Here is a 70,783-nt window from a genome sequence, read left to right on the forward strand (position 1 = left end):
AATGGGTTAATTTAAGTTACAAGGCCTAGCTAAAATCAACCCTTAGCAATTGGTTGCACATTTATAATTAATAAGAAGTTTCTTTGTGGTTTTTTTGGGGGGAACTGGCTGGTGAAAAATGTAAGTCTGACTACAATAGACAGACACAGGTCCTCCTAGTAACTTTCTGAAACATGATGTGTTATCCACATCCTTCTTTGAATCAGGCAGTCAAACTGTTGGAGCAAAAAGAGTATTAATCCTGCCCTAATCCAACACTAAGCCATATGTAGTTCCTTAAATGACATAGTGAAATAATAAAGAAATGTAAAGATATAGGGGCTAATGTAGAGATGTAGGAACTGGGGTATATATTCAGCATGAGGTTCAGTTCTCAGCACAGTCACCCAGAATGGGATGCAAATATTTAATGATATACAAATATGTTGTCAATATTTTTAGAAAATGAACAGAATAACTTACAGACCAACTCGGATAAGATACTTGAATTAAACTATTCCTCACTTGCTTGGCCTGGCGGTGCACACTTGTAACTCCAGCTACTCTGGAGATAAAAGCAGGAGGGTAGGAAGTTCAAAGCTGGCTTGCACAACTTAGCCAAACCCTGTCTCAAAACAAATTTTTGATTAAAACGAGCTAGGGATGTAGTTCAGCCAGCTCAGGCTACAGTGTGAGTCCTTGTTTCAGAAACAACAAACTGAAAACATTTAAGCATTTTGTTTAAACATTCATCCGTGAATGGACATGTAGCTTGTTTCACACTTGAGGTCAAGTGAAAAATGGTATCAGGAACATTCATGGAAGGAATTTTTAGTAGAATGGGCTGCTTTCAACCAAATAGGAGAAGGACTACTTGAGTGGAGGTACAGGACGATCAGATAGAAAGAGGAAATCAGGGGTACAGGGTAGAGTGGGGGAAGGGGGAATGAAAAAATTAAAATGAAACACATCTATAAAAATGTCATTTCATCAATAATGAAAGGCAACAATTTGTCTGCTAATTTAAAAAATTAACACTGGGAAGTGGGAGCACAAATATTTAGTTCCAGTACTTAGGCAGATGCAGGTAGATCTCTGAGTCTGAGGCCAGTCTGAATCTACAGAGCGCGGTCCAGGACAGCCAGGGTTACACAGAGAAACTCTGTCTCTAGAAAAATAAAACAAAAACAACAACAACAACAACTAAAACCTTTAGCAAGCACAGAGCACACATAAGAAAGGAATATCTCTTTTGGTTTCTTGGCTCTGTAGTAGAGAACAGGTGCCATGAAGACAGGAAGGGGAAATGGGGAAAAACATAAGTGGGGAGGGCAATGACGGGGGTGGGGGTGGGATTGGGGGGAGGGTAATGTATGGGGTGGGAAACCTAGCAGGAGAGTGAATGGATAAAGAATGCTTTGGGTGTTTGAAAAAATCCATAGGCAGATCTATTTGTCATAGGCTTTCTTTAAAATGCATATACAAAATATGTACATGTAGTTTAATTGGAAATATCCCATCCCGGGGAATAATGCCCTCCCCTGGAAGCACAGACATTAGGAGAAAAACTCTGGTGCCAGGTGTGTGAAACCTCCTTTGAGTTTTGTGGTTTGATGGTCCAAGAGATTTCCTCAGACAATATAAGCTGTTGCCATTGGTTTGGTTGCCTGCCAAAACTTGAGGACATGCCCCTCCTGAAGAGCAAGCAACCACTGCTCTTCCAAAGGACCCAGGCACAGTTCCCAGCACTTCTGCGGCAGCTCACAGCCATCTGTGTCTATAACTCCAGTTCCAAGGGATCCAGTGCCCTCTCAGTTCCTCTTTCTGTCCTCTGTGGGCACAAGGAATGCTTGCAGTACACACACACATATATGCAGGCAAAACATTCAAAGGGGTGTGGTGGCACAACACTTTAATCCTTATTAAAACATATTTAAGTTTGTTTTTCCCGTAAATGCTAATTTCCCGTTATATGGTTCCCTCAGTCACCCTGTGTCTCACTTAATGGAGTCAAAGATTTTCTCAGGAAGTAGCAAAGAAACCCTCGTGGCTTTCCCAGGTCCAGAGCTCCCGCCTCTTTGAGACTCTGGGATGGATCTAGGATAGATCAGTTGTCAGCTGGGCGGATTTCCGACTGACCCTCAACCAAGAGTTGGGAGAGTGGGAAGAAGGCGCCAAGTGCACGCTGCTGGTGGTTGCAGCCCCCCAGAGGCCTGAGATCCGACCACAGGACGGCCCTGCCTGGACCACGTAAGATTCTTGCATTATCCCCACCTTCCTGGTAGCTTGAGTGATCTCTCTGGAGCCAGGGCCTCTCCAGTCCCTGAGTGTGTGACCCTGAGCCTGGAGCCTTGGGACTTGGCGCTCACTGAGATGGACCCTCTGGCAGGTGGAGGAGACACCATGTGGGATGGCCTTGTTCATGAGTTTAGGGACACTTGAGTTTGTGCACTGGGCAGCATCTGGAAAGCCTTGTGGAAGGGCCTCGTGGGGGACCCGGAATCACTTCCCTGGTCCAGAGGAGGCTGCGGGAGGCCGGAGAGGGCTCAGGGACTTAGCACTAAGCAGGGCCCCCTACTCTCTGCCTGTGCACCGCCATTTAGGCGCGGGTGCTGTGGTGGTTTGAGCTAAGGAATCGCTAAAGTGCGGCCGCCCTGTGCAAGGCTGTGCGGGTTCCCCAAACTTACTGCAAGAACGTTTACTTTCGTGGATGTTTCAGAGGGGAAAACATCACCAAAAACAGCTGCCTTTCTGAGTGTGCATTGGCAAGTTCTCACAAAATTTCAGGGGCATTTTGTTGTTGTTGTTGTTGTTGTTAGAAAGACAATGTTTCTTTGTGTAGCCCTGGCTGCCCTGGAACTAGCTCTGTAGACCAGGCTGTCCTCCAACTAAGAAATCCTTCTAAGTCTCCCAAATGCTGGGATTAAAGACATGCACCACCGGCCAGTCACATTTTCACTGCTCTAGACTCTAGAGTTTTGTGAACTGGAGAAGACATAAAATCATGGTTATGAATATTTTACAGCATTGATTGTGGATGCCAGTACCTTGCTCATGTGAGGAAAAGCTCTCTGCCCTACAACCACTTGCTCCCTGGAATATTAAAGGAATAATGAAACTTAAAATTTAAAATTTTTAAGAAAAAATTCTTTCCGATCCCAAAGTCTATAATAATACATAATATGCCTAAGAAGAGCAAGTCCTATTTAAAAAAACAGGTCAAAATGCAAATTATGTACAAATGAATGCATTGTCTATATTTGTGGGTGTTCCTCTGTATCCTTGTATTTGTTGTTAATCATACTGAAGCATAAGCCTCCAATGCAGCATTATTTAAAACTTAAAGTTTCTGAAGAGATTGATATCATAGTTCCTACTTATTTACCACGATGAATATTATGTTCACATATAGCCACAGGCTATTTTTTTTTTGCTGTGTTTTTACTCAAATGTAGGAATACTTAAGCTTCCACCTCTATAGTCTAGAATGATAAAGGAATGACCTAATACACAAAACAACACAAAAGAAGTTACCTCTAAATTTAGTTTCTGCATCCCTACAAGGTTTATCAAGGTTTATCAGTGAACCAGGCATGGAACTAGGAAGTTCCTGTACATAGCCATCGCTCTTTCTCAAGTCTGTGTATACTCCAAGGTGATTTGATACCTGAGAAGCTTTAGGTTCTTTTCCTCTATTATTTTTCAAACTAAGTGTCTTGTCCCCAACATCCTCCTCCTTTCATCACCCAAGGCTAAGATAAGAGGCCTTTTATAACACATTCAGCATGGCAGAATTATTTTTGAAGTTTACTTTATCTTTTAAATTTCTGTGTGTGTGTGTGTGCACGCTAGTGTGTGTGTGTGTGTGTATATATATATATATATATATATATATAATACAAAATGTGTATGTGTAGTGCATGAGGCACGTATACACAGTGGTTAGAACAATTATAACCAGTTGGTTTTCATTGTTAACCTTGTCTGAAACAGGGTCTCTCTTATTTTTGCATTTTCAGCGCACACTCCAAAATGATGGACCTAAAATTTTTGGCTTAATTCTGCTCGCTTCTTTAATTTCTATCTACCTAAACAAAGGTAGAACAACAGGGGCGCTATGGTTGACAGAGGATCTAGACACAGGTTTTCAGACACACACACAAGGAAATGCTTTTATCTGAAACACCTCTGTGATCTTACAATTCTTCTTTTATGACTGTTACACCTTTTTATATGTCGACATCAATTTTAAGTATATTATTATGTCAAGGAAATTACACCTTGTTTATATCCTTATAGGAAAGATACAGAGTGGGGTTTAAATGTCATTTGAAACTACAGGGGTCAGGATGGAATAATTAACATAATCATATATATATATTGTATACACATTAAAAATAAAAAATATATAATATGTATGAATGCTGTATAAGATCACATGTATTTAAATTAAATATTCTCTCAGAAGAATTGCTGTCACTGTCCCATGGAGAATCATGTCTTTCTAGGCTTCATCTGGGTTGATGTGGGGAATTTCTCATGCCTTACTTCACAATATGCAAAAGGCCACATAATGACCCACTAAATATGGTGGAGCCTTCCCAACAGCACCCAGACTTCACTTCTGGAAACCACACACATACTACCAGGTATCTAGAGTGGTTCACAAAAGCTCAGGGACATATGGTCAGTGTGGCCAAACGTCTGCCATCCATTTGACTCACTCCCTGCCATCCTCTCTAATCTCTGTCTGCCAGGCCTTCTCTCTGGTTTGCCTTTTGTTTCTTTTACAAGGCTTTCCCCTTGAACTGTGCTACAAGAGGAATTCAGGAATTCGGAGCTGTCCAAAAAATTTCCTGCTCCACAGCCACATCCCCACAACACTAAAAAAAGTCTGAACCTCCCTCACCCCCCATCATCATCCTATGCAGGCTGGTGGGCAGACCCACTCTGTCTATGGACACTTTTTTCTGTTCCATGGGTCTGGGTCCCTAGCAGCAGCACTAGAGCCTCATGTCTGTCCAGTCCCGGCCTACATGGTTGGCCTCCATCTTGGAGCTTGGGAGGAGATCTATGGCTTTTTTTAATTTTTAATTTTTTTTTTGTTGTTGTGCGAAGGGCAGAGGGAGAACACCTGTCGGCCTTGACCCTTGGCATTCTTGGTGCACTGCTGCCATCACGCGGATTCAGTTTGCCTATTCCACCACCAAGTCCCTGTGCTTCCCTGGAATTGGGGGCGGGCTGGCTAGGGAAGGGCTCCCACCTGGGTCTCCCAGCACCAAAGAGGTTCTCTTGCCTGCTCCTTGGCCCAGGAGAGCTGGAGGAGGAAGCAGGGTCCAGGTGACCAGCTCCGGGCAGGGGCCACGAGACTTGGCTTGCCGGTGGCAAGAGCACAGCCTCCCAGGTCCTGGGGCCGCCATGTCTGGCAGCAGCAGAGGACCTCTCCGCAGGGGATTGTGCAGCCTGGGCTGCATCATGGTCGTTTTGGGGAAACATCCTGTGTGCCAGCCTGCCTGCCCTTACCATGGTGCACCAGGCCACGCAGGACCGCCCATCTTTTGTCTGAGCCTCCCTAGCAGTATCCACAGCTCACTTTGAGAAACCACACAAACTCTGCCCAGCATCTCTGGGAGGTGCTCAGGGTCTCAGGTCTGGTGCTAGCCACTGTGGCCAAATGTCTGTCATCCATTTAACTTCTCCTGAGAGCCCCTCTCCTTTCTGGCTGCCAGGCCTTCTCTCTGGATTGCCTTTTGTTTGCCCTTGAGCTGTGCTACAGGTGGAATTCAGGGACTGGAACCTGTCAGAAAAGGTTCCTGCTCCAAAGCAAAACCCCAGAATCCTACAAGTGGTCTGCTAGGTCCCTCCCCCACCCCCATCATCATCCTATGCAAGCTGGTTGTGTGTACCCAGTAATCCAGGAGCTCAAGGCAGTGTAGTGGCTCAAGGGGAATCCCAGTAGAAGCATCCAGACCAGGGTTTGGACTCAGGAGTGCTCACAAAGAGGCCAGGAAGAACTTAGGTACCATGGTGGCCAGGTTTCATGGTCCCTGCCTTCCCTTGACAAGCCTCCTCTGTGTCATGCAGGATACATGCAGGCCTCATACTCCTTGTGTTCTCCTGCCTAGCTCCCTTTGCCTTAAACCCAGGGAGAACTCCCAGGGTCAAGGTCAAAAAGCCCGTTATCCTGCACTGCCCTGTCCAGACATCATTTCAGCAGGAGGAACACTTAAAGAAGGCTCTGATATTAACAGAGGACACTATCTGTAGACCTAGAACTGCTCTGTGTGAGTGTGTGTGTGTGTGTGTGTGTATTGGGTGTTTCTGTGTTCCTGGTTTCGTTGTGGCCTAATCCTGTGAGTGTCCATAAGCAGTGCCTGAGAAGCACAGTATGTAAGAGTTATGGTGGTCAGGCCAGGGTTGAGGGAAGGACAGGTTGGCATGTAGTGGAGCCTTCTAAGGCTCCATCGTTCAGCTCCAGTTCTGGTGAGCACAAGGTTTTCAGTGGTGCATCCTGTGTGTGGTTTGGGGCTCAGGGGTGTGCCGGGGCATGGTGGCTGAGAGCATTGTGTCAGAACCATCGGGTAGGTGGCAGGACTGTCCTTTGGAGTGGCCTGCCAGGCAGGTCTAGGAAGTCAGGGCCTCCAACCTCACCCCCTGCACCAGGAAGCTCCCCTTTTAGCCTCACCAAATGTCTCCAGGAGGCTTTGTAGAGATGGAGAGTTGGAAGACCACAGACAAGCTTGTCTCCAGGTGGCAGGGAGAGTGATTTCCTTCTAGGCTCCATCAAGAAGATGTCAGCAGTGTAGAGGATGGCTTCTGGAGACTTTCAGTGCTCATGGAAGGAAGGCTTCCCATTGGGGAATACAAAGCATTTCCCAAATGAACATGGCCTAGCTAACTTGGATACCTGGGATGGGACTGTACATGGGAGACAGGGACAGACGGAGACAGAGATTGAGGTGGAGGTGGAGGTAGAGGAGGATAGATAAATGCAGAGGAGGGGGTGACAGGGAGAGAGAGGTGGGAGGGACAGGATGAGAGAGTGTGGGAGAGCAAATGAGAATCTGCTTGTGGGGTGTTGGATGTTCTCTAGTTTGTGGCTGTTTTTCATGCACACTGGTGGGCAGACCCACTCTGTCTATGGACACTTTTTTCTGTTCCATGGATCTGTGACCCTGGAGGGAATTTTGTGTAGGACACCTGGAATGTTGTGGGACATCCATAAGGACAGACAGGGTGGGTGGGTGCTGCAGGCATCCTGGAGTTAAGAGTGAGAATTGCTTCTTGTCCCTCAGCTTTGATGTTACCTGTCCTCGGTCCACTTGAATCTGTTGAGAGAGCCGAGTCCTGTGTGTGCCTAGGCCCTGCCACAGGTAGGTGGGTGTCCATAGAGGATACAGAGAGTTCCATGCCTGACAGGGTCTTGGGGAAGTTAGAGAATGGAAAGAGAAGTTTCCTGAGTGGTGCCTGGTAGTTGGTGTAGGGTAGGGTCGGCAGGTGGGAGGTTAGGGGTGGGAGGTTGAGGGTTGTGCAGAGGAGAGGGATTGTGACAGAGCTGGAGGTAGGTCAGAATGGTTGCCTGGTGCTGCCTAGGAGACGGTTAAGGTGGGGGCCTGGGCCCAGGGTTTTGTAGGCAAGAGGGCAGGTGGGTGCAATGTTTCTTCTTTTGATGTGTCCTTGTCTCCACCTCAGGTACCTGGACGGCCTGCCTGTTTAGGCGAGGTCGTGCATGTCCCTGGCCCCTTGTGGTCCCTGCTTTGGATGGTGTGGGGCACATCCATCTGAACGCACATCACTTCCAAGACCAAGGTTTTGGAAGTAAGCCCTTTTCCTCTCCCATTTTATTAGTCAATGGGACCATGGGATATGGGACGATACGGGACTCAGTCCCCCTATCCTGGAGCCCCGACTAGTGCCCACAGCTGCATGTCCTTTTGCCCTGTGTCCATCAGGGAGCAGCCTTTTGCCAGGTGGGAAGCCCGGGGGTGGGCCTAGGGCCCCATTCAGTTGGTTGGACGTCTCCCTTGGTGTGACACCTTCTCCTGTGCTCTGGGTTCTGGGACATCACCACCCCACTGCCCCCAGAAGGAACAGAGTCAGCCTGGGAGGCCCCTCTTGGCTGGAGCCTTGACCTGGAAGCTTGGGTCAGCAGACCCAAGGCCATCCTGGCAGCTGTACTGGACACCCTGGTGGGTGGAATCATGTAGACAGCGGCTGGATCTCTGAAAGCTACTCTGTGTGTGTGTGTTTGTGTGTGTGTGTGTGTGTGTGTGTGTGTGTGTGTGTGTGTGTATGTGTGTGTTTGGGGTTCTAGCAGGGCAAGGGCAGGGATGCAGCTGTGAGAATACCCTGGTTTGGCAGCTAGGGGGCGACGCTCAGCCCTTGGTCCCCAAATCCATGAGTATGTTTCTGAGGCTCCTCCCCTATAGTCCAGATTGGCATGTGGTTTGTGGAGGATTCCCTTAGGGTCTGGTGCGGGCTCTCAAGAGCTTCTATGCCCACATCCACACACTCCCCACTTGGCTCCCTCCATCACACCCTCCACCACCTGGCCCCTCTCCAGGTACCACATGATACTCTCAGGCGGGGTCTTCTGGGCTGGTAAGTGCCCAAAGCAAGTGTCTCAGGGCAGTGCAGGGCATGGAGGAACCTGTTAAGGTTTGTAACCACAATCTGCCCCACACACCCCCACTTGCTGATCAACCTGTGGTCTCTAGCAGCAGCACTGGAGCCTCATGTCTGTCCAGTCCCGGCCTACATGGTTGGCCTCCATCTTGGAGCTTGGGAGGAGATCTATGGCTTTTTTTAATTTTAATTTTTTTTTTTGTTGTGCGAAGGGCAGAGGGAGAACACCTGTCGTCCTTGACCCTTGGCATTCTTGGTGCACTGCTGCCATCACGCGGATTCAGTTTGCCTATTCCACCACCAAGTCCCTGTGCTTCCCTGGAAATGGGGGTGGGCTGGCTAGGGAAGGGCTCCCGCCTGGGTCTCCCAGCACCAAAGAGGTTCTCTTGCCTGCTCCTTGGCCCAGGAGAGCTGGAGGAGGAAGCAGGGTCCAGGTGACCAGCTCCGGGCAGGGGCCACGAGACTTGGCTTGCCGGTGGCAAGAGCACAGCCTCCCAGGTCCTGGGGCCGCCATGTCTGGCAGCAGCAGAGGACCTCTCCGCAGGGGATTGTGCAGCCTGGGCTGCATCATGGTCGTTTTGGGGAAACATCCTGTGTGCCAGCCTGCCTGCCCTTACCATGGTGCACCAGGCCACGCAGGACCGCCCATCTTTTGTCTGAGCCTCCCTAGCAGTATCCACAGCTCACTTTGAGAAACCACACAAACTCTGCCCAGCATCTCTGGGAGGTGCTCAGGGTCTCAGGTCTGGTGCTAGCCACTGTGGCCAAATGTCTGTCATCCATTTAACTTCTCCTGAGAGCCCCTCTCCTTTCTGGCTGCCAGGCCTTCTCTCTGGATTGCCTTTTGTTTGCCCTTGAGCTGTGCTACAGGTGGAATTCAGGGACTGGAACCTGTCAGAAAAGGTTCCTGCTCCAAAGCAAAACCCCAGAATCCTACAAGTGGTCTGCTAGGTCCCTCCCCCACCCCCATCATCATCCTATGCAAGCTGGTTGTGTGTACCCAGTAATCCAGGAGCTCAAGGCAGTGTAGTGGCTCAAGGGGAATCCCAGTAGAAGCATCCAGACCAGGGTTTGGACTCAGGAGTGCTCACAAAGAGGCCAGGAAGAACTTAGGTACCATGGTGGCCAGGTTTCATGGTCCCTGCCTTCCCTTGACAAGCCTCCTCTGTGTCATGCAGGATACATGCAGGCCTCATACTCCTTGTGTTCTCCTGCCTAGCTCCCTTTGCCTTAAACCCAGGGAGAACTCCCAGGGTCAAGGTCAAAAAGCCCGTTATCCTGCACTGCCCTGTCCAGACATCATTTCAGCAGGAGGAACACTTAAAGAAGGCTCTGATATTAACAGAGGACACTATCTGTAGACCTAGAACTGCTCTGTGTGAGTGTGTGTGTGTGTGTGTGTGTATTGGGTGTTTCTGTGTTCCTGGTTTCGTTGTGGCCTAATCCTGTGAGTGTCCATAAGCAGTGCCTGAGAAGCACAGTATGTAAGAGTTATGGTGGTCAGGCCAGGGTTGAGGGAAGGACAGGTTGGCATGTAGTGGAGCCTTCTAAGGCTCCATCGTTCAGCTCCAGTTCTGGTGAGCACAAGGTTTTCAGTGGTGCATCCTGTGTGTGGTTTGGGGCTCAGGGGTGTGCCGGGGCATGGTGGCTGAGAGCATTGTGTCAGAACCATCGGGTAGGTGGCAGGACTGTCCTTTGGAGTGGCCTGCCAGGCAGGTCTAGGAAGTCAGGGCCTCCAACCTCACCCCCTGCACCAGGAAGCTCCCCTTTTAGCCTCACCAAATGTCTCCAGGAGGCTTTGTAGAGATGGAGAGTTGGAAGACCACAGACAAGCTTGTCTCCAGGTGGCAGGGAGAGTGATTTCCTTCTAGGCTCCATCAAGAAGATGTCAGCAGTGTAGAGGATGGCTTCTGGAGACTTTCAGTGCTCATGGAAGGAAGGCTTCCCATTGGGGAATACAAAGCATTTCCCAAATGAACATGGCCTAGCTAACTTGGATACCTGGGATGGGACTGTACATGGGAGACAGGGACAGACGGAGACAGAGATTGAGGTGGAGGTGGAGGTAGAGGAGGATAGATAAATGCAGAGGAGGGGGTGACAGGGAGAGAGAGGTGGGAGGGACAGGATGAGAGAGTGTGGGAGAGCAAATGAGAATCTGCTTGTGGGGTGTTGGATGTTCTCTAGTTTGTGGCTGTTTTTCATGCACACTGGTGGGCAGACCCACTCTGTCTATGGACACTTTTTTCTGTTCCATGGATCTGTGACCCTGGAGGGAATTTTGTGTAGGACACCTGGAATGTTGTGGGACATCCATAAGGACAGACAGGGTGGGTGGGTGCTGCAGGCATCCTGGAGTTAAGAGTGAGAATTGCTTCTTGTCCCTCAGCTTTGATGTTACCTGTCCTCGGTCCACTTGAATCTGTTGAGAGAGCCGAGTCCTGTGTGTGCCTAGGCCCTGCCACAGGTAGGTGGGTGTCCATAGAGGATACAGAGAGTTCCATGCCTGACAGGGTCTTGGGGAAGTTAGAGAATGGAAAGAGAAGTTTCCTGAGTGGTGCCTGGTAGTTGGTGTAGGGTAGGGTCGGCAGGTGGGAGGTTAGGGGTGGGAGGTTGAGGGTTGTGCAGAGGAGAGGGATTGTGACAGAGCTGGAGGTAGGTCAGAATGGTTGCCTGGTGCTGCCTAGGAGACGGTTAAGGTGGGGGCCTGGGCCCAGGGTTTTGTAGGCAAGAGGGCAGGTGGGTGCAATGTTTCTTCTTTTGATGTGTCCTTGTCTCCACCTCAGGTACCTGGACGGCCTGCCTGTTTAGGCGAGGTCGTGCATGTCCCTGGCCCCTTGTGGTCCCTGCTTTGGATGGTGTGGGGCACATCCATCTGAACGCACATCACTTCCAAGACCAAGGTTTTGGAAGTAAGCCCTTTTCCTCTCCCATTTTATTAGTCAATGGGACCATGGGATATGGGACGATACGGGACTCAGTCCCCCTATCCTGGAGCCCCGACTAGTGCCCACAGCTGCATGTCCTTTTGCCCTGTGTCCATCAGGGAGCAGCCTTTTGCCAGGTGGGAAGCCCGGGGGTGGGCCTAGGGCCCCATTCAGTTGGTTGGACGTCTCCCTTGGTGTGACACCTTCTCCTGTGCTCTGGGTTCTGGGACATCACCACCCCACTGCCCCCAGAAGGAACAGAGTCAGCCTGGGAGGCCCCTCTTGGCTGGAGCCTTGACCTGGAAGCTTGGGTCAGCAGACCCAAGGCCATCCTGGCAGCTGTACTGGACACCCTGGTGGGTGGAATCATGTAGACAGCGGCTGGATCTCTGAAAGCTACTCTGTGTGTGTGTGTTTGTGTGTGTGTGTGTGTGTGTGTGTGTGTGTGTGTGTGTGTGTATGTGTGTGTTTGGGGTTCTAGCAGGGCAAGGGCAGGGATGCAGCTGTGAGAATACCCTGGTTTGGCAGCTAGGGGGCGACGCTCAGCCCTTGGTCCCCAAATCCATGAGTATGTTTCTGAGGCTCCTCCCCTATAGTCCAGATTGGCATGTGGTTTGTGGAGGATTCCCTTAGGGTCTGGTGCGGGCTCTCAAGAGCTTCTATGCCCACATCCACACACTCCCCACTTGGCTCCCTCCATCACACCCTCCACCACCTGGCCCCTCTCCAGGTACCACATGATACTCTCAGGCGGGGTCTTCTGGGCTGGTAAGTGCCCAAAGCAAGTGTCTCAGGGCAGTGCAGGGCATGGAGGAACCTGTTAAGGTTTGTAACCACAATCTGCCCCACACACCCCCACTTGCTGATCAACCTGTGGTCTCTAGCAGCAGCACTGGAGCCTCATGTCTGTCCAGTCCCGGCCTACATGGTTGGCCTCCATCTTGGAGCTTGGGAGGAGATCTATGGCTTTTTTTAATTTTAATTTTTTTTTTTGTTGTGCGAAGGGCAGAGGGAGAACACCTGTCGTCCTTGACCCTTGGCATTCTTGGTGCACTGCTGCCATCACGCGGATTCAGTTTGCCTATTCCACCACCAAGTCCCTGTGCTTCCCTGGAAATGGGGGTGGGCTGGCTAGGGAAGGGCTCCCGCCTGGGTCTCCCAGCACCAAAGAGGTTCTCTTGCCTGCTCCTTGGCCCAGGAGAGCTGGAGGAGGAAGCAGGGTCCAGGTGACCAGCTCCGGGCAGGGGCCACGAGACTTGGCTTGCCGGTGGCAAGAGCACAGCCTCCCAGGTCCTGGGGCCGCCATGTCTGGCAGCAGCAGAGGACCTCTCCGCAGGGGATTGTGCAGCCTGGGCTGCATCATGGTCGTTTTGGGGAAACATCCTGTGTGCCAACGTGCCTGCCCTTACCGTGGTGCACCAGGCCACGCAGGACCGCCCATCTTTTGTCTGAGCCTCCCTAGCAGTATCCACAGCTCACTTTGAGAAACCACACAAACTCTGCCCAGCATCTCTGGGAGGTGCTCAGGGTCTCAGGTCTGGTGCTAGCCACTGTGGCCAAATGTCTGTCATCCATTTAACTTCTCCTGAAAGACCTTCTCCTTTCTGGCTGCCAGGCCTTCTCTCTGGATTGCCTTTTGTTCCTTTGACTGGGTTTGCCCTTGAGCTGTGCTACATGTGGAATTCAGGGACTGGAACCTGTCAGAAAAGGTTTCTGCTCCAAAGCAAAACCCCAGAATCCTACAAGTGGTCTGCGAGGTCCCTCCCCCACCCCCATTATCATCCTATGCAAGCTGGTTGTGTGTACCCAGTGATCCAGGAGCTCAAGGCAGTGTGGTGGCTCAAGGGGAATCCCAGTAGAAGCATCCAGACTAGGGTTTGGACTCAGGGGTGCTCACAAAGAGGCCAGGAAGAACTTAGGTACCATGGTGGCCAGGTTTCATGGTCCCTGCCTCCCCTGACAAGCCTCCTCTGTGTCATGCAGGATACATGCAGGCCGCATACTCCTTCTTGTGTTCTCCTGCCTAGCTCCCTTTGCCTTAAACCCAGGGAGAACTCCCAGGGTCAAGTTTAAAAAGCCCGTTGTCCTGCACTGCCCTGTCCAGACATCATTTCAGCAGGAGGAACACTTAAAGAAGGCTCTGATATTAACAGAGGACACTATCTGTAGACCTAGAACTGCTCTGTGTGTGTGTGTGTGTGTGTGTGTGTGTGTGTGTGTGTGTGTGTGTATGTGTGTATTGGGTGTTTGTGTGTTCCTGGTTTCATTGTGGCCTAATCCTGTGAGTGTCCATAAGCAGTGCCTGAGAGGCACAGTATGTAAGAGTTATGGTGGTCAGGCCAGGGTTGAGGGAAGGACAGGTTGGCATGTAGTGGAGCCTTCTAAGACTCCATCGTTCAGCTCCAGTTCTGGTGAGCACAAGGTTTTCAGTGGTGCATCCTGTGTGTGGTTTGGGGCTCAGGGGTGTGCCGGGGCATGGTGGCTGAGAGCATTGTGTCAGAACCATCGGGTAGGTGGCAGGACTGTCCTTTGGAGTGGCCTACCAGGCAGGTCTAGGAAGTCAGGGCCTCCAACCTCACCCCCTGCACCAGAAGGCTCCCCTTTTAGCCTCACCAAATGTCTCCAGGAGGCTTTGTAGAGATGGAGAGTTGGAAGACCATAGACAAGCTTGTCTCCAGGTGGCAGGGAGAGTGATTTTCTTCTAGGCTCCATCAAGAAGATGTCAGCAGTGTGGAGGATCGCTTCTGGAGACTTTCAGTGCTCATGGAAGGAAGGCTTCCCGTTGGGGAATACAAAGCATTTCCCAAATGAACGTGGCCTAGCTACCTTGGACACCAGGGATGGGACTGTACATAGGAGCGAGGGACAGAGAAAGACAGAGGTAGAGGTGGAGTTGGAGGTAGAGGAGGATAGCTAAATGAGAGAAGGAAAGTAAGGGGAGAGCAAATAAGAATCTGCCTGTGAGATGTTGGGTGTTTTCGTGATTGTTGGTGTTTTTTTTTTTCATGCAGGCTAGTGGGCAAACCCACTCTGTCTATGAACACTTTTTTCTGTTCCATGGGTCTGGGCCCCTGGAGGGAATTTTGGTGATGACACCTGGAATGTTTAGGGAAATCCATAAGGACGGACAGTGTGAGTGGGTGCTGCAGGTATCCTGGTGTTAAGAGTGAGAATTGCTTCTTGTCCCTCAGCTTTTATGTTGCCTGTCCTTGGTCTGTTGAATCTCTTGAGAGAGCCGAGTCCTGTGTGTTCCTAGGCCCTCTCACAGGTAGGTGGGTGTCCACAGAGGATACAGAGAGTTCCATGCCTGACAGGGTCTTGGGCAAGTTAGAGAACGGAAAGAGAAGTTTCCTGAGTGGTGCCTGGTATTTGGTGTAGGGTAGGGTCGGGAGGTGGGAGGTTAGGGGTGGGAGGTGGAGGGCTGTGCAGAGGAGAGAGATTGTGACAGAGGTGGACGTAGGTCAGAATGGTTGCCTGGTGCTGCCTAGGAGACGGTTAAGGTGGGGGCCTGGGCCCAGGGTTTGGTAGGGCAAGAGGGCAGGTGGGTGCAATGTCTCTTCTTTTGATGTGTTCTTGTCTTCACCTCAGGGACCTGGACGCCCTGCCTATTGAGGCAAGGTTGTGGATGTCCCGGGTCTTATGGTCCCTGCTTCGCATGATGTGGGGCAGCATCCATCTGAACGCTCATCACTACCAAGGCCAAGGTTTTGGAAGGAAGTCCTTCTTCTCCCATCTTAGTATTAGACCATCGGATTTGGGACACAAGAATAAAGCCGCTGACTCTGCATCCCTTACAAGCATACACAGCTGCCTGCCCTTTTGCCTTGTGTCCATCCTGGAGTGGCCTTCTGCAAGGTGGGAAGCCCGAGATGGGTCTAGGGTCCCATTGAGTTGGGTGGTCGTCTCCCTTGTTGTAACACCTTCCATCCCACTGCCTTAGAAGAACCTGGTACAGCCTTGGAGGCCCCTCTTGCCGGGCCACCTTGACCTGGAAGCTTGGGTCAGCAGACCCAAGGCCATGCTGGAAGCTGTACTGGTCACCCTGGTGGGTGGAGTCATGTAGACAGCCACTGGATCTCTGAAAGCTGCTGTGTGTGTGTGTGTGTGTGTGTGTGTGTGTGTGTGTGTGTCTGTGTGTCTGTGTGTGTCTGTGTTTCTGTGGTGAAGGCTGGGCTAGGGCAGGGATGCAGCAGTTAGAATACCCTGGTTTGGCAGCTAGGGGGCGATGCTCTGCCCCTGAACCCCAACCCCATTATTATGTTTCTTTGGCTCCTCCCCTATAGTCCAGATGTGGTTTGTGGAGGACTTCCTTAGGGTGTGGCTCAGACTCTCAAGTGAGCCTGCCCCCACATCCACACACTCACCACTTGGCCCCCTCCATGACACCCTCCACCACCTGCCCTCTCTCCCTGCACCCCACCATACCCTCAGGCAGGGCCTTCAGGGGCTGGCACAAAGCCGAGTGTGTCAGGGAAGTGCAGTGCATGGAGGTTACAATGGAGGAACCAGTTAAAGTCTGTTACCCCCATCTACACACCACACACTTACCTTCTGCACACCACTGAATCCCTAGCAGCAGCCCTAGAGTGGCATGTCTGTCCAGTCCTAGCCTAGATGGTTGTCCTCCATCTTGGAGCTTTGGCTTTTTTTTTTTTTCTTTGTGAAGGGCGGAGAGAGAGCACCTTCGCCCTTGGCCCTTGGCATTCTCGGTGCCCTGCTGCCATCCCGCGGATTCAGTTTGCCAATTCCTCCAGCAGGTCCCTGTGCTACCCTGGAAATGGAGGCGTGCCGCCTAGGGAAGGGCTCTCGCCTGGGTCTGCCAGGACCAAAGCGGTTCTCTGGCCCGCTCCATGACCCAGGAGAGCTGGAGGAGGAAGCAGGGTTCAGATGACCGGCTCCGGGCGGGCAACACGTGGCTGGCTTGGGGTTCACGGAAGCACAGCCTCCCGGGTCCTGTGGCCGCCATGTCTGGGAGCAGGAGAGGACCTCTCCGCAGGGCATTGTGCAGCCTGGGCTGCATGGGGGTGGTTGTGTGGAACTTTTCCTGCCTCCGTGCCAGCCCGCCTGCCCTTACGGTGGTGCACAAGGCCACCCCGGGACCCCCTAGCTTTTGTCTGAGCCTCCCTAGCAGTATCCACAGCTCACTTCTGGAGACCACACAAACTCTGCCCTGCATCTCTAGGAGGTGCTCAGGGTCTCAGGCCTGGTTGCTAGCCACCTTGGCCAAATGTCTGTCATCCATTTATCTCCTCCTGCCATCCCCTCTCCTCTCTGGCTGCCTGGACTTCTCTCTGCCTTGCCTTTTGTTTCTTTTACAACTGGATTTTCTCTTGAGTTGTGCTACAGGTTGAATTTAGGCACTGGGACCTGTTAGAAAAGGTTCCAGCTACAGAGCCACATCCCCAGATCCCTGTAAGGGATCTGGAACCCTCAACTCCCCAATCATCATCCTATCCAACCTGATTGTTCGTACCCAGTATGGCAGTGTGGTGGCTCAAGGTGAATTCTAGTAGAAGCATCCAGAACAGGGTTTGGACTCAGGGGTGCTCACAAAGAGGCCAGGCAGGACTTAGGTACCATAGTGGCCAGGTTTCACAGCCCGTGCTTCCCCTGACAAGCCTCCTCTGTGTCATTCAGGACACACATAGTCCTGTCTTCTCCTGCCTAGCTTCATTTGCATTAAACCCAGAAAGAACTCCCACCATCAAAGGTCCAAAAGCCCCTTGTCCTGCATTCTCATGTCCAGACATCATCTCAGCAGGAAGAATACTTAGAGAAGGCTCTGAAATTAACAGAGGGCACTATGTGGAGTCCTACAACTGCTAAGCATGCAGGAGCGCTTTTGTGTATGTGTGTGTGTGTGTGTGTGTGTGTGTGTGTGTGTGTGTGTGTATACCTGGGATTATTGTGGCCCAGTACTGTGAGAAGTCATAGCAGTGCCTGAGAGGCACAGTATGTACGAGTTATGGTCGTCAGCTCTGGGATGTAGAGGAAGGACAGGTTTGCATGTAGGGAAGCCTTTTAGGGCTCCATCCTTCAGATCCAGCTCAGGTGAGTACAAGGTTTGGACCAACCTCTGCCTCCTAAGTGCTGGGAATAAAGAACTGTACCTCTGGATAGTATTTCAAAGTATTTGAAAATCTGAAAGTGAATTTCCCTTTTTTTATACCTGAACCTGTAAGCAATTATCCATTGTACTGATCTCTCCTCTTCTATTTTCTCCATTTTTCTTTTATTGACATTTCTGCCTTTACTTTGCTTGTCAGCACAGAATGATTTATGCAGGAAACATTAGAGAACTAGGCTTGAGTCTTGATGAGTAAGCCTGGTTCAGAACCATGGAGAGCAGCCAAAGCGGTCCAAATGTGAGAGGTATGATTTGTGAAGGCCATGGTTGGCTTTGTTCCAAGGTTTTTAAATTGAATGTGTGTGTGTGTGTGTGTGTGTGTGTGTGTGTGTGCCACTTCTGTTCCTGTCCTCATAGAGACCAGATGAGGGCGCTGGGTTCCCTGGAACTGGAATTATAGGCGGTTGTGAGCTACCAATGTGGGCGCTGGGAACTGAACTGTAGCCCCCTTGCAAGAGCAGTAAGCATTCTTAACCACTGAACCAGCCCTGGCTTTGTTCTGAATAAAGGTCTGGAGCAGTGTCTGATGTATGCAAAGTTTCTGGAACTATCTGTCTGTGCCTCACTTCTTGGTTTTGGTTGAATGGCAATGCCTTTTTTACTCAACCATCTCATTAGCCTAAATATTTAAAAAAAATGTGTGTGTGTGCATTACACCATGTGTGTGTGTCTGAGTTATGCCATGTGTGTGTGTTATGTTGTGTGTGTCTGTGTTACACCATGTGTGTGCAGATGTCTTCATGTCAGAACAGTCCAAGAATTGAGTTGTGTGATTATTCTGAATGCTTATGAGAAAACTCCAAGGTAAGAGTCTTGTAAGTCAGTTTCTTCAAAACACAGACTTGTTCTTGGAATGTGTTACGTCCTCCCAGGTATAGCAAACAGGAGTGAGTAACTGGCTCTTGTATTTGTTTATATGCCTCAATGGAAAATATGTTTTTTGTATTGTGCAGCTTGTCCTTGTGATTGTACACAGGTTAAACTCATGAAAACTTTACTCATGTGACCTTTCTTAACCCTCAGAGTATAAATTGTCTGATGCTCTGAATAAAGTTGACTATTGCATAAGACCAGTCAGCCTCATATATTGGCTCCACTCTTCCAAGTTCCACCGCCTCTAGAGAAAGCCCAGCACATGCTAGAAGAGGGCTTTGGCACCCTTAAAGCTGCTGTCTGAGCCAGGTTCTGGGAACCAAACTCTGGGTCTTCTGGAAGAGTAGCAAGCACTCTTAACTTAGCTGCTGAGCCATATCTCAAGCTCCTAACTATGACATGTTAACACTTGGGAAGTGGAGGCAGGAGGATCAGGACTTCAAGGACAGCCTTGGCCACATGAAGATCTGTCTAAAATAAAATAAAATGTGGGCCAAAGTTGAGGTTAGCACAGTAGTAGAGGACTTGGTCTAGTGATAATAAAGCTGTCTGATCTCTAGAACTCTAAAGAATATGAACCAACATGTAGAATACAGGTTTATTATATGTGAGCATACTCCATATGTGTATATTGTGTGTGTATATGTATGTGTTGGGCACTAGATTGAACCCAGAACCTTGTACATGCTATTGCAGACACAACCATTGAGCTACATATTGCCTTCCCTGATCTCTCTCTCTCCCTCCCTCCCCCTACCCTTTCTCTCTGTCCTGTTAGGGATTAAACCCAGGGCCTTTGTATCTTAGGCAAATGCTTTACCACTGAGCTACATTCACATCCCATAAATTACATATTTAAATCCTCCTTCTATTTCAATGCTTTCAGTTAGTATATCATGAAATATTTGAGTGTAATTAACTTAAAAGCTCCCTTTTATATTATGTGTATTGTTGGTTTCTCTGCATGTACGTCTGAGCACCACGTGTGTGTAGTGCCCACAGAAGGCATTCGATCCCCTGGGCCTGGAGTTACAGATGGTTGTGAGTTACTATGTGTGTGCTAGGAACTGAACCTGGGTCTCTAGTGATATCTATGTATTTTAGAATTAAAAATTTTTATAATTACAAATTACAATGTTCAACAGCACCATCTGCTGTTGGAAAAGGTGAAAGCAGCTAGTTTTGTTATACACTAAATTTGATCTTTACATTTAAAATAATTGGAAGTAAATACAGAGGTCTGAAGAGTAGACTTAGGTGTTCAGCTTTAAATGAATCCAGCAATTCTAGCCTCAACATAAAGTATTTATTATGTGTATATGATGTGTGAGTATTAAGTGCAGTGCCACAGTGCATATGTAGATACAAGAGGATAACTCAGTGGAGTGCTTCCTTCCTTCCACTATGTGGGTCTTGGGGGTCAAACTCAGGTCATCAGTCTTGGCAACAAGCATCCTGGCCATCTCACTGGCCTCTAGCCCCAACTTTGTTTTTTAAAAATATTTTTTAGGAGCTGGAGAGATGGCTCAGGAGCTAAGAGAACTTGCTCTTGCAGAGGACCAGACACTCATACACATAAAACAAAATTACAAAATCTTTAAAAATATTTTTAGGGTTTATTTTTAATGTTACCCCACAGGGGCCAGAAGAGGGTGTTAGATCCACTGGAGCTGGAGTTATATGTAGTTATGAGCTCTCAGACATGGATGATGGGAACCAAACTTAGCTCCTCTGGAAGAGTGGTAGTGCTCTCTTCAAACAAAATGTATATAGACACTTTGCCTGCTTGTGTGTTCATGTCTGCCTGGTGCAAGCCAAAATGTCTGTAGGTGTGTTTGGAACAAGGAAGCTTGGTGGGAAGGCAACTTCCTCACAGTGAAGCCTCTGGGATGAAGGGAAGCTAATTCTGTTTCTAGCTTCATGTTGACTATCCAGGAAAGTTAATTGCCCACATGGTTCACTTCCTACATCAGAAAATTGGTGACTGAAGGTGGTTATAGGGAGTTCAAGGACGCAGCTTTGCTGAATCATCACCCACACTAGGGCAGGTATTTTGATGATACAGCTACCTTAGAGTGATCTATGCATCTGTCAGTAACCTGGTTCACCATGCCTGGTGAAATGCTTTCTTTGGTCAGTGTGGTGGTTTGACTGAAAATGACCCCTAGAGGCTCATAGGGATTAGCACTATTAGGAGGTATGGCCTTGGAGGAGTAGGTGTGGCATTGTTGGAGGAGGTGTGTCATTGGGGGCAGGCTTTGAAGTTTCAGATGCTCAAGCCAAGCCCAGTGTCACTCTCTCTTCCTGCTGCCTTCAGATCTGAATGTAGAACTCTCAGGTACTTTCCCATGATCATGTCTGCCAGCATACTTCCATGCTTCCTGCCATGATGACAATGGACTAAACCTCTAAACTATAAGCAAGCTTCCAATTAAATGTTTCCTTTATAAGAGTTGCCATGGTCATAGTGTCTCTTCACAGCAATAGAAACCCTAACTAAGACAGTCAGTTATCAGCAATGAGTGGACATTTATTCACATCTCCCCAGGAAGATATCACCTGAATTTGTGTAAGTACACTCTGTGATGTCCAATGGTGACGGACTTGTCTAATGACTAGTGGGATGTGAAATTATTGAATGACAATTTTATGATTTGATTTTGTTTCTAACAAAGAAAACAGATTTCTTTATTATATTGAAAAAGCAAGTGGGCATGGCACTACCAGAAGAACCAACAGCTTGATTTGCTACCCTCCCTTCGTTTTTGTAGTACTGGAGACTAAACCCACGGCCTTGCACATACTAAGCAAGCACTCTACCACTGAACTATATCCACACCTCATGTCTTCACTTTTAACAGCTAGAGGCCAGGCATAGTTTCACATACCTGTAATCCCAGCAGGTTGAGACAGGAGGATCAGGAGTTCAAGGTCTACCTATGACCTAGTGACTTTGAAGACCACATTAAATTCACCCACTTTCTCTCTATATGTATGTATGTATACTTAGGAAGATGCTGGCTGCCAAGCCTGATATCCTGAGTTCCATTCCCAGACCCACATGTTAGGAGACAAAGGTTGTCCTCTGACCTCCACTTAGGTCATGGGTACATGAACAAATACAAATAAATAAACTTCTGTAATGAAATTTGAAAAAAAATATTAGTGTCTGGGATGTAGTTCAGTTGGCAGAATTCATGCCTAGAATGCATGAAGTCCTACTTTAAATCTCCAGCAACCACATAAAAATGAGCGATCCCAGCCCTGGGGAAGTGGAGGCAGGAAGATTAGTTCAAGATCATCCTTGACTACAGAGTGAGTTGGTGGCCAGCCTGGGCCTGTCTCAGAAATAAATAAAGAAATGAATAAAAAGCTATTGGTCACAGACTATGAAGAAACACATCCAGAGATCCCTGGGTTGGAATTGGCTATGATGATTTCTGTATGGCTGCCTCCACGTAGAAGATGAGTCTGTTTTCAGTAGTAAAAGGGATAATTATTAGGTAGGAGCAGTCTTAAAATCATAGCTATGGAAGAAGGCAATGTGTGGTTATAGAGAAGCCAATGATTAGTTGTGGTGAGATATATGATTTTTATATTTGGCTGGTAAACATTCCCATCTTTAGTTTGATAGTCATAAATCATATCTTCCTACCTAGAAGAATAGAGATATGACCATGACTTGCTGTGGAATAATCTTTTTGTACACTATGAATATGTATTACTCTCATTGGCTAATAAAAAGCTGATTGGCTGATAGCTGGGCAGGAAGAGATTGAGCGCAAGAGAATTCTGGGAAGAGGAAGGGCAGAGTCAGAGAGTTGCCAGAAAATGCGGAAAAGCAAGGTGAGAATGCCATACTGAGAAAAGATACCAAGCCACATGGCTAAACATAGATAAGAAATGTAAGAGTTAGCTAGTAACAAGTTTGAGCTATCGGCCGAGCATTTATTATTAATATAAGGCTCTGTGTGATAATTTGGGAAGTGACTGCTGGGTATTTGGAAACAAATGGTTGGGACAGAAAACATCTGATTACAATGACTAGCCATAGCTAATAATAGCTAACCTTCCTGGAACTTGATTGGCTCAGGAAAAGGCATATGGCAGTGGGGTGGACAGACTGATGCTGGGAATGTGAAGTTCCATTTCTGTTTAATTTGTTAAAATGAGAATGTGGGACCTGGGCACATGGGCAGGCCCTCCACTGGGGAGAAAGGTCCCCGAGGAATGAAGATGGAAGCAGAGATGTAAGGGGAAGACTCCTGCTGATGAAGCCTGGGGTTATTCTTGTCCCAAGGGCCCTTTCCTGTGAGCTATGAGTCTCTTTTACCTACACTTGGTTTAAGCTAGTATAATTTGAACTTCCGATTTAAATTTTTTTTTTTTTTTTTTTTGAACAGGGTTTCTCTGTGTAAGAGCCTGGCTGTCCTGGAATTCACTTTGTAGACCAGGCTGGCCTCCAACTCACAGAGATGGGCATGCTGCTGCCTCCCGAGTGCTGGGATTATAGGCTTTCACTACCACCTCCCGGCTACGTTTTTTTTTTTTTTTTTTAAATCACAGGGGATTAAACCCAGAATTTCATGTATCAGAGACAAGTGCCCTAACGCTGAGCTATATCTCCAGAATGTTTTCGCATTTATTTATTTTCCAGCATGTTTTACATTTATTTATTCTTACTTTTAAAGACAGGGTCTTATGTAGCCTAGACCTTGTGGAAATCATCTTGCCTCAACATCTCAAAAGCTGGGATTACAGGTGTTAGCCAACACACACACACACACACACACACACACACACACACCACTTTCATACTGTAGAGCAGGCTGGCCTTGAAATTGTGCTGGTGCTCCTGCTTGTCTTCCAACTGTTGGGATTATGGGTGTAGTTACCACTGCCTAGATAACATTTTTGTTTGTTTGTTTTTTGAAACAGAGTTTCTCTGTGTAACAGCCTTGGTTGTCCTAGAACTCACTCTGTAGACCAGGCTGGCCTTGAACTCACAGAGATCTGCCTGCCTCTGCCCCCTCCCCCCAAGTGCTGAAATTAAAGGCATGTGCCATGACCGCCTGGCTCTAGATACACTTTTTGATGTTGTTGTTAAATACAGAGTCTCATGTATTCCAGACTAACCTGGAACTTGCTATGTAGCTGAGGATGACATTGAACATCTGTCTATCTGCCTCCACTTTTCCAGTGCCAAGATGACAGGCATGTTCCAGTATGCTCAGCTTACATTTTCCCCCAGATTCAGTCTTACTGTGTATTTCAGGCTGACAATCTTGTTTCAGCCTTGATTTTTTTTTTTTTTTTTTTTTTTGGCTGGGGGAGTGTTCCAAGACAAGCTTTCCCAGAATAGCCCTAGTTGTCCTGGATCTAACTTTGTGGACCAGGCTGGCCTCGAACTCACATAGATCCACCTGCTTCTGCCTCCTGAGTGCTAGGACTGAAGGCATGTGCCACCACTACCTGGCAATTCCAGCTTGGAATTACTGGTATGTATCACCACATCCAATTTTAACTTCAGATTTTTTTTCAGATTTATTTATAGTACATGTGTATATGTCTCTGTATGGTTATGTGCACATAAGTATAGGTGCCCTTAAAGGTCAGACAAGGGTGTCTAGTCCCCTGGAACTGGAGTTACTGGCAGTTGTGGGCCACCTGATGTGGATGCTGGGAACTGAACTCAGGTCCTCTGCAAAAGCAGTAATTGCTCTTAACCACTGGGCCATCTCTATCCCCACTAACTTCTTTTTTTTTTTTTTTTTTTTTTTTTTTTTTTTTTTAAAGATTTATTTATTACGTATACAGCATGTATGACTGCAGGCCAGAAGAGGGCACCAGATGTCATTACAGATGGTTGTGAGCCACCATGTGGTTGCTGGGAATTGAACTCAGGACCTTTGGAAGAGCAGTCAGTGCTCTTAACCTCTGAGCCATCTCTCCAGCCCCTATCCCCACTAACTTCTGTTTTGATGTTGCAAAAGTCTTGATTAAAAAGTCTGCTACCACTGGACATGGTGGCACACACCTTTAATCCCTGTACTGAGGAGGCAGGCAGATCTCTGAGTATGAGGCCAGCTGGGTCTACATAGCAAGTTCCAGGCCAGAAAGCCAAGTGGTGGTAGCATACTCTTTTAATACCAGCACTCCAGAGGCAGAGGCAGGCAGATTTCTGTGAGTTCGAGGCCAGCCTGGTCTACAGATTGAGTTCCAGGACAGCCAGAGTGGTTACACAGAGAAACCCTGTCTCAAAAAAATGAAAAAAAAAAAAAAAAGTCTGTTAAGGTGCCCACTGTAATGTTATCTCTTTTAAGGCAATACTCCCCCTCCCCTTCTCTTGAGACAGTGTCTCACTGTACACAGCTCTAACTAGCTCGTAACTTGCTACATAGACCAGGGTGTTCTCATACTCACAGAGATCTACATGCCTTTGCTAATAGCCAGCTCTAGTGCCTAGTCTAGTAAAACTCCGTTCCCCATTCTGTCTTGTGGCAAGCCTCTGGTAATTCTCTTTTAGCTAGTCCCTTTTAGGCGTGGGTCATGTGATTATGGGGGCTGACAAGTCTCAAGTATGCAAGAATGGCCAGCCACACAGTATATAAGTACTGGTTTCTCCATTGCCACGAAGTAAACACTCCAAAAAGTAAAAGGAGAGGCGGAGCCAGGCGTGGTGGTGAAAGCCGGTAACCCCAGTACTTGGGAGGCTGAAGTAGGAGTTCCAAGACATCCAGACAGCCAGAACTTCATGTATGAGAGACAAGTGCACTACGTCCTAGCTTGCGTCTTAAAAAAAGACTGACAACGAAGACAGCCTTTCCCAGAGATCCAGAAAAATGGAGTTTCCCCTTACACCCCGTGCTAACTAAAGCACCCTCAACAGCACATTTTCCCGCTCGGTGGTTGAGCACACATGTGGCAGACCGCTTCTAAAAGCACACCGGTGCTCAAAGGATACACAGTCCGCCTTTAGCACCTCCAGAGGGAACTCCTAGGCACCTGGCTGGCAATCAGCACCCCTTCGCCCTCAAGCAGTTGCCGCCCACCAAGGGAAAGGCGGGGCGACCTGTCAGAAAGTAGCGCGAAGTTACATCAGTTGCTTACTGCAGCCAGATGAGATCTTTGGGGACACCAAGAAGGTCAGGCCCGCGTGAACAGCCATCACCATTACAGACTTGCCCGGCACCCGCGGGAGAACCTGTCCAAAGCCTGCGCGCCCGGCCCGCTCGGCCACGCCCACCCGCCTCATAGCCCCGCCCCCGGCCAATAGGGGAAGCCACTCGTCACAGTATTTCCGGTTCCAATCTTCCTACGGGCTTCCGTAGCTCCCTGTTTTCCAGGCATCGGCTCCGGCCCCGCCCCTACCGCGTCTTTGACACAGTCACGTGAGGGGTGCGCGCGGGGCCTGCCGGGAGTAGTGCTGCCGGCGGGTCAGGGTTCGGCCCAACATGGCGGTTCCTGTCGGACAGTGACCAAGGCTTTGCCGTCGGGAGGACCGAGTGGCGGTGGTCGGCGTCCCCACCGGCCAGGGTGGGATGCAAAGCTTCCGGGAGCGCTGAGAGGAGGCGGGGACGGGCCCAGGCCCCGGAAGCCGAAGCAGCGGCGGCTACGCGCAGTCGGCTGCAGGCTCCGGAGTGGGGCCGCACCCGGCCGGGCAGGCGGCGGCGGCGGCGGCGGCTGCGGCAAGCTCGGCTCCGAGGTGGGGCGGAGGCCGGGCGCCGGGCCGCGGCCATGGCCCAGTGCGTGCAGTCGGTGCAGGAGCTCATCCCCGACTCCTTCGTTCCCTGCGTCGCCGCGCTGTGCAGCGACGAAGCCGAGCGGCTCACCCGCCTCAACCACCTCAGCTTCGCCGAACTGCTCAAGCCCTTCTCCCGCCTCACTTCCGAAGGTACGTGGTGTTCTTCCTCGTCCATCAGCTGCAGCCGAGCCGTGGCCGAGAAAAGGAAGTTGGGAGCAAGTAGAGGACAGAGGGGCGGCGGCCCGGGGCTGCGGCTGACGAGGGGCGGCCAGCGTCTGTCAAGACCGCGCGCTCCTGGCCACCCCGGTTTTCTAAGCGCAGTCTTCCTCGGACGAGCCGGGTCATTAAGTCGTGAAGATAAACCTGAGCCCCTGCACAAGGGAGTCGAGACTGTTGTTAACAGTCACCGAACAGGATTTGGTACTTATTAGACAGCTAAGGTAGAAAGATGCAGCCTCCAAAACGGAGTTTAAGAGTAAAGATCTGCCATGTCCCTTCGTCGAGTGTTAAATTGGACTTTTAAAGTTACCTTGTTCGTGGCTCGTCTAGTCTTGGGGTTCATCTCTGTCTGGACTTCTGTTTGGCTGTTTACTTTCCTCCTTTCGACCATTCAAACAGGTTCTAGCTATACAGCAGTTGGCCCAATCTCAAGAAAAGCAAGCAAAAGTATTACATGAATAATAATAAAGGATGGGGGCTGCCCTGTAGCTCAGTTGGTAGAGTTTCTGCCTAGCATGCTGGAAGCCGCTGTCCATTGGCTTCTCAGCACCACACAGCACACCTGTGATCCCAGTGCTCGGAGGCAGGAAGATAAGAAGGTTAAGTCTTTCCTGGGCTATGTATGTGGCATGTTTGAGGCCAGCAGGGATACATGAGACTCTACCTAAAGAGAAAAATGTAACAATTAAAAAGTTTAAAGAAAAAAAATGACAAAGGATAAATTGTAGTAATAATATAGATGTTTCAAGTTATCTAGATTTATGGGGTTAGAACAGTTCAAGCGTTTTGTCCTTTTCATATTGGTGGTTAATCATAAGAAATATATTCATATTTAATAATTATTTTCTTTCTCCAGCTTTATTGTTTATTCTTGCTAATTTTTAAGATGAGTTTCACTCTAGTCCAGGCTGGTCTGGAACTCACTATATATATATATATATATGTATATATATATTTAGCTTGGCAAGTCCAAACTCCAGGCAGTCCCCCTGTCTCAACCTCTTGAGTGCTGAGATTACAGGCTTGAGCCACCATAACTGGCTCTTTCTCCAAGTTTTGATTTTTTTTTTTTGTTATTAAGGAAAAAAAAATCATATTTAAAATTTTATTCAAGTGGACAAGAGAGATGGCCCAGTGGTTAAGAGCCCATGTAGCTCTCACAGACAACCAAAGTTTGATTCCCAGCACTCAGTGTGTGGTGGTTCAGAACTTCCTGTATCTCTAGCTCTGGGGAGACTCGCAAGTCGAGACACACACACACACACACACACACACACACACACACACACACACACGGAGACTCGCAAGTCGAGACACACACACACACACACACACACACACACACACACACACACACCCCAGAGAGGAGAGAGAGGGAGGGAGGGAGGGAGAGAGAGAGAGAGAGAGAGAATTTTTAAAAGTTAAACATTTTAATTTAAGTATACTCTTAAGTGTGGTTTAACTGCTGTCTTTAAAACAGAACATAGCAAAAAAAAAACAAAAAAAAAAAAAACAGGTAAAGTTCCTTGGAAATTTGAGAGTTGTTTAGGATGAAGGGTTCTCTTATAAACTTTTATCAAATAACTGTGGTCTTTATTTGGTTATGGTGTTTATCCAAATACACGCACGCATGCACACACATATAGTGCTATACTGTTGGTTCCTGTGTTTACATGCTTCAGGCAATCTTTAGGAGACTTGCTGCTTTGCAGGTTTCTTTTTGTAGTTAGGGAGGAAGGAAGTATCCAAAAAAATCCAACTTTGAGGGGCAGAGAGATGGTGTAGTGGTTAAAAGCACTTGATACTCTGCAGAGGACCATGGTTCCATTCCCAGCACCCCTTGGCAGCTTATAACTGTAGCTGCAGCCCCAGGGGATCCAGCGCTGTCACCTGGCATAGCACTGTTCACAGGTGATGCGCTTACATACATGTACACATAAAACTAAGTTAAAAATTTTGTTGTTGTTTGAGACAGGGTTTCTCTTTGTAGTCGTGGCTGTCCTGGAGCTCACTAAGTAGACCAGGCTGGCCTTGAGCTCAGATCTGCCTGCCTCTGCCTCCCACCCTCCACCACTGGTGCATGAAAGTTGTATACCACCATGCCTAGCTAACCCGAACTTTGATAGTTCCTGGATTCTCTTCAGCTCTTCAGCCTATAGTTTATTCAACATTGCAGCTATTCCCATGCTTTACAGCAGTAGTTCTCAACCTTCCTAATGCTGCAACCCTTTAATACAATTCCTCGTGTATTACTTCATAACTGTAATTTTGCTACTGTTTTGAATTGTAATGTAAATATCTGATATGTGACCCAAAGGGGTTGAAACACACAGGTTGAGAACCATTGCTCTAGCGTTACTAAGAACAGCAAACCTCTGCATTTGTAATTCAAATGGGGGTGGGGTTGATAGGTCTGAGTATTAGCTCAGATTGACCTCTGTTTTTCACTGTACCCCAATCTAGCGTCACCCTTGAGAGCCTCTTGCCTCAGCCTCCTGAGTGCTGGGGCTACAGGTGTGCGCCACCACTCCTTGTTTCAGTTTATATTAAACTTTCCCGTCTCCCGTATCGAGGTTCAAATCCAGGCTCCTACACGTGCTAAGCAAGGGTTATCTCACTAAGCTATGTTTCTAGTCCCTCTTCAGTCTTGAATTCATAAAAAATGAACCCCGGAAGTCAATTTGACTTTGTGTGTGTTTTTTCCTGATGTGTTAAGAAAAATAAACAATGCTAATACCTGAGACCTGTTTCATATAGCTTTTTTTTTTAGTCACCGAGTCATTTGTTATTTCCACTTACTAATTGTCATTATTGTTGCTATTTTGGGACAGGGTTAGTTATGTAGTTCAGGCTGGCCTTACCTCACTATGTAGCCCAGGCTGGCTTCCAGCACACAATGATTCTCCTACCTCAACTTCCTACATGCCAGCATTACAAGTGTACACCACCACCTGGCCATTGTTGCCTTTTTAAATTTGAGGACATTGAGATATAGAAATAATAGCTTATCTGCAGTTTTGTATCTAGGAAAGATTTAAAAACAGGTAGTGTGACTCAGGATATTGTGATCTGAATAATCAAAATCATCTAATTTCTTGGGTGTGCTTAAAATTACTTTTTTATACTGGAGAGCAAGGTCTCATGTAATCTAGGCTGGCCTGGAACTCTTGATCTTCCTGCCTCTATGTTCTAAGGATTAGGATTACAAGGGTGTGTTACCATGTCAGGCCTCATATATATAGTTAAAATTTTTGGTAACCATGATAATACATAAAGAAAAAAATAGCATATGTTTTCTTTTGATGCTGAAGGTTGAACTTGGGCCTCTTGCACTAACCTTTTTTCTTTTGCACATAGGTATATTCCCAGCCCTGGTGGGATTAGTTCCAATAATGTAACTTATTTGATCCATGTATTTCCAAAGTTTTGGCAGATTTATTTCAATAGGTATCCAATATAAAAGATATAAGTGGGAGGTTTTGCATTCTTTTTTGTTGCTAAAGTGTTTTAAAAATGGTGTGCTTTTTGCTTAAATATCCTCTTTTGTGAGTAGGTGCATTTTTAAGGACTCCGTAGGCCTTCTGTGATGGTGCGGGGATAGAAGTGAACTTGTGTCCACTTGTATTTCTCCTTGAAGCATGGGAAAGATTAGGAAGGAGTACAGTGAGGTGGTTGATAGACAGAGAGGTGGTGGAAAGACAAAAGCATTCACCATGTATTCAAGAAGGAGTGAGGTAGAATGGTGTCTTAGTTCCTCTTGTTCCTGTGATAAAATATTCTGACGGAAGCAGCTTGAGATACTTGAGATATTTTGGCTCACAGCTGAAGATACAGTCCATCATGGCAGAGAAGTGAAGACAGAAGGAGCCTGAAGCATCTGGTCACATTGCATCCACAGTTAGGAGCCAGTAGTGATTGCAAACTCTAGTTTCCCATTTTATACAGTCCAAGGTCCCTTTTAAGGAGATAGTTCCCTCTACAATCAAGATGGATAACCATCGTAATCAAGCTAACCCTCCAGTGGCATGCCCAGTCTTCCAGGTGATTGCAGATTCTATGATGTTTGCAGTTAAGACTGCTGTCAAATGGTTAGGTCAGAAGGTATAAATTGTAGTCAGTGTTTAGGGGAGAGTAGTGGGAAAGCAATCTTGTGGGGTACAGAATTCAGAGGAGATGCTGGGGAGAGGAGAAGCTGAGTTTCAGGAAGGGGCTTCTAGATTTCATTTCTAGTGGTAACTGTGAGGCAGTCTCGAGTTCTTGAGCAAGGCCATTGAGTTTGTAGTTTATAAGGGTCATATGAGTTGTTATAAATTTTTAAAAAGTTTAAGCTGCCATGGTACAATGTCTGTAATCATATTGCTTTGGAGGCTGAGGCAGGAGGATTGCTTGCTTGATTCCAGCTTGAATTACATAAGGAAACATTCAGAAAAGAAGAAAAAGTTCAAAGGTAATTAAGATATAGACTACAGTGTCAGCATAAAAAAATTTGGTAGAACATTAATTTTGGAGGGGGGCTGGGAGTTCATATAGGGGAGGTGGAATGGGTATATAATAAGAATATGGATGTATGCATGTGTGAAATTCTCCAAGTTAATGGAAAATAATATATTCAGAAATTTGGTGTAACATCCCACCGCCTTTTTGTTGCTGGTAAATAAATTTTGGGGCTTTTTTTTCCCTTTATGGAATGTGTGTCATATAGAGATTCTTCAAAGATTGTTTTTTCCTTAGGAAGTAAGTCATAAGAATATCATTTAGGTAGTACAATTTCAGGATCCAAGTAAAACAAGTTACATTTTCTTTTTTAAAAGATTTTCTTTTATTTTACAAGTATGGGTGTTTTTGCTTGCATGTGTGTCTGTGCACCACATGCATTCATTGACAGCAGAGGTCAGAAGAGGGCTTTGGATCCCCTGGAACTGGAGGAGGTACAGAGGGTTGCTAGCCATCCTGTGAGTGCTGGGAGTTGAACCCTGGTCCCCTGGAAGAACAGCTCTTACTGAGCTATCTCTGTAGAGCCAAGTTAAAATTTCTTTACTCAGAGAAAGGAATGTAAACAAACAAACAAGACTAGATTTTATTTGTGGCCAGCAGGTTTGTTTGATTTGCCCTGACTTCTGAGATCAAACTTTGTAGCAGGAATCTTAAAAAGTTCTTATTAATAAAATCAAACCTGAGCCAGGTATTGGGGTGAAGCTGGAAGATCAGAGAGACAGAACAAGCCACAGCTAACCTCACCTGGCCAACTTCTCAGCTGATCTTGTTTCCTCAGCCTGGAAGCCTCTGTGTCCTCATATCCGAACGGCTCTCAGCTGAACTGTGCTGCTCAAAACCTAAAAGCTTAACCAGCCAAATGCTTAACCAGCCAAATGCTTCTAGTTTCTGGTCCTCACGCCTTATGTACCTTTCTGCTTTCTACCACCACTCCCTGGGATTAAAAGCTTGCTTTCTGGGATTAAAGGCGTGAGTCACCATGCTTGGCTGTATCCTTGAACACATGGATTTCTGCCTCTGGAGTGCTAGGTTTAAAGGTGTGAGTGCCACCATTTTCTAGCCTTTGTATCTAGTGGCTGTTCTTTCTCTGACCCCAGATAAGTTTATTAGGGTGCACAGTATTTTGAGGAACACAATACCACCACAAAACTTGGCTTAGTACAGTCAAGTATTTCCAGAAGATTTATCTTTAGGCTTCAGTAGAAAAACACATAGTTTAAATATTATACTGAAAAGACAGTTACTAGAAGAAATTTGAGTACCATTTTTGTGTAGGACCTTAAAAATAGCTATTAGGCTTCAAGTACATGTAAGTTAGATGATAGCGAGCCAGTTAAGGTTTCTTGCATGTTTTTAAAACCTATGAAGAATTAAATACACTGAATCTACCAATGAAGCACAGTTCAATGGTTTTGTATGTTCTTGATGTGTGCTCCAGATTTAACTTGTATTCACTGTTCACACATTTTGTGATCCTACGACTTCTTTTCTATGATGCTGGAGATTGAACTGGGACCTTATGACACTACGGGATGCCTGTTTACGCTTGTAAATAGTACTGTAGCTACCAACATAAAACAAACCCAGTAGCGTCTTTGGAGGGTCTGTGTCTCCTACTGACGTCAGGCCTTTTTTTTTTTTAAACCTTACAGGTCCTTTGCATGTATATTATGGCTTCCAGTTTGTCTGTTTGTTTGTTTGTTTGTTTATTTATTTATTTATGGGATTCCTGTGTGTGAGAACGTGTGTTTCTGTATCTATATGCATTTTTATGCTTTTTCTGTGGCTCTTTTTCTTGTTTGGTTGTCTTGTCATTTTAAGATTTTTTTTTATTATCTTTTTGTATTTTAATATTATTCCTTAACTGCCTATTTGTTTTCTAACTAGAGACAGAAAGGGTGTATAGATCTGGATGGGAGGAGAGGTGGGGAAGAACTGGGAGGAGTATGGGGAAGGGAAACCGTAATCAGAACATATTGTATGAAAAAAATGTATTTTCAATTAAAAAAAGGATTAAAGAAAAACAACAACAACAACAAACAGAGCTAGGGATGTACCTCAGTTAGAGTGCTTATCTAGAGTGCATACGCCCTGTATTCATCCCTCACCACCATAAAAGAAAAACACAAAATTTATGTACTGCTGAGCTGTGTCCTCAGTCCTCTAGTATTTTCAGAGATTTGTATTGGCTGTAGGCTTCAAAGAGTTAATCATGCCTTACTGTTTGTTTGATGGTAGTTCTCTAATAATTCTAAATAGTATTTCATTGTATCATTTTAGATGTGTTTTCAGAAAATTTCACTTTAAACATTAACTTTAAATTACAGTTTCGGAAGAATGTACACTAATGTGTTGAAATTGATTAAATTTATTTAAGTGATTAAAAATAATAGATTGTAATTCCTCTATAAATTTGAATAGTTTTTCTGCACAGACTAGAGAAGTTTGGCAGATAAGTTTAGGAAATGTCTTTGAAAGGCAGCTTCTCTAATTTATTTTCTTTCCGTTTCCCACCTGTTCCTCTTCTTCCTCATCTCCATCCTTAGCTCCCCCGACCCTCCTTCTCTATAGTTTTAGGTCTGGCTGGCCTTGAACTCCTGATTCTCTTGCCTCCACCTACCAAGTGGTACTACAGGTATGCACCACCACACTTTTCTTTGTTGTTATAACCATCATAATCATTTTTTAAGTTAAATTTCTTTTAGTTATAAACTTTGCTTTTTTGTTGTTGTTGTTTTTTCTTTTGATATTCAGGGGTCAGGACCTTTATGAGTTACCTCTACCCCAAACCTAAAGCATTTCATCCTAGCACTGTTTTCGTTACTTTTCTATTCTTGTATGAAATACCTGACAAAAACAACTTGGGAAGAAGGGTGTATTCTGACTCTAGGATATAGTCTACCACAGTGAGGAAGGCAGCAGGAGTACAAGGAGGTGCTCGTGCCACTCTGTACTTAGGAAGGCAGCTCTCTTCCTCTTTTCCATTGATTTCTGAGACCCTAGCCCATGGGATGGTGCCACCCGTATTCAGAGTGGGTTTCCTCCTTAGTTAACCCTGTCTGTGGACACCCTTATAGTCAGACCCAGATATTTAGTCTCCTAGATGATTCTAGATCCTGTCAAGTTGACTCAATATTGACCACCACACATCTTTCCCTTGTCAACTTGATACCCACATAATATCACTTTAAACATTTTAATCTTTTTTTCTATGTTTATGACTGCTGATTCAGAGGTCAGAAGAGGCTGTCTGATTCTCTGGGACTGAAGTTACAGATGGTTTGTAGGTCTCCATGTGGATGCTGGGAATTGAACTTGGGTCCTCTGGAAGAACAGCTTGTGCTCCTATCTATTCCCCCCACACCTCCAAAAAATCACTTTAAAGCCATAACCTTCTATCCTTTGTCCCTATAGGCACATAAAACTACTTTATAATGTAAAATGCATTCGGTCTAAATTCAAAGGTTCTTACAGTTTTTAACAGTACCATACTATTTTGAAGTTAAGTACAGTTTCTTCTGAGACACTGATGTCTTCACAGTGAGCCCCTAAAAAATAAATTACAAAAACAACAACCAGATGACATACTTCAATGTGGGATGACACAAAATAAACACTCCCATCTTTAAAGTAATGAATGAGGGTATAGCAAGGACTATTTGGACCAAGGCAAGACTGAAACCCAGCGGGGCAAACATCAAATCCTACAGCTCTTTGTTGGGTATCTGGGACTGTGCTCCTGGTAGCTTGGGTAGCTCCACCCTTCCTGGTCTGCCACCTGCAGCACATACAGTCTCTCAAACCAGTTTCACTCCATTCCTGTAGCTTTCCTCAGCAGATATCCCATTGCCCTGGTCTTTTTGTGGCATCCCAAGGTCTCCCAGTGTTGCGTAGGCTTCACCTTCTCAGCTTCACCTAGTGGTCTTTTAGGCTCTCTTAGCAGGGAATCCAACCCCGCCACACATTGCTGTGCCTCAGTGGTGTTTTAGAACCTTGGCCTTCCATGTCCCTTCATTCTTGCAGCTTCCATGCCTGTAAAACTAGTACCATGTATATGATGCTAAGCATTGCCAGCTAGAGATAGGCCCCTGGACCACAGTTAATTGTTGCCTGTGCCTTCCAGGATGACTCCAGGGAGACAGTTTTCCCTGTAGTTGTTCTTGAGCAGGGCACCCTTTCAGTAGCATTCTGTTTAGACCCCTTTAAGGGAGTTTGGATTTTCACAAGATGTAGTACTAAAAGGATGGAGTCTTGCTCTCTGGGCACTTTTCCTATTGGTTCAGTTCAAAACAGGTTTTTCTAGAATTTTGCCAATCTCTAATAATTACATCTCCTTTCTCACCAACATGGCTTGTCTACAGCTTTATTTTTTTACACTTATATATTTATTGTATGTGTCTGTGTGTATGTGTATAGGCGCTCGTGTAGAGGTCAGAGGAACTTACGAAGAAGTTGGTTCTCCTCTTCTAACATGTAGGCTACAGGGATCAAACTCCAGTCTCTGGCTTGGCAGCAAATGTTTTTACCTATTGAATCATCTTGCTGATCCCTTGCTGATCAGCTTTAAATTCCTTTTTCTCAACAAATGGCATGGTTTTTTTTTGGTTTTTTGTTTTTGTTTTTGTTTTGTTTTTTTTCTATTTTGCTCCATTTGTTCTCACTGTAGACCTGGGTAAAAGTAGTGTGCAGTAATCAAGACACAGCCCAGATGCTGTCTGGCTTGATATCAGCCAGCCATTGAATTCAGCCTCACTGAAGTTGTTAGAACATAGGCAGTGGCAGCCAGATTCTTTGTCAGAATATAACATGAATGGCTTTTAGCCTAGTTCCCAGTGGAGCCTTGTTCCCCTTTGAAACCCCATAAGCAAGACCGCCATTGCTGATGTTTTTCTTGGCAATCTGATTTCCAAATTCCTACCAGAGTGGCATGTTAAACTCTTCTTACAACATTCATATGCTTTTTAAGTCCCAGAGTTCTAAGTTCTTTGACATTCTTCTATGACTGAGTCTCAGAGGCCTAACAATCACATAGTCAGGTGTATCACCACAACTGTCCCACTTCTGCTGTCAGTTCTATATTAGTTCTTTTTTCATCGCTATGACAACATACCTGATAGACGTATCATAAAGGAGGGAAAGTTTATTTTGGCTGACTTTGGAGCCTGTAGTCCATCATGGGAAGATGACAGCGGGAACAGGAGGCTGTTTGGTCACCTCCCATCCAGTCCCCAGAGAGAGAAATGAGTGGGGGTGCTTAGCTCACTTTCTCTTCCTCCTTTATTCAGCTTGGGACCTGAGCCCATGATGTGATGCAGCCCATATTCAGGGTGGGTCTTCTCACTTCCTGAATCCAGTCTAGAATCAGGCATACTCGGGTTTGTCTTCTGGTGACTCTGGATCCTGTCAAGACGACAATATTAACCACCACAACTACTCCTATGTTGATGTAACTAGGTAATTAATCTCTAAGGTGAGTGAGAGAGAGAGAGAGAGAGAGAGAGAGAGAGAGAGAGAGAGAGAGGAGAAAGAGGTTTCTAGTTTGAATATAAGACCTAGAGTATGCTAGGAAAGTATATTATAGCATTGTTCCCAGCCCTCAAAGGAAGGTTTGCTACAGTTTTTGCTGCTTATAGTATTTGTTACTTATAGAGCAACCTTAAGGAAAATACTTGCAGAGTATGTTCCTGATGATTTCAGAAGTATACCATAGTACTCTGGCGGTTCTCTTTCTTTTCCTTTCCTTTACCCTTTTCCTTTTCTGTGTCATAATTATACAGTTGGGAAGTTTCAATTATTGAGGGAGGTCTGTGTGTACTTAAATAAGAAAACAATCATCATAGATGAATGCAGAGCACACAATAACTTCATCTCCACTGTTCAGCTACAAAATGCAAAACTTGTCATCATTTTAAACCTTTGTGTGTGTACATGTGCATATGTGTGCCCATGGTGTGTGTGTGTGTGTGTGTGCGTGTGTGCGCGCGCAGAGCAGAGGAAAACCTTCGGTGGCTGTCTTTTCCTTCCACTTTGTTTGAACAAGGGTCTCTTTGTTCACTCCTGCATGTGCTATGCTAGCTGACCTGTGAGTATCCCAGGATCCTCTTGTTTCCGACACCCATGTCTCTGTGGGAGTGCTAGGATTATAGACATATGGACTCCTGTGTCTGGTTTTATGTGGGTTCTGGAGATCCAAACTGTGTTCCTCAGCCTTGTGTCTGCTTTTTTTCGTTTTCTTTAAAATTACTGTAAGTTAGGTTGTAATCCTCCTTCTTTCTCTTGGTTTTCTTTCATCTTTAAATAGTCAGGTCAGCTACTATGAATACACTTTGCACATAACTTAAAATTATTTTTTTAAATCATTGTGTATGTGTGTATGATGTGTATGAGTATGTGCATGCCATGTTGTGCATGTAGAGAGCAGAGGACAACTTGCAGTACTTGGGTCTCTCTTTCCATCTTGGACTCTGGAGATTGAGTTGTCCACTATCTCACGTATGTTATTTAAAATACACGTGCAAATATTCAAAACACATGCTATTTGATATTTTATTTTATTACTATTATTTATTTTTGGTTGAGACAGTGTCCCATTTTGTAGTCTGGACTGGCTTTGAACTTAGAGCAAGGCATTTCTTTGGCCTGAGTTGCATGAGTGATTGAATTATAGTTATGAGCCACAACACCTGAGTAATATTTTAATATTTTATTGTCCCCCCTCCCTTTTTTTTTTCTACCTCTGAAATGTATCCCTCATGTTCCAAGGCTTGCTTGGAACATGGTTTGTACACCAAGCTGCTTTGGAACTCAAAATAATCCCTGTGTTTATGCCTCCAGAATGCTGGGATTATAGGTATGTGTTCCACACCTGGATGAGCTTTATGTTTTTAAATTTAAAATTTTAGAAGTGTCTGAGGAAGCACAAGAAATTATGGAAATTTAGTTTGTAACTGATTAAATTATAAATAAGCCTAGATGTAGAAATGCTTGTGGGGAGCTGGGCATAGTGACATATATCTATGATTCCAGCATTTGGAAGGCTGAGACAGTAGGATCACTGTATGTTCAAGGCCACCCATGCTTCATACAAAGATCCTGCCTCCAAAAGCCAGAAAAGTGTCTGGGTACTTTATGGGTGGTGGTTTTGGACAGCTCTGAATGTAGGGGAAACAGGGCCTATAGGGAAATTGTGTAGCATTGTGTGAGAGGAAGGAATATTTTTTTCCTCTTTGAGACAGAGTCTCACATAGCCTAGACTGGCCTTGAACTCTTGATCCTTCTGCTTCTATTTTCCAGGTGCTGGGATTATAGGCATGTGCCACTATGGCTGTCTAAGAGGAACGAGTTTATGGTTAATAGGTTAGGCATTTCTTTTGGTTTGTAAGGGAAAAAATGTAAACCAGTTGTATCCTGGAAGAATATTCTTTTAATTCTTAGTTTCTGATTTGAGATTCTTCTGTGTTTGAAAACCATTAACCCAATTTTGGTTTATGATACATTATACTAAGTTAATTTAAAATTTCTTTCTCTCTTTTAAAAGTTCACATGAGAGATCCTAATAATCAACTGCATATAATTAAAAATTTGAAGATAGCAGTAAGCAACATTGTCACCCAGCCATCTCAGCCGGGAGCCATTGGGAAGCTTTTGAATGATGTCGTTTCTTGCAGCCAGCCTGCAGAAGGATCAGTGGCTAATGTGATTACAGCGGGGGATTATGACCTTAACATCAGTGGTATGTAACAACTGTTGATATTTTTTTTAAATGGAAATTTCTTTTGTTAGGAAAATAATTCTTTGTCTTGGAGACCTTTCATTCAAGTACTTTATGGCTTACAAGGTGCTAGAGCTGGGCCTATAGAGCAGTGCTGAAAGACACTTTCACAGCCAGGAAGGAACTTCTTTGTTTCTAGCACCTGTAGTAAGTAACCTAGGGTAATCAGTGTTTCGCGATAAAACTAATAATAGATAACATGTTTTTTTTTTGTATGATTTGATATTGTTATTAAATGAAAGGCATGTTATTATACTTTTAATCTTGCTTCGTGTTAAGTGGAAATGTTTATAAAACAGATGTAAGTACATAGTTTTATAAGTGCTTCTTACACTGGTTTAGGTAGTAAATGTTTTTATAATAAGACTGATAAGGAAAATAACACGTTAATATGTAGAGTGAGTTAATATTTGATGTGATTCTTTTCTAGTATCCAAAGTCTTATGAAAAATACATAGTGAATTCTTAAAAGGGAAATATTAGAAATATTAATATCAATTAATATAATTAATCTAATTACAATCTCTCAACTGCTTAAAAACAGCAGCTTACTTTTTTTCGGTTGGTTTAATTTAGTCTGACACTTTTATACTTCCTAATTGTATAGCTAAAGACCTTCCTGGGCCAGTGAGATGGCTCAGCTGGTATAGTGTTTGACATGCAAGCCTGATAACTGGAGTTTGAGGCCTAGAACTCGTGGGAGTGTGGTAGGAGAGAATTGACTTTACAAAGTTGTCTTCTGACCTCCACATAGGCACTGTGGCACAATGCACCCCCATACATTAATATAATAATGATGATGATGATGATGTGGCACAATGCACCCCCATACATTAATATAATAATGATGATGATGATATAATAATGATGATGATGATGATGTGGTACAATGCACCCCCATACATTAATATAATAATGATGATGATGATGATGATGATGATAATGATAATAATGGTAATAGTAGTAGTAAACCAAATCTTGCCTCTATGTACAGAGAACTTAATGGCAGGTTGTAGGTCAACATGATAATTAGTCTATAAGTATGTATACTTACAAATATGTGTAGAATTACTGTTTTAGTCTTCCATACCTTTCTTTGCCATTAATTTTAATTTCAGCAACATAGATCAATCTGATAATTTCATTTTATCTCTTTTTATTTTATAATGCTAGGATTTGTCCCAGGACCTTAAAACATGCTAGTCAGTCAGCTTACCACTGTGCTATACCAGTCAAAAGAATTTGAATTTTTAGATACAGGATTAGTCAGTTTCTGGTATAATGTATTTTAATGTGATGGAAAATTTTACATATTTACCTGAGAAATGGTAGAATTTGAGATTTGTTTTCCTGTCATCAGTGTTGAGGTATGAGAGGCAAGGAGTCAGATGTTAATATCTTAATCTTACATATGACAAGCCCTGAGTTAATGGGGTAACTGAGGTAGGCTGCTGACAGTTTGAAACTTTGTCTCCTCTCTGAAAACATAAACTTGACTAGACTCCTTCCTTCTTCTTCTTCTCTATCCTTCCCCTGTCTCCCCTCTGTCTCCTCTTCTCCCACCCTTTCTCATGCTCTTGCTCTGTGAGACAGTCTCACTGTGTAGCCTAGATGGCCTGAAACTCACAGTAATCTACCTACCTTTTCTTCCTAAGTGCTGGGATTAAAGGTGTGCACCATCATGCCCAGTTCTTTCTTTCACAGGGGAAGGCTTCAAGCTTTCTGTGTAGCTGAGGCTGCCCCTAACTCCTTCATTCTCCTCCTCTACCTCTCAAATGCTGGGATTTTCGGTGAGTACAGCCTCTTCCAGATTCTGTGAAGCTATTTTATAAAGTCTTCCTCTTTTCTTTTTTTCCTTCCTTTCTTCCTTCCTCCCTTCCTTTCTCTCTCTTTTTTTTTTTCTTTTCTTTTCTTTTCTTTTCTTGGAGATAGGGTCCTGGCTGGCTTGGAACTCATGACAATCCTCTTACCTCAACCTCTCAACAGGCCTGCACTGCTAAACTTAGCTAGGCTCTTAACATTTTTGGTTTTCAGATGTATTGATTTTCTGCTATGCACTTTGCACTGATACCTAGAGATGTATAAGACATGCGCTATAAGCTTACAGTCAAGTAAAGAGATCATTATTAATCAATAATCATAATACATTCTGATTTATAATATGTTATAGAAATAATGATTGTAGTAGAGATGACCTATCTGTCATGCCAAAGTGCTAAGAGGATACAGACAGGAGTTGCCTATCATGTATGAAAATAGTTTTATGGGGGTTTGTTTTTTTGTTTTTTCCTTTTTTTGGAGATAGGGTCTTGCTAAGTATCTTAGTTGCTTTTCTATTATAATGACAAAACACCGTGACCAAGGCAACTTATAAAAGAAAGAAAACATTTAGTTGGGAGCTTGCTTACAGTTTCAGAGGGTGAATTCCTGACCATCATGTTGGGGAGCATCAGTAATCAGAGAGCTTGTATCTTGAGGCAACAGCCGTGAGGTAGAGAGATGACTGGATTAACATGGGCTTTTGAATCCTTAAATCCTCCCCTCTCCCCAGTGAGACACTTCCTCCAACAAGGCCACACCTCCTAATCCTTCTCAAACAGTTCTACCAACTAGGGACTAAGCATTCAAACATGTGAGCCTGTGGGTGTCATTCTCATTCAAACCACCACACTAGGTTTCCTAGGCTGATAGACTGACAGACTGACCGGCAAGCCTCCAACTCTTGTGCTTCCTACTTCTGTTCCCCGGCTTTCTGGGGTTGATAGGCATTGTCTTAGTTAGGGTTTCTGTTGGCTTTGAAGAAACATGAGTCTATGGGGGCCATACCTATTCATACCACCACATTCTACTCCCTGGCCCTCATAGGCTTGTAGCCATATCATAATGCAAAATGCATTTAGTCCAACTTCAAAAGTCCCCATAGTCTCTCACAATCTCAACAGTGTTTAAAAGTTGAAAGGTCAAAGTCTCTTCTGAGATTCATGTAGTCTCTTAATTGTAATCCCTTATAAAATCAAAAAGCAGATCACATACTTCTAACATAATGGCATAGGATATAATTACCATTCCAAAATGGAGGAAATGGAACATAATAATACTGGACCAAAGCAAGACTGAAAACCATCTGTGCAAACTCCAAACTCTGTATCTCCATGTCTGATGTCAAAGTGCTCTTCAGATCTCCAACTCCTTTGAACTTTGTTGACTATAACACACTTCTTTCTCTTGGGCTGTTTCCACTCCCACTTGGCAGTTTTCCTTGGTAGGTATTTCACGAGTCCAGCATCTCCAGCATCTTGGGGTCTCCGAGGCAATCTAGGCTTCACTTTCATAGTTTCACACAGTGGCCTCTCTCGGCCTCCCTTCAGGGATACCTCTGACACATGCCTGGCCTCAACAGCTTTCCTTAGTCGCAGAGGGAGATTCCGTAACCCCTTTCTTCTGTCCTTAATACTAAAGCCAGAACCACTTGACCGAAGTTGCCAAGTTCTGCTGCTTACTGAGGCAGGAACATGGCCCCCTTATTTAATTATATCTTCACCAGCTTTCTGTTTTCCATGCTCCCTAAGTTTGATTGTCCTGAAACTCTATCTGTAGACCAGGCAGGCCTCAAACTTAGTGATCTGCCTGCCTTTGCTTTCTGAGTACTAGGATTAAAGTACTGAAGTTTCAGTTTGTTCCATCATGCCTGGGCCTAAGCTGTTAATTCCTTTTCACAAGTTGGAAGCTTAATTGGGTAGGCTCTTGCTCTGAATAAAAGTTACCACTCCTTTTATTCCATTTAATATCTTTAATCTGTTTATCTCCTTGAATACAGGATTTATTTCCATTCTGCTTCCTGATACTCCTTTTCTCCTCAAATTGTATATTTTGTGTTTTTCCTTGTTCAGCTTGCTTATAAGAGTGAACACTAATAACCACACAATATAGCCTATACTAGACTGTTTTGAGATTTCCTTTGCCAGCGCAATTAATCCAAATTTCTTCACTTTAGAAGCAGCCACATTCTTAGCCAAAACATCATAAGAACAATCTCTAGGCCACGTATTAAAATTCTTCTCTGAAATCTCTTGAGGTAGCCCTCACAGATCTAGTCACCCCCAGCACTACTGTCTTCTCTGCTCCTACTAGTATGATCCAATAAGCAGTGCTTAAAGCATTCCACTGCTTTCCTAACCCAAAGTACCAAAGTTCACATTCCTCCAAATAAAAGCATGGTCAGGCCTATCACAACAATACCCCAGTCCCTGGTACCAACTTCTGTCTTAGGGTTTCTATTGATGGGAAGAGACACCATGACAACAGCAACTCTTATAAAGGAAAACATTCAATTGGGGCTGGCTTACAGTTTCAGAGGTTTAGTCCGTTATTGTCATGGTGGAACATGGTGGCATGCAGGCAGACATGGTACTGGAGAAGGAGCTGAGAGTTATAAATCTAGATTTGCAGGTAGCAGAAGGAGAGACTGTACCGGCCATAGCTTGAGCATATCTGAAACCTCAAAGCCCACCCGTACAGTGACATACTTCCTCCAACAAGGTCATACCTCCTAATAGTGCCACTCCCTATGGGCCAAGCATTCGGACATGAGTCTGTGGGGGCCATACCTATTCGAACCACTATAGTAATCCTTAAAATCATTTTGTTCAGTCTTTGTAGTCTCTTAAAGTTCCTGAGTAGGACTTTGAATTGGTTAGATCAGTTTTCAAGTAATTCTTTATCACGATCTTCTTCCAGAGTCTTTTCTGTATCACTGATGTCATCAGTAAGGACGATATCATCCCCCAGGGAGTTGAAAATTGCTTTGGGGACAAAATATTTTAGTTATTACACAGGTTCTTATTTCTCCAAAGGGTCATGTCCCTGCATGTTCATGTATAATTTCAAACATTTTTGGGCCAGGGATATAGTGTAGTGAATGAGCACATGCATAGCATATGCATGACCTCAAGCTGGGGAAAGCTGGAAGGGAGGGAGTAATGAGGAAAAAAGAAAGTCTAGAGACAGCAGGGAATGGTGGCTCATGCATGTAATCTAATTGGGCAGGAGGGTTGCTCCCAGTTCAAGGCCAGCCTGGGCTACATAGTTCCAGGCCAACCTGGAATACACAATGGGACTCTGTCTCAAAACAAAAATACTCACTGGTGAAAGATTAAAAAAAAGTTGGAAAATGTTCATCTACTCCATCCTGGACTATTGACTCCAAGGCACTTTCCACAGTTATCCTAGAGATTTCCTTTCCTTCTCTCACTTTATTTTACAAATATTAGTGTCATCATCCTCATTATTATTGTGGGTGTATGTGTGTATGAAGTGTGTACCATGATGCATGTGTGGTCAGAGGACATTGTGAGGTCTTTGTAGGTTCTGTGGATCATACTCATTTTCAGGCTTACATCAAGTAGCAAGGGCCTTACCTGCTGAACCAGCTAGTCAATTTTTCTTTCTTTATACTCTCTCTTTCATTCAAACCTCTCTCTCTGTCTGATCTTGCTCTGTGATACATGTTGCACTAGAACTCACTGGCTCTGGCTCATTTCCAACTCAGTGCTGGATTCTTTTGCTTCAGCTCCTGAAGTTTAGGATGATAGGCAAGAGTAACCGGGCTTGACTCATTTTTATCTTTTGTGGTGTATATCTTTGATTTGATGGAGGGGTCTTCCTTAGTAGCTTTCTGGGAAAGGTGTATAGAAGATAATGCTTTTTAAATATATTTTTTTAAGAAATTAAAAATTTCTTAGAATGCTTTCCTTTTATTTTTTGTATGGGTGTTTTAACTGTATGTATTTCTGTGCACCACATGTACGCAGTGCCTATGGAGACCAGAAGAGATCATTGGATCCTCCAGGACTAGAGTTACAGATAGTTGCGAACCACCACATGGCTCACCAGGTTCTGAGAACAGAACTTGGGTCCTCTGGAAAAGCAGCTAATTCTCTTAAACAAGGAGTCATCTTACTGGGTGGTGGTGGTGCATGCTTATAATCCCAGCTCTCGGGAGGCAGATGCAGGCGGATCTCTGTGAGTTCGAGGCCATCCTGGTCTACAAAGTGAGTTCCAGGACAGCCATGGTGGGTACACAGAGAAACCCTGTCTTGAGAAACTGAAAAAAAAAGTGTGTGTGTGTGTGTGTGTGTGTGTGTGTGTATAATGTATTTTTAAAAAAAAATCATGAAGCCATCTCTCCAACCACTTAGGATAAAATTTTTGAGAAGTTAATGAAAATGTAGTTTATGATTGACTGATGGTTTACCGGTACCGGTTAGAAATGCTTCAGATTTGATACTTTTCCTCTGAGCTTTTAGTGTTGTTCTTAAGAACCCTACTTATTTTCAGCTTTAAATAACTCAGAAGAGGCTCTTTGCTCTGCTGTTTGAGATGCACATTGGGCCACTTAGGGCTTCTGAGTTCCCGGGAGTGAGCAATTGTAACCATCTCGTCACTCATGGTCTTTAGTCCTGGGAATGTTCTTGAATTCTTTATTTCTTCATTTTTCTTTCCTGGAGCTATTCTTAGTTGGCTGTAGAATTTGAATTGATATTCAGTGTTCTGATCATTTTTATGAATATTGCAGAGTTTTGTCTGTTTACTTTATAAGGCTCTTCTGTTGAAATTTTAATGTTGTCTTTTTTAAAAAGATATTTCTTTGAGACCAGGTGTGGTGGCACATGCTATTAATCCCAGCAGGGGCAGGAGGATCTCTGAGTTCGAGGACAGCCTGGTTTACATAGTGAGTTCCAGGACAGCCAGGGCTACATAGTGAGACCTGGTCTCCACCCCAACCCCCAAGATATGTATTTGATTTCTGTTTTCTTTCTTTCTTTCTTTCTTTCTTTCTTTCTTTCTTTCTTTCTTTCTTTCTTTCTCTCTCTCTCTCTCTCTCTCTCTCTCTCTTTCTTTCTTTTTTAAGAATGTTAACTCAGGATATTGATAGATTAATTTTAATTCATTGTTAGTGACCTTTTATTTTTCAGTTTTCTTTTATTCTGCACCTTTTATCTCGTTCATATTCTTTTTCTGTTAGGTCTTTTTCATGTTGGAAAGTTCTTCACATTTGTTGAAAACTTTCTATTTCACATTGAGGTGTTCAGATGTTTACTGGGTACAGGGAAAACTCATCAGTCAGTTCTTCATTTTGTGGTGAGGCTGTGTAGAGTTGGAAGTGTCTGGTTTTCAGTTTTATTACAATTATTTGTAATTGTTTTCTTTGGGGCCATATAGTTTCTCTAGAGGTGAATTTTTTTAAATTGCTGTTTGTTAACTATGGAACAGATTTAATTTTAAGAATTTTGTTAAAATGGTTTTCTCTAGATGGTTTATAGGAATAGTATAGTTATTTGATTGTGAAAACTTATTTAATTACATTACTTGTATTCTCAGAGGTCTTCCAGCATTTCTACTTAAGAGAGTTTGTGTACTCTCTGCTTTTAAAAGCAGGCAGAGATACTACTGAAGCTGAACTGTTTAGACAAATTTTTAGAAAAAACCCAACTATTAGGATAAACGAAAAGAAAAGGAGTTCTTCAGCTTCTCGCTTCTCCCTTATTACTTCAAAACAACTCCTTTCAGTTTATTTATCTGGCTGCTGGGGATTGAGCCTCAGGCCCTACACATGCTAAGTATAAGCACTTTACCTTACCACTGAGCTACATTTTGTCTCTGGAAACTTGGAATGAGATACAATAAAGTACGGAATTAATTTGAATAAGGTACCATCATGACAGATTGGTACTTTGGGGGTTATTTTAAAAGCTTATTTATCCATTCTAATGCAGCATTAGTTAAATGTCCAGAAGTTTGCATTGAGGTTTTGCTGTTAGAGGGAGTTGGCATACTTTTCACTCATTCTGTTTAAGCAGTAAATGTTAGATATTTACCTCATAGCTTGGCTTAACGGTGCCGTATTTTCTTCATCAGATCGGTCAATTAAAGCTAGTGTTCCTTGGTACAGTAATTGGAAAGACACTTTCATGGAATTGAAAGAATCCTCGTTATATACAGGTATTTCTTGTGATGGGTCTCTTTTTCCAGATTGTTCTCATGTTACTCCTTATCCAGATTGTTCTCATGTTACTCCTTATCCTTATCCTGCTGTCCCCTTTTCTAGTACTTTTTCATATTTGTACCAGTTAATGTGTCCCTGATTTTTCTGATGTGAAAGTGGTCTTGTGGTACTCTTTAAACTTTTACTTGTTCATCATCTATTATCTATTTCTTAAATCCATACATTGCTCTGGAATAGTCTAGTTTGAATTGCATCTTCTTTTTATAAAAATGAAAAACATACTCTCCCTTCCTTACCGAGACAAAATACATTGTATAGAGAAATGCTGGTTTCAGTCTCCCTTTGAAGCTGAGAATGACCTTGAACTCCTCATCTCCTGAATCCCCCCAAGTGCTTGCTTAAGGAAATATTCACAGGGTATCATGGCTGCTATTTCACTTGCCAATAAAAATAGGAATAGGAGCAAAATAGTGATTTCATCCCAAACTATGTACAAGCATTTTTAAGGTGAAAGAATGGTCATTAAGTGTTCAAGTCTTGTGTTAAACACAAAATTTAAAAAGTACCATCTCTTACCATTTCTTCCCATTTCTTATAAAGAGCATAATTTGAAAAATACAACAAAATTAGTTTATTGGCAGTTAACAAAGTTAAAGGTGGACAGAGGAATCACACACTTCACAGCACCTCAGGAAAACATGTGGTTGAGGGGAAAAGTTACTTGTTTACCTGAATGTGACCTGTCTGAAGGATGAAAACTCATTTCTGCCTTGCTTCATGAACCTTTGCTTAGTGTTCACTGTCTGTTCCTGCAGTGCTCATGAGTGCGTATCTTGTCCTTTCCTTTTTTATTTAATTAAAAATTGTAGTTTTATACATAACTATGTTCATAAAGTTCTAAAGTCAAATCATGAAACACAGTTGGGAGTGTAGCTCGGCGATAGAGTGCTTATCTATTGTGCATGCCATTCTGAGTTTGATCCTCTTAACCCCATGTAAACTGTGCGGAAGGATAAACCTGCAGTTCCAGCACTTGAGACAAAGGGTCAAAGTGTATTAGTTTCATTTCTGTTGCTCTCGTTAAATACACTGACAGAAGCAGCTTAGGAGAGAAAGGGTTTATTATGGGGACGAAATGGCCTCAAGGCCAACCAGTCATGTTATTTTGGAAGTACTGTAGTAGAATGAGAATAGGAAATAGGGCCAGCCTAGAACACCTCAAACCCTACCTCTAGTGAATTATATCCTCCAGCAAGGTTCCACCATTTAAAGGTTCCATAACCATCCCAAACAGTGCCTCCAGCTGGGACCAAGTATTCAAATACATGAGCCTATGGGGGACATATTCAAACCACACTAAGGATTATAAGATCACCCTTAGCTGCACAGTGAGTTCAAGCCAACCTGGGATATATATATGAGACCCCTGTCTCAGATATAAAAACAAAAACAAAAGACTAAACCCATAGTTCAGAGAAAGCTAGCCTTCCTCCGTCTCTCTCTCTCCCCACTCCTCTTCCTTCCCTCTCTCCCCACTGCTTTTTCCTTTCTTCCATTCTCCTTTCTTCTTCCTGAGAGAAGGCTTTTTTTTTTTTTTGGTAGTAGCGCTTGGGATCAAGCCCAGGGCCTCGTGCATGCTAGCTAATGTCCTACCACAGAGCTGCGTCCACAACCCACATGTGTTAGGTTTATCTTTTCATTATTTGTCTTTGAAAATATAAACAAATGGGTGTAACCTTTCATGTGTTTTTCCCTGTCTTACACAAAAATGCATACTTTTTTGGCTGCTACTTTGTTTTATTGTTTCTTGAGACACAGCAGTCTGGCACTGTAGCCTTGGTTGGTGTTGAACTCATAGCCATCTTCTTGCTGTCTCAGACTTGTAAGTGCTGGATTGACAGGTATGAGCCACTAATGCCTAGCCTTGGCTGTTGCAGATTTTACTTCACAGCCTCATGCTGTTTCCTCTTCCTCTTTTAGTTGCATAGTATACCATTTAATGGATGGACCATAGTTTAGTCCTGATAATATAAGACTCTTCTAGCCTTGTTTCCTTAATTTTTTTTCTTTGATATAGAGTCATATAGCCCAGGATGGTCTCAAACTCCTGATCTTCCTGCCTCTACCTTCTGGTTGCCAGGGGTACAGGAATTTGACATCACATTTAACTAAAGTTTATTTATACAGATAATACAGTATGGCATAGCTGTTTGGAAGATCTACTACCAAGCAGAAACTTACTCATATGACTACAGTTTTTTTTTCTTTTTTTTGTTGTTGTTAATTTTTTAGCAATAGTAAGGCAACAAAGGTGGACAAATAAGCAAAATTGGTATAGATATATAGTCATTTCTGCGAAATATTTTGTTACTTAATAAAAATTTTTGATATTTCTTCTGTTGGTATAGGTAGTAAATCAATGAATTTTTTAGCTGGAGATGATTTTTAACTGATTTGGAGGGAAGAATATGTTCTGATGGTGAGGAAACTAGTTTCCTGTTGTGACAAATACATACAGTTGTGTCATTTATTGTCCATTTCCATGAAGATGGTAGTATTGTTGGGAATTGTCTTAATAATGTCCTCCTAACCATACTGCAAATATGTGCTTTTTGTGTGTGTGTGTGTGTGTGTGTGTGTGTGTGTGTGTGTGTGTGTGTATACCTGGGATTATTGTGGCCCAGTACTGTGAGAAGTCATAACAGTGCCTGAGAGGCACAGTATGTAGGAGTTATGGTCGTCAGGTCTGGGATGCAGAGGAAGGACAGGTTTGCATGTAGGGAAGCCTTTTAGGGCTCCATCCTTCAGATCCAGCTCAGGTGAGTACAAGGTTTGGAGTGGTGCTTCGTGTGTGTGGATTAGGGCTCAGGGACATGCCAGAGCGTGGTTGGTAAGAGCATTGTGTAGGAACCATTGGGAAGGTGGCAGTACCGTCCTTTAAAGTGGCCTGACAGGCAGGTCCATGAAGTCAGGTCCTCCACACCCACCCCCATCACCAGGAAGCTCCCTTTTTAGCCACAGCAAAAGTCTCCAGGAAGCTTTGTAGAGAGGGAGATTTGGAAGAGCATAGACAGGCTTGTCTCCAGGTGGCAGGGAGAGTGATTTTCTTCTAGGCTTCATCATGGAAGATGTCATCAGTGTGGAGGAGAGCCTCTGGAGACTTTCAGTGCTCATTGAGGAAGGCATCCTGTTGAGGAGTGAAAAGCATTTCCCTACTGAACATGGCCTAGCTAACCTGGATGCCAGGGATGGGACTGTACATAGGAGTGAGGGACAGAGAAAGACAGAGATAGAGGTGGAGGTGGAGGTAGAGGAGGATAGATAAATGAGAGAGAGAGAAAGTAAGGCGAGAGCAAATGAGAATCTGCCTGTGGGGTGTTGGGTGTTCTTTAGTTTGTTGGTGGTTTTTTTTTTTTTTTTTTCATGCAGGCTGGTGGGCAGACGCACTCTGTCTGTGGACACTTTTTTCTGTTCCACGGGTCTGGGCCCGTGGAGAGAAATTTGTGTGAGGACACATGGAATGTTTAGGGAAATCCATAAGGACACACAGGGTGGGTGTGTGCTGTAGGCATCTTGGTGTTAATTGTGAGAATTGCTTCTTGTCCCTCAGATTCTATGTTACCTGTCCTCGGTCCACTTGGAATCTCTTGAGAGAGCCGAGTCCTGTGTGTTCCTAGGCCCTGCCACAGGTAGGTGGGTGTCCACAGAGGATACAGAGAGTTCCATGCCTGACAGGGTCTTGGGGAAGTTAGAGAACGGAAAGAGAAGTTTCCTGAGTGGTGCCTGGTATTTGGTGTAGGGTAGGGTCGGGAGGTGGGAGGTTAGGGGTGGGAGGTGGAGGGCTGTGCAGAGGAGAGAGATTGTGACAGAGGTGGACGTAGGTCAGAATGGTTGCCTGGTGCTGCCTAGGAGACGGTTAAGGTGGGGGCCTGGGCCCAGGGTTTGGTAGGGCAAGAGGGCAGGTGGGTGCAATGTTTCTTCTTTTGATGTGTTCTTGTCTTCACCTCAGGGACCTGGACGCCCTGCCTGTTGAGGCAAGGTTGTGGATGTCCCGGGCCTTATGGTCCCTGCTTCGCATGATGTGGGGCAGCATCCATCTGAACGCTCATCACTACCAAGGCCAAGGTTTTGGAAGGAAGTCCTTCTTCTCCCATCTTAGTATTAGACCATCGGATTTGGGACACGAGAATAAGGCCGCTCTCTTTTCATCCCTTACAAGCATACACAGCTGCCTGCCCTTTTGCCTTGTGTCCATCCTGGAGTGGCCTTCTGCAAGGTGGGAAGCCCGAGCTGGGTCTAGGGTCCCATTGAGTTGGGTGGTCGTCTCCCTTGGTGTAACACCTTCCATCCCACTGCCTTAGAAGAACTGGGTACAGCCTTGGAGGCCCCTCTTGCCGGGCCACCTTGACCTGGAAGCTTGGGTCAGCAGACCCAAGGCCATGCTGGAAGCTGTACTGGTCACCCTGGTGGGTGGAGTCATGTAGACAGCCACTGGATCTCTGAAAGCTACTGTGTGTGTGTGTGTGTGTGTGTGTGTGTGTGTGTGTGTGTCTGTGTGTGTGTGTGTGTGTGTGTGTGTGTGTGTGTCTGTGTGTGTGTCTGTGTGTGTGTCTGTGTGTGTCTGTGTGTCTGGGGTGAAGGCTGGGCTAGGGCAGAGTTGCAGCTGTTAGAATACCCTGGTTTGGCCGCTAGGGGGCGATGCTCTGCCTCTGAACCCCAACCCCATTATTATGTTTCTTTGGCTCCTCCCCTATAGTCCAGATGTGGTTTGTGGAGGACTTCCTTAGGGTGTGGCTCAGACTCTCAAGTGAGCCTGCCCCCACATCCACACACTCCCCACTTGGCCCCGTCCATGACACCCTCCACCACCTGCCCTCTCTCCCTGCACCCCACCATACCCTCAGGCAGGGCCTTCAGGGGCTGGCACAAAGCCGAGTGTGTCAGGGAAGTGCAGTGCATGGAGGTTACAATGGAGGAACCAGTTAAAGTCTGTTACCCCTATCTACACACCACACCCTCACCTTCTGCACACCACTGAATCCCTAGCAGCAGCCCTAGAGTGGCATGTCTGTCCAGTCCTAGCCTAGATGGTTGTCCTCCATCTTGGAGCTTTGGTTTTTTTGGTTTTTTTTTTGCTTTGTGAAGGACGGAGAGAGAGTACCCTTCGCCCTTGGCCCTTGGCATTCCCGGTGCCCTGCTGCCATCCCGCGGATTCAGTTTGCCAATTTCGCCAGCAGGTTCCTGTGCTACCCTGGAAATGGAAGCGTGCCGCCTAGGGAAGGGCTCCCGCCTCGGTCTTCCAGGACCAAAGCGGTTCTCTGGCCCGCTCCATGACCCAGGAGAGCTGGAGGAGGAAGCATGGTCCAGATGACCGTCTCCGGGCGGGCGACACGTGGCTGTCTTGGGGTTCACAGAAGCACAGCCTCCCGGGTCCTGTGGCCGCCATGTCTGGGAGCAGGAGAGGACCTCTCCGCAGGGCATTGTGCAGCCTGGGCTGCATGGGGGTGGTGGTGTGGAACTTTTCCTGCCTCCGTGCCAGCCCGCCTGCCCTTACGGTGGTGCACAAGGCCACCCCGGGACCCCCTAGCTCTTGTCTGAGCCTCCCTAGCAGTATCCACAGCTCACTTCCGGAGACCACACAAACTCTGCCCTGCATCTCTGGGAGGTGCTCAGGGTCTCAGGCCTGGTTGCTAGCCACCTTGGCCAAATGTCTGTCATCCATTTATCTCCTCCTGCCATCCCCTCTCCTCTCTGGCTGCCTGGACTTCTCTCTGCCTTGCCTTTTGTTTCTTTTACAACTGGATTTTCTCTTGAGTTGTGCTACAGGTTGAATTTAGGCACTGGGACCTGTTAGAAAAGGTTCCAGCTCCAGAGCCACATCCCCAGATCCCTGTAAGGGATCTGGAACCCTCAACTCCCCAATCATCATCCTATCCAACCTGATTGTTCATACCCAGTATGGCAGTGTGGTGGCTCAAGGTGAATTCCAGTAGAAGCATCCAGAACAGGGTTTGGACTCAGGGGTGCTCACAAAGAGGCCAGGCAGGACTTAGGTTCCATAGTGGCCAGGTTTCACAGCCCGTGCTTCCCCTGACAAGCCTCCTCTGTGTCATTCAGGACACACATAGTCCTGTCTTCTCCTGCCTAGCTTCATTTGCATTAAACCCAGGAAGAACTCCCACCATCAAAGGTCCAAAAGCCCCTTGTCCTGCATTCTCATGTCCAGACATCATCTCAGCAGGAAAAATACTTAGAGAAGGCTCTGAAATTAACAGAGGGCACTATGTGGAGTCCTACAATGGCTAAGCATGCAGGAGCGCTTTTGTGTATGTGTGTGTGTGTGTGTGTGTGTGTGTGTGTGTGTGTGTGTACCTGGGATTATTGTGGCCCAGTACTGTGAGAAGTCATAGCAGTGCCTGAGAGGCACAGTATGTACGAGTTATGATCGTCAGCTCTGGGATGTAGAGGAAGGACAGGTTTGCATGTAGGGAAGCCTTTTAGGGCTCCATCCTTCAGATCCAGCTCAGGTGAGTACAAGGTTTGGAGTCGTGCTTCGTGTCTGTGGATTAGGGCTCAGGGGCATGCCAGAGCGTGGTTGGTAAGAGCATTGTGTAGGAACCATTAGGAAGGTGGCAGTACCATCCTTTAAAGTGGCCTGACAGGCAGGCCATGAAGTCAGGTCCTCCACACCCACCACCATCACCAGGAAGCTCCCTTTTTAGCCACAGCAAAAGTCTCCAGGACGCTTTGTAGAGAGGGAGATTTGGAAGAGCATAAACAGGCTTGTCTCCAGGTGGCAGGGAGAGTGATTTTCTTCTAGGCTTCATCATGGAAGATGTCAGCAGTGTGGAGGAGAGCCTCTGGAGACTTTCAGTGCTCATTGAAGGAAGGCTTCCTGTTGAGGAGTGAAAAGCATTTCCCTTCTGAACATGGCCTAGCTAACCTGGATACCAGGGATGGGACTGTACATAGGAGCGAGGGACAGAGAAAGACAGAGATACAGGTGGAGGTGGAGGTAGAGGAGGATAGATAAATGAGAGAGAGAGAGAGTAAGGCGAGAGCAAATGAGAATCTGCCTGTGGGGTGTTGGGTGTTCTCTAGTTTGTTGGTGTTTTTTTTTTTTTTCATGCAGGCTGGTGGGCAGACCCACTCTTTCTGTGGACTCTTTTTTCTGTTCCATGGGTCTGGGCCCGTGGAGAGAAATTTGTGTGAGGACACCTTGAATGTTTAGGGAAATCCATAAGGACACACAGGGTGGGTGGGTGCTGTAGGCATCCTGGTGTTAAGAGTGAGAATTGCTTCTTGTCCCTCAGATTCTATGTTACCTGTCCTCGGTCCACTTGGAATCTCTTGAGAGAGCCGAGTCCTGTGTGTTCCTAGGCCCTGCCACAGGTAGGTGGGTGTCCACAGAGGATACAGAGAGTTCCATGCCTGACAGGGTCTTGGGGAAGTTAGAGAACGGAAAGAGAAGTTTCCTGAGTGGTGCCTGGTATTTGGTGTAGGGTAGGGTCGGGAGGTGGGAGGTTAGGGGTGGGAGGTGGAGGGCTGTGCAGAGGAGAGAGATTGTGATAGAGGTGGACGTAGGTCAGAATGGTTGCCTGGTGCTGCCTAGGAGATGGTTAAGGTGGGGGCCTGGGCCCAGGGTTTGGTAGGGCAAGAGGGCAGGTGGGTGCAATGTTTCTTCTTTTGATGTGTTCTTGTCTTCACCTCAGGGACCTGGACGCCCTGCCTGTTGAGGCAAGGTTGTGGATGTCCCGGGCCTTATGGTCCCTGCTTCGCATGATGTGGGGGCAGCATCCATCTGAACGCTCATCACTACCAAGGCCAAGGTTTTGGAAGGAAGTCCTTCTTCTCCCATCTTAGTATTAGACCATCGGATTTGGGACACAGGACTAAGGCCGCTGACTCTGCATCCCTTACAAGCATACACAGCTGCCTGCCCTTTTGCCTTGTGTCCATCCTGGAGCGGCCTTCTGCAAGGTGGGAAGCCCGAGCTAGGTCTAGGGTCCCATTGAGTTGGGTGGTCATCTCCCTTGGTGTAACACCTTCCATCCCGATGCCTTAGAAGAACCGGGTACAGCCTTGGAGGCCCCTCTTGCCGGGCCACCTTGACCTGGAAGCTTGGGTCAGCAGACCCAAGGCCATGCTGGAAGCTGTACTGGTCACCCTGGTGGGTGGAGTCATGTAGACAGCCACTGGATCTCTGAAAGCTGCTGTGTGTGTGTGTATGTGTGTGTGTGTGTGTGTGTGTGTGTGTGTGTGTGTGTGTGTGTGTGGCTTTGTGTGGCTGTTTGTCTGGGGTGAAGGCAGGGCTAGGGCAGGGATGCAGCTGTTAGAATACCCTGGTTTGGCAGCTAGGGGGCGATGCTCTGCCCCTGAACCCCAACCCCATTATTAGGTTTCTTTGGCTCCTCCCCTATAGTCCAGATGTGGTTTGTGGAGGACTTCCTTAGGGTGTGGCTCAGACTCTCAAGTGAGCCTGCCCCCACATCCACACACTCCCCACTTGGCCCCATCCATGACACCCTCCACCACCTGCCCTCTCTCCCTGCACCCCACCATACCCTCAGGCAGGGCCTTCAGGGGCTGGCACAAAGCCGAGTGTGTCAGGGAAGTGCAGTGCATGGAGGTTACAATGGAGGAACCAGTTAAAGTCTGTTACCCCCATCTACACACCACACCCTCACCTTCTGCACACCACTGAATCCCTAGCAGCAGCCCTAGAGTGGCATGTCTGTCCAGTCCTAGCCTAGATGGTTGTCCTCCATCTTGGAGCTTTGGCTTTTTTTTTTTTTTTTTTGCTTTGTGAAGGGCGGAGAGAGAGCACCCTTCGCCCTTGGCCCTTGGCATTCTCGGTGCCCTGCTGCCATCCCGCGGATTCAGTTTGCCAATTCCGCAAGCAGGTCCCTGTGCTACCCTGGAAATGGAGGCATACCGCCTAGGGAAGGGCTCCCGCCTGGGTCCGCCAGGACCAAAGCGGTTCTCTGGCCCGCTCCATGACCCAGGAGAGCTGGAGGAGGAAGCAGGGTCCAGATGACCGGCTCCGGGCGGGCGACACGTGGCTGGCTTGGGGTTCACGGAAGCACAGCCTCATGGGTCCTGTGGCCGCCATGTCTGGGAGCAGGAGAGGACCTCTCTGCAGGGGATTGTGCAGCCTGGGCTGCATGGGGGTGGTGGTGTGGAACTTTTCCTGCCTCCGTGCCAGCCGCCTGCCCTTATGGTGGTGCACAAGGCCACCCCGGGACCCCCTAGCTTTTGTCTGAGCCTCCCTAGCAGTATCCACAGCTCACTTCCGGAGACCACACAAACTCTGCCCTGCATCTCTGGGAGGTGCTCAGGGTCTCAGGCCTGGTTGCTAGCCACCTTGGCCAAATGTCTGTCATCCATTTATCTCCTCCTGCCATCCCCTCTCCTCTCTGGCTGCCTGGACTTCTCTCTGGCTTGCCTTTTGTTTCTTTTACAACTGGATTTTCTCTTGAGTTGTGCTACAGGTTGAATTTAGGCTCTGGGACCTGTTAGAAAAGGTTCCAGCTCCAGAGCCACATCCCCAGATCCCTGTAAGGGATCTGGAACCCTCAACCCCCCAATCATCATCCTATCCGACCTGATTGTTCGTACCCAGTATGGCAGTGCGTTGGCTCAAGGTGAATTCCAGTAGAAGCATCCAGAACAGGGTTTGGACTCAGGGGTGCTCACAAAGAGGCCAGGCAGGACTTAGGTACCATAGTGGCCAGGTTTCACTGCCCGTGCTTCCCCTGACAAGCCTCCTCTGTGTCATTCAGGACACACATAGTCCTGTCTTCTCCTGCCTAGCTTCATTTGCATTAAACCCAGGAAGAACTCCCACCATCAAAGGTCCAAAAGCCCCTTGTCCTGCATTCTCATGTCCAGACATCATCTCAGCAGGAAGAATACTTAGAGAAGGCTCTGAAATTAACAGAGGGCACTATCTGGAGTCCTAAAACTGCTAAGCATGCAGGAGCGCTTTTGTGTATGTGTGTGTGTGTGTGTGTGTGTGTGTGTGAGTATACCTGGGATTATTGTGGCTCAGTACTGTGAGAAGTCATAGCAGTGCCTGAGAGGCACAGTATGTACGAGTTATGGTTGTCAGCTCTGGGATGTAGAGGAAGGACAGGTTTGCATGTAGGGAAGCCTTTTAGGGCTCCATCCTTCAGATCCAGCTCAGGTGAGTACAAGGTTTGGAGTGGTGCTTCGTGTGTGTGGATTAGGGCTCAGGGGCATGCCAGAGCATGGTTGGTAAGAGCATTGTGTAGGAACCATTGGGAAGGTGGCAGTACCGTCCTTTAAAGTGGCCTGACAGGCAGGTCCATGAAGTCAGGTCCTCCACACCCACCCCTATCACCAGGAAGCTCCCTTTTTAGCCACGGCAAAAGTCTCCAGGAAGCTTTGTAGAGAGGGAGATTTGGAAGAGCATAGATAGGCTTGTCTCCAGGTGGCAGGGAGAGTGATTTTCTTCTAGGCTTCATCATGGAAGATGTCAGCAGTTTGGAGGAGAGCCTCTGGAGACTTTCAGTGCTCATTGAAGGAAGGCTTCGTGTTGAGGAGTGAAAAGCATTTCCCTACTGAACATGGCCTAGCTAACCTGGATACCAGGGATGGGACTGTACATAGGAGCAAGGGACAGAGAAAGACAGAGATAGAGGTGGAGGTGGAGGTAGAGGAGGATAGATAAATGAGAGAGAGAGAGAAAGTAAGGCGAGAGCAAATGAGAATCTGCCTGTGGGGTGTTGGGTGTTCTCTAGTTTGTTGGTGTTTTTTTTTTTTTCATGCAGGCTGGTGGGCAGACCCACTCTGTCTGTGGACACTTTTTTCTGTTCCATGGGTCTGGGCCCATGGAGAGAAATTTGTGTGAGGACACCTGGAATGTTTAGGGAAATCCATAAGGACACACAGGGTGGGTGTGTGCTGTAGGCATCCTGGTGTTAAGAGTGAGAATTGCTTCTTGTCCCTCAGATTCTATGTTACCTGTCCTCGGTCCACTTGGAATCTCTTGGGAGAGCCGAGTCCTGTGTGTTCCTAGGCCCTGCCACAGGTAGGTGGGTGTCCACAGAGGATACAGAGAGTTCCATGCCTGACAGGGTCTTGGGGAAGTTAGAAAACGGAAAGAGAAGTTTCCTGAGTGGTGCCTGGTATTTGGTGTAGGGTAGGGTCGGGAGGTGGGAGGTTAGGGGTGGGAGGTGGAGGGCTGTGCAGAGGAGAGAGATTGTGACAGTGGTGGACGTAGGTCAGAATGGTTGCCTGGTGCTGCCTAGGAGATGGTTAAGGTGGGGGCCTGGGCCCAGGGTTTGGTAGGGCAAGAGGGCAGGTGGGTGCAATGTTTCTTCTTTTGATGTGTTCTTGTCTTCACCTCAGGGACCTGGACGCCCTGCCTGTTGAGGCAAGGTTGTGGATATCCCGGGCCTTATGGTCCCTGCTTCGCATGATGTGGGGGCAGCATCCATCTGAACGCTCATCACTACCAAGGCCAAGGTTTTGGAAGGAAGTCCTTCTTCTCCCATCTTAGTATTAGACCATCGGATTTGGGACACAGGACTAAGGCCGCTGACTCTGCATCCCTTACAAGCATACACAGCTGCCTGCCCTTTTGCCTTGTGTCCATCCTGGAGCGGCCTTCTGCAAGGTGGGAAGCCCGAGCTGGGTCTAGGGTCCATTGAGTTGGGTGGTCGTCTCCCTTGGTGTAACACCTTCCATCCCAATGCCTTAGAAGAACCGGGTACAGCCTTGGAGGCCCCTCTTGCCGGGCCACCTTGACCTGGAAGCTTGGGTCAGCAGACCCAAGGCCATGCTGGAAGCTGTACTGGTCACCCTGGTGGGTGGAGTCATGTAGACAGCCACTGGATCTCTGAAAGCTGCTGTGTGTGTGTGTGTGTGTGTGTGTGTGTGTGTGTGTGTGTGTTTGTGTGTGTGTGTGTGGCTGTGTGTGGCTGTTTGTCTGGGGTGAAGGCAGGGCTAGGGCAGGGATGCAGCTGTTAGAATACCCTGGTTTGGCAGCTAGGGGGCGATGCTCTGCCCCTGAACCCCAACCCCATTATTAGGTTTCTTTGGCTCCTCCCCTATAGTCCAGATGTGGTTTGTGGAGGACTTCCTTAGGGTGTGGCTCAGACTCTCAAGTGAGCCTGCCGCCACATCCACACACTCCCCACTTGGCCCCCTCCATGACACCCTCCACCACCTGCCTTCTCTCCCTGCACCCCACCATACCCTCAGGCAGGGCCTTCAGGGGCTGGCACAAAGCCGAGTGTGTCAGGGAAGTGCAGTGCATGGAGGTTACAATGGAGGAACCAGTTAAAGTCTGTTACCCCCATCTACACACCACACCTTCACCTTCTGCACACCACTGAATCCCTAGCAGGAGCCCTAGAGTGGCATGTCTGTCCAGTCCTAGCCTAGATGGTTGTCCTCCATCTTGGAGCTTTGCCTTTTTTTTTTTTTTTTGCTTTGTGAAGGGCGGAGAGAGAGCACCCTTCGCCCTTGGCCCTTGGCATTCTCGGTGCCCTGCTGCCATCCCGCGGATTCAGTTTGCCAATTCCGCAAGCAGGTCCCTGTGCTACCCTGGAAATGGAGGCATGCCACCTAGGGAAGGGCTCCCGCCTGGGTCCCCCAGGACCAAAGCGGTTCTCTGGCCTGCTCCATGACCCAGGAGAGCTGGAGGAGGAAGCAGGGTCCAGATGACCGGCTCCGGGCGGGCGACACGTGGTTGGCTTGGGGTTCACGGAAGCACAGCCTCCCGGGTCCTGTGGCCTCCATGTCTGGGAGCAGGAGAGGACCTCTCCGCAGGGGATTGTGCAGCCTGGGCTGCATGGGGGTGGTGGTGTGGAACTTTTCCTGCCTCCGTGCCAGCCCGCCTGCCCTTATGGTGGTGCACAAGGCCACCCCGGGAACCCCTAGCTTTTGTCTGAGCCTCCCTAGCAGTATCCACAGCTCACTTCTGGAGACCACACAAACTCTGCCCTGCATCTCTGGGAGGTGCTCAGGGTCTCAGGCCTGGTTGCTAGCCACCTTGGCCAAATGTCTGTAATCCATTTATCTCCTCCTGCCATCCCCTCTCCTCTCTGGCTGCCTGGACTTCTCTCTGGCTTGCCTTTTGTTTCTTTTACAACTGGATTTTCTCTTGAGTTGTGCTACAGGTTGAATTTAGGCACTGGGACCTGTTAGAAAAGGTTCCAGCTCCAGAGCCACATCCCCAGATCCCTGTAAGGGTTCTGGAACCCTCAACTCCCCAATCATCATCCTATCCAACCTGATTGTTCTTACCCAGTATGGCAGTGTGGTGGCTCAAGGTGAATTCCAGTAGAAGCATCCAGAACAGGGTTTGGACTCAGGGGTGCTCACAAAGAGGCCAGGCAGGACTTAGGTACCATAGTGGCCAGGTTTCACAGCCCGTGCTTCCCCTGACAAGCCTCCTATGCGTCATTCAGGACACACATAGTCCTGTCTTCTCCTGCCTAGCTTCATTTGCATTAAACCCAGGAAGAACTCCCACCATCAAAGGTCCAAAAGCCCCTTGTCCTGCATTCTCATGTCCAGACATCATCTCAGCAGGAAGAATATTTAGAGAAGGCTCTGAAATTAACGGAGGGCACTATCTGGAGTCCTACAACTGCTAAGCATGCAGGAGCGCTTTTGTGTATGTGTGTGTGTGTGTGTGTGTGTGTGTGTGTGTGTGTGTGTGTGTGTGTGTATACCTGGGATTATTGTGGCCCAGTACTGTGAGAAGTCATAGCAGTGCCTGAGAGGCACAGTATGTACGAGTTATGGTCGTCAGCTCTGGGATGTAGAGGAAGGACAGGTTTGCATGTAGGGAAGCCTTTTAGGGCTCCATCCTTCAGATCCAGCTCAGGTGAGTACAAGGTTTGGAGTGGTGCTTCGTGTGTGTGGATTAGGGCTCAGGGGCATGCCAGAGCGTGGTTGGTAAGAGCATTGTGTAGGAACCATTGGGAAGGTGGCAGTACCGTCCTTTAAAGTGGCCTGACAGGCAAGTCCATGAAGTCAGGTCCTCCACACCCACCCCCATCACCAGGAAGCTCCCTTTTTAGCCACAGCAAAACTTTCCAGGAAGCTTTGTAGAGAGGGAGATTAGGAAGAGCATAGACAGGCTGTCTCCAGGTGGCAGGGAGAGTGATTTTCTTCTAGGCTTCATCATGGAAGATGTCAGCAGTGTGGAGGAGAGCCTCTGGAGACTTTCAGTGCTCATTGAAGAAAGGCTTCCTGTTGAGGAGTGAAAAGCATTTCCCTACTGAACATGGCCTAGCTAACCTGGATACCAGGGATGGGACTGTACATAGAAGCGAGGGACAGAGAAAGACAGAGATAGAGGTGGAGGTGGAGGTAAAGGAGGATAGATAAATGAGAGAGAGAGAAAGTAAGGCGAGAGCAAATGAGAATCTGCCTGTGGGATGTTGGGTGTTCTCTGCCCCGCCTGCAGGGCTTCAATGTGTTCTAGACCACCCTAAGGACGGAATGATAGGAACAGGAGATACAAGGAAACACACCAAGTCTCGATTCTGATCAAGGTGTAACTTTATTTTTCTCCAAAAGGGTTTATATAGTTTCTGCAGGGTGGGGGGAGCAAGAAGCTGTCATCTGCATTAGGTGGGGCAAGCTAAGGATGTTTGTATAGGATGTTTACAGGGTGAAAGGGTCAAGGACTCTGCCTCAATGTCCTGTTGCTAGGCAACCTGACTGTAAGATGATCTAGTTCCCTGTCTTATGGAGGTCTGTATTTTTCCACTAACTAGAGATTCTATCCTTGTCCCTGACATCTCCCCCTTTTTAGTAATAAATCTAAGGGCCAACATAAACCAGGTTCGAATGGTCTAAAAGGAGGACTCTGAAAGAGGCTTTGCATGGAGGATTACAGAGGTCCTATCCCTCTAAAGGTTTTAAAAAATGGTCCAAGAGGGAATGTCTCTCCAGACTCAAGCACCACAGGCGTCCCCATAGTGCAGGAATCAATGGACCGTGCAGTTTTTTGAGGGAGCGGAAATGGGTAATCACAAGGCTGTTACTGCATAACCGCTATGCAATAGGGCATATAATCCAGGCTCTCGGGATTTTGGGGTACCTTGGTCCCCAGCCTGTGCAGTCCCAGCTGCACTCCAATCATGCCTTGAGCGAGCCTTTTTCCCACACACAGGTGCAGCCTCCCCCGAGTGAAGGGGTCTGTGTGGGGCATCTCTGTCAGGGGAAATTTCACCCCTGGAGTCCTGCATATCAAAACAACGGTAATGAACCTATTATTTGGCTTTGGATGAACCGAGTGAGCCAGGAAAGTGCCCATGGCCCAAAGGCAAGGACCAGGAGCAGGCCTACAACAGGTCCTAGGAGGGAGGGAAAAAGGGTTGTTAGCTAAGGGAAGTTGGAAAACCAATTCTAGAACCACCCAAGCTCTTGTTCTCCTTTTCTCTCTCTCTCTCTTTTTTTTTCTTTTTCTAGTCCTTTTCTAACCTTCCATAGTGTCCCTGACTATCTTGGTGTGGTCTGTAAAGAAACAACATTCCTCTTTGAGCCCAGTACAATGGCCACCCTGTTGTAGAAAGAGGAGATCCAGGCCTCTCCTGTTCTGTAAAACTGCCTCAGCTAGGGAGGAAAGGGATGACTGGAGGGCTGAAATTCCCTGTTCAAATTGAGCAATATCCTCGTCTATGGATAGTCAAAGCTCAGATTAATGTTGGTTGGACAGGACCAGAGAGGCAATTCCTGTGCCTGTTCCCATTGCTCCAACCCCCAGAAGGACTGCTAAGGTGATGGCAGTAACAGGCGTCCATCAAGGCAGTCGTCTCAGCGTGGCTTCTCTTCCTAGAGATCTAGGAATTGATCTGAGGAATAAAAGGTTAGTCTAGGTGGAAGGGACCTAAGTGCCCTGAGTGGCATCTCTGGTGCTACCCTGTCTGCTGTCCTACCTACCAGCCACAGGCTGTGTCAAGCTGGCCCAACACGGCTATGACCACCTGTGACACCAAGGCCAGCAGGTCCGACAAGTCTTTCTGACACCATGGATGAAAATTCAGCACTGCCCTTGGAAACATGACCCCTGCTGTCAGACTGGATTTGTGACAAGCAGTGTCACAGCCCAGAACGTGATTGACTATGGGACTTGTATACTCTGTGAAAAGTCTCAAACACAGTTTGCTGTAAAGTTTCCACTGTCCCCCCCACAGGAACTCTGAGCAGAGTGATAACAGAGCTAAAGGGCTGGTGGGGTTTGCTGTGGGTGAGGACAACAGCCTGGAGGGCTTGCCTGAGGGACAGCATTTGAAACAGAAGAAGTTTCCTCAGGAGAGGGGCTATCTCTCCTGGGCAGATCAGGTATATTTACAGCTCTAACCAGGCATTCTGCATCTGGGAGCAGAGTGTATCCTGTCAAGAATGCAGGCCGAACCTCGTCCCCAAATAAGGACCGACCGGGTCGGGGCCCTTCCAATGCCCTGTGAGGGGATCTCGCCACATGGCTAGTGGCCGGGTGGCATCTGGAGAAGGGTGCCAGTGCCTGTCAGCGGCAGAGTGCCCTGCAGCATCTAAGGTGAGACTAATTAAAGGATTATTAGACTGCCCGATTCCTTTTAAATCGGTGAGGGATGGAACCAGTGGCCAAGCAGACGGCCAGTGAGAATGTGAAATGACTGTGGTGTTTGTCCCTGTATCCAAGATACCCTGAAACTTCTTTCCCTCTATAGTAAGGGTGAGAGTAGGGCGATCCTGAGTAACAGGCTGGACCCAGTAGGCGTCCGAGGAGCCCAATCCAGCTGACCCCCGAGGGGTGTTTGTAATTGAGGGATTATCACAGACAGAGGAGGGTAGAGGAACTAGCTGTGCCAGGCGCGTACCTTGAGGAATCGTGACCATGCCGTTTACAGCAGTGGCCAGAATCTTAATTTCACCTGTGAAATCACTATCTATTATGCCAGGGTAGACCTGGACCCCTCGGAGGCCTGCAGAAGCATGGCCAAGGACAAGCGCACAAACATTAGGAGGTAGGGGCCCTGTCACCCCTGTAGGGATGACCTGAGCCCCTTCAAGCGAGTTTAATACTGTTTCGGTGGCGGCGGCACACAAGTCCAATCCGGCACTGCCTGGAGTTGCTCTCTGGAAGGAGGAGAATGGAACTGGGGCGGGAGAATTTGTTGAGGCTGGGGAGTTAGGGGGTGAGTGGACCTCAAGGCCCCAGGGTGCGTTCTTGGAGGCATTGGGGCCAGGGGCTGGCTCCTTTGGAAGTTTCCCGGCACCCACGGAGGAAGGGGCTGACCGAGATAATTGACTTTTGACCTGCATTCTGTAGCCCAATGATGGCCCTTGTTGCAGCAGGGGCAGAGAGTGGAAGGCAGGGCCCTCATAGAGGTGGCCTCCTGAGCAGGCTGGGCTAAGGGCGGGAGGCTGTGACCTTTCTGGGGACATTCCCTAGGAAATGTCCGGGTTGTTTACAGAAGTAACAGGTGCGGGCTCCAGGCTGTTGTGAAGCCCTGAGGGCAGCACCTATAGCTGATCCCATGGCATGGGCGGTGCCAACACCTGAACAGAGTCTCACATATTCAGACAGGTCCGCTCTGTTTTTATGAGGGCGGAGGACTTCCTGGCAGGCAGGGTTTGCATTTTCAAAGGCCAAGTGTTTAACAAAGGTGCTTTCGTGTTCATTCTGCCCAAAAAGTCTCTCAGCTGCATCATTTAAGCAAGAGACAAATTCACTAAAAGGTTCATCAGGGCCCTGACGAATCTTTGCTAATGAGGTGGTAGCCGAGCCCTTTGAGGGCAGGCGTTTCCAGGCCCAGACCCCCGAGTTTTGAATCTGGGCCAGGAGGCCAGGAGGGAATTTTGCCTGTGCTGCATTTGTATCGTAAGGGGGGTTGCCGAGGAGTTTCTTTAGTGTCCAAGTTTTTGAGGACGGCTGTTCAGTATTTTTTTGAGCAACTTCTCAACAATTTTCTGTAAATTCTATTTTCCAGAGGACAAAGTCACCCCCAGAAAGAGCCGCAAGGGCAAGAAAATACCAGTCATTAGGGGTCAAACAATGTTCACTCTGGTTTTCCACCAAGGCTAATGTAAAAGGAACCATAGGACCATACTGAGCACAGGCGGATTTCAGCTTTTCAACAAGGCAGAAATTTAATTTTTGATTAGTCTGTCCTGGCAAGGGGGTCCTCTGGTGACGGCTTCTCCTCCTCCTCCTCCACCTCCCCTTCCTCCCCCTCTTCATTTTTATCTTCCAAACCCCCTGAGGGGCCGCTCTGGGTGGCTACCTTGGATGAGTCCCCAGAGGTCTAGCTTCTGGTAACAGGAAATGCCAGGACAGGCTGAGGCTTACTCTTTGATTTACTAGATTTTTGAGATGGTTTTATCGGACCAGCAGCCACCACTTCAAGGACAAGATCTTTAAATTCTTTGTCAAGAGTTTTCAATTCCCTTAAAAGCTCGACATGTTCCCTACGAGCCTGGAGGGCCCATCTCAGTGAGCCAAGATCTGGGACAGGAGGAGCCAACTCATTAAAATAGGCCCGCAAAAATGGGAAGACAGAGAAACATAGGCAGGGGGCATTGTGGAAGGGGGAACTGCCGGAGATTTTTGAGGTGGTAAAAAAGGGCCAAAGGACTCCTGTGTTAAGGGGAGATTTTTGCAGGGGGCCAGTCTGGATTATGGTAACGGGCCACCCCTTTCTCTAGGGAAGCCTCCTCTGTGGGTTCTAGAGGGGAGATAGAGGTCAAATTAACAGAGGGATGAGGATGAGCAGGAGCGGACTCCTGGGGATTGTTAGGTTAGGTTTAAAAGTCGTGAGCATCCCCTCTTCCATAAAGCTCAGGTCATGAACCCAGGGACAGACTGAAGGTGGACCAGAAAGCCCTGGGGGGGGGCATGTCTTAGGGCAGGTAGAGGGGGAGCGAAAGGCTTCTTTGAAGATTTTTTTCTCCTATATTAATAAGCTTTTGTATGTCAGGGGAATATTTATAGACCCTGAGAATGTCATTAATAATCAACAAAGGCTTTAAGGTCTTTTTTCTTTACCCTAGTTCCTTGTATTTTGAGGGGCTCATTTAGGCCAGAAATAAATAAACCTTGTGACGAAGTTGCCTGTCCCATGGCTCATCACTTTCTTACCTGTTTCTTCTCCGCTCTCCTCTGGAATCCCGTCCTGAACTGGGCGATTTCAGGGGGATCCAACAACTTCACCAAGGCCTTGATCTTCCTCTGGGAGACGACAATCTGAATCCTCAAGAGGTGGTTTCATCCATGTGGGGTGCCAGTTGCCCCACCTGCAGGGCTTCAATGGGTTCTCGACCACCCTAAGGACAGAATAATAGGAACAGGAGATACAAAGAAAACGCACTAAGTCTAGATTCTGATAAAGGTGCCACTTTATTTTTCTCCAAGAGGGTTTATATAGTTCCTGCAGGGTGGAGAGAGCAAGAAGCTGTCATCTGCATAAGGTGGGGCAAGCTAACAGGATGTTTGTATAGGATGTTTACAGGGTGAAAGGGTCAAGGGCTCTGCCTCAATGTCCTGTTGCTAGGCAACCTGTCTGTAAGATGATCTAGTTGCCTGTCCTTAGAGATTCTGTCCTTGTCCCTGACATTGTCAGGGCCTTGGAAGGGTAGAATGTTAGTCAAAGGTAAGGAGGCAATTTAGAAACCTCTGGTTCATTGACCAGCTGAAGAAATAGCATTTGCATCAGTTGGATTAGCTTATATCAGCTTCCATGAAGTTCAGAGCTCATATTCACATGGAGCAGGTTGTCATTAACAATTGATGCTTGGATGGGTCTGTCAGCAAAGTGCAAACCTGTGGAAACTGATATGAACTAGGAACAGAAATAAAAATTTATGACCTTATTTGGAAGTTTTAGACCCATATAATGCAAACCTTTATGTCATCAGAACTTTATATTTCTCGGACCCTTGTCAGGACCATCCAACCTGTCAAACAATACCTGAATAGGGGAGTGTAAATTAAGAAAAGACAGAAAAAACAGAGACATACAAGAAACATAGAGACATAGGATAGATTTGGGAGGACTATCACTGAATACTGTTGTATCCAGTTTATTCTACCCAGTGCTTATATACAGCTGAGCAATAGACAAGGGAGCATCTGCAAAGCATACTACATTGTTACAGACTTCTTTATCTGAAGGTTCTTTGGGTTCAAGGAGCAGTTAAGCCACTTCCCTGCAACACAGATCTTAAAAGGTCTTATTAATTAAAAAAAAAAAAACACAAGCCAGATATTGGGGTAAAAGCTGGAAGATTAGAGAGGTAGAGAGCAAGCTACTACATCTTAGCCCTATGAAATCCTATGCCAAAAGAGAGAGTTAGCTCCTCTATGCACCCTACCTTATTACTTCCTCTCTTCAGAAACTCTCGACATAGTTACTGAATCTCAGTATGCAGAAAAAGTGGTCCTACATATTGAAACTGCAGAATTTATCCCTGAGGAGTCAGAATTAACTTTGTTATTTATTCATTTACAAGACATAATCAGATTAGCCAGATAAGGATTAGAATTCTGAGATTGGAACAGGCAAACACAACTCTATATTTAGGATCAAATATGTTGATTTCTACCTTCCCTCTCCATCTTCTTTACTTTTAGCATCTGAAAATGGCTAATCACTAAAGAATAGCTAGCTGGTGAGTCTTTCCAAATGGCAAAGGACAGGAGCCACACACCATATTTGGTAATGGTCATGAAAAGAAGTATTATTTTTTTTCAACCAAGTGAAGTGATTCTCTGCTCTAAAGCATCATTTTCAGCATTTTTGTAAGTTTAATATCTGATTCCTTTGTTCCCAGAAAGAGATGTTCTTCAGAAACAGACGTGCAGCTTAGGTCATATAAATGCTAGCTTGTAACCCCACACACAAAAAGAAACAAGAAAAAAAACAAAGTCCCACTTATGAAGGAAGTGATTTTGTAAGTCATGCCTTGTGACAGCACCCATCTCTATAGTGTATCCCAACCCATCTTTCTCCAGGTAGAAGAAACTGACATGCAGAGAGGCTAAACTGCCAAAGACATAACCAAGATTTCCTGGGTGTGCCTGCTGTCCTGCCCTTGTTTTGCACTCTGTTCCTCAGACCTGCATTCTAAAGCTTTACCTGTGGCTATTTCAGACCTTATTCTCCTTGGATAGCCTTTGATGTAGCTCAAAAGGGCCTGTTTCATGTCCTAGGAGAAGGAAAAAAAATCAAAGTGACTTTTCACATCTGATAAAGTCTGTTTACTTTCAAAGGAGGAAATTTGTCAAAGATCTGTTTAGAGAAATCTTGTTGAAGAGGCACAGAAGTTAGAGTGATACCAACAAGTTTTCACAGGGATCTACGTACATCAGCCCTGGAGTTAATCTTCAACATAAGGTAACTAGTGGACACATTGCCAGACATTACTTCACCCTCACACACCTGGAATTTACGGTGCTACATTGCTCTCAGCTTTAAGAAGCCTCTTCTGACCTTCAAGGAAGGACATAGCATAAGATTGAAATTCATTGTCAAGGCAGTGAATTCAGACCCAGTTCCCCATATCTGAAAATTCCAATGGTCAGGAAATTCAAGGAAAAATACATTCGTTGAAGGGAAGCTTGTATATAACACATTAGAAGAATTTAGCATGGTACTTGTTATGGCAAGACAATATCAAGGGACACTTATTGACAGGGTGAAGTGGTTTGTGAGTCTTTGGGTGTCTCTGGGTCTTTGTAACACTGTGACAGGGAAACACAGGTTGGGTTCAGGAGGAAGTAGAATCTCTTCTTCTGAGACAGATAAGGTGCTGTTGAACATTTCATGAAACACACATCTCACTGACTTGTGAAAACCCCTCTGTCATATAGTGCTTTCTTAATATCTTTATTGCACTGAATTATCAGGCACAGCAACTTAGAATGGGAAAAATTGATCATAGCTCACAATTACAGGTAATAGTTCCATTTTTGGAAAATCAGGATAGGAACTCAGCTAATCATATCACATCCACAGCCAAGAGCAGAGATAAACAAATGTACTCATGCTACCTGTTTTCTTATGCTTATGCTCTAGCTTCTTCATATGTACACAGCACAGGTTGCAGACAATGAAATGATTCTGCCCATTTTAGGGACTCTTATCTCAATTAACAATTAATAAAATCGGGACTGGAGAGATGGCTCAGGAGTTAAGAGCACTGGCTGCTCTTCCAGAGGTCCTGAGTTCAAATCCCAGCACCCACATGGTGGCTCACAACCATCTGTAATGACGTCTGGTGCCCTCTTCTGGCCTGCTGGGATACATGCAGGCAGAACACTACACACAAAATAAATAAATCTTAAAAAAAAAAAATCCAATTAATAAAATCCCACAGAGACAAGTTCAAAGAAAAATCTGATCTATAGAATTCCTCATTGATAATCCCTCTTCTCAGGTGACTAGTTTGATTCAGTCTGATAATAAAAACTAAGAATCACACTGCCCCACCATCACTGCCAGGATTTGAGGAGATTTCTGCCTGCATTCAGAGCTGTGGTCCTCAACCTATCTGGGTCACCACCCCATTGGGGGTCGCATATCAGATATACTGCACATCAAATATTTGAATTACAATTCATAACAGTAGCAAAATTAGGGCTGGAGAGATGTCTCAGAGGTTAAAAGCACTGTTTGCTCTTCCAAAGATCCTGAGTTCAATTCCCAGCAACCACATGGTGGCTCACAACCATCTGTAATGAGATCTGGTGCCCTCTTCTGGCCTGCAGGGATATGTGCATACAGAATACTGTATACATAATAAATAAATAAAACTTTAAAAAAAAAGTAACAAAATTAAAGTTAAGAAAAAACGAAACAGTTATGTTTAGGGCTCACCACAAGGTGAGGAACTACTGTTCATGCTATTTAAAGATTTAAAGGGTCAGAGAATTGGAAAAAAAGTAACCATTGATCTAGAGTGTCCAGTGGAACCCGAGTGTCTATGTTGCTAACTATGAAGGGGCTTGCAAAGGATTTTCCTGTATATCCTTTGCTCTAAGGGAAACTCATGTTCTGTGTGGAAGACTCCAGCTATCTGGCCATCTTTACTACCCAGTAATAGCAGACCACTTTGAGCTACTGAACAGAGAGTACAACACCCACTACACACATGCTGATAACACAGATTTTAGTCACACTGAGCTCCATGACCATATCACGCTCCTATGAATGCTTGTATCAGCCTCTTCCTGTAGCATAACTCTGCCTAGCTGTTTCCTGTAGACTCTTTAACAGGAAGTTGTTCAACAAGTGTCCTTCTCAGTCAGCATTAAGTCTATAATGTCTTGTGGCTAAGGAGATAAGAAAATGTAGGTACTTTTTTTTTATTTTACATCTTTTTTGTATTGTTTTGTTTTTTTTCATTTTTCATTATTAAGAAATTTTCTCCTTACCCCACATACTGTCCACAGAGCCCCCTTTCTCCCACTACCCACCCCCATCCCTCTCTCCCAAGCCACTGCACATCCCCACATCCCCCAAATCGAGGTCTCCCATGGGCAATCAGCAGAGTCCAGAACACTGAGCCTAGGCAGGTCCAACCCCCTCCACACTAAACCAAGGCTGTTTTAGTCAGGTTTGATTTTATTAGTATTGGCTGAGTATTCTCTTGTGCTGTATGGGTTGAAATTCAGAACTCATTGACTTGAGTTCTGATCATTGTTGTTTCTTTCTGACTAATGATATTTCATTTTTACGTTTTCAACACATAGTTATTTGTGAATGAACTCACACACATAGCATTCACTCACTTGTGCACACACTATAACTCACATGTAGATGGTGGATGGGAATAGTTTACTAGTGTTCAATGCCTTTATTCTACCATGTTTCCCAGGATTTGAATTCAGACTTGTTGGCATGTACCTTTACTTGCTGAACCATCTACTAGTCCCTAATTTTTAAATGTATACCTTTATATCAAATAGACTTCGACTTCCCTCTTGCAACACTTTATTTTTTGTAGATTCCAAAGCTCTGTTATTTTCATACATTTCAAGAATGTTATGCTC

At 46.2% G+C, this 70,783-nt stretch overlaps 1 protein-coding gene and 1 long non-coding RNA gene across 7 annotated transcripts; one reads left to right on the plus strand and one right to left on the minus strand.

Moving 5' to 3' along the window:
* Positions 1–25,830: 25,830 nt before the first annotated feature.
* On the plus strand, positions 25,831–58,618 carry LOC131902092 (trafficking protein particle complex subunit 8-like). Of its 6 annotated transcripts, XR_009376999.1 has the most exons (9): positions 25,840–26,425; positions 38,656–38,720; positions 46,677–46,760; positions 50,375–50,453; positions 50,774–51,040; positions 54,078–54,156; positions 54,477–54,744; positions 57,739–57,817; positions 58,138–58,618. XR_009376999.1 is itself a non-coding variant. In XM_059253138.1 (4 exons), the coding sequence occupies exons 1-4, from the start codon at positions 26,269–26,271 to the stop codon at positions 50,413–50,415; spliced, it is 477 nt and encodes a 158-aa protein (XP_059109121.1). In that variant the 5' UTR covers positions 25,831–26,268; the 3' UTR covers positions 50,416–50,478. The 6 variants fall into 6 exon arrangements, 2 of the variants coding, with proteins under 2 accessions (XP_059109121.1, XP_059109122.1); XR_009377000.1 differs by lacking the exon at positions 46,677–46,760 and having other exon boundaries at positions 25,849–26,425; positions 58,138–58,617; XR_009376998.1 differs by lacking the exon at positions 46,677–46,760 and having other exon boundaries at positions 25,851–26,425; positions 38,526–38,720; positions 58,138–58,616.
* On the minus strand, positions 34,401–50,603 carry LOC131902093 (uncharacterized). Its single transcript, XR_009377001.1, has 3 exons — positions 50,387–50,603; positions 36,099–36,388; positions 34,401–34,536 (listed from the first exon to the last, which is right to left on the minus strand). It is a non-coding gene; the product is annotated as an uncharacterized LOC131902093 (long non-coding RNA).
* Positions 58,619–70,783: the final 12,165 nt, after the last annotated feature.

Source organism: Peromyscus eremicus, unplaced genomic scaffold (genome assembly GCF_949786415.1).
Source record: "Peromyscus eremicus unplaced genomic scaffold, PerEre_H2_v1 PerEre#2#unplaced_2114, whole genome shotgun sequence".
NCBI lineage: Eukaryota > Metazoa > Chordata > Mammalia > Rodentia > Cricetidae > Peromyscus > Peromyscus eremicus.

Excerpts from the sequence above, each read along its gene's own strand:
- LOC131902092 (XM_059253138.1), top strand. The coding sequence starts at position 26,269 with ATGGCCCAGTGCGTGCAGTCGGTGCAGGAGCTCATCCCCGACTCCTTC. Across the intron at positions 38,721-46,676 it reads TTATGACCTTAACATCAGTG|ATCGGTCAATTAAAGCTAGT; the intron begins GTATGTAACAAC and ends TTTCTTCATCAG. Across the intron at positions 46,761-50,374 it reads AGAATCCTCGTTATATACAG|ATTCTATGTTACCTGTCCTC; the intron begins GTATTTCTTGTG and ends CTTGTCCCTCAG.